Below are 72,089 nucleotides of genomic sequence, written 5' to 3' on the forward strand. Positions count from 1 at the left end.
TGTTGATCTTGATAGCACTGGAATGATATACTTCCTCGACAATATAGGGACCTTCCCATTTAGAGAGAAGCTTGCCTACAAAAACCTTAAACGAGAATTATATAGCAAGACATAATCACCTACATTGAACTCACGCTTTTGTATCCTCTTATCATGCCACCTATTAACCTTTTCTTTGAACAACTTGGCATTCTCATATGCCTGAGTTATCCATTCATCAAGCGAGCTAATATCAAATAACCTCTTCTCACCCGCAAGTTTGAAATCAAAGTTGAGCTCTTCGATTGCCCAATAGGCTTTATGCTCTAGCTCAAGAGGTAAATGACATGCTTTTGTTGGAAATATACCCTAGAGGCAATAATAAAATGGTTATTATCATATTTCCTTGTTCATGATAATTGTCTATTGTTCATGCTATAATTGTATTAACAGGAAACAGTAATACATGTGTGAATAAATAGATTACAATGTGTCCCTAACAAGCCTCTTGTTGGCTAGCTCGTTAGTCAATAGATGATCATGGTTTCCTGGTCATGGGCATTAGATGTCATTGACAACGGGATCACATCATTGGGAGAATGATGTGATGGACAAGACCCAATCCTAAGCATAGTACTAGATCGTATTGTTCGCATGCTAAAGCTTTTCTAATGTCAAGTGTCTTTTCCTTCGACCGTGAGATTGTGCAACTCCCGGATACCGTAGGAGTGCTTTGGGTGTATCAAACGTCACAACGTAACTGGGTGACTATAAAGGTGCATTACGGGTATCTCTGAAAGTGTCTGTTGTGTTGGTACGAATCGAGATCGGGATTTGTCACTCCACGTGACGGAGAGGTATCTCTGGGCCCACTCGGTAGAACATCATCATGAGCTCAATGTCACTAAGGAGTTAGTCACACGATGACGTGCTACGGAACGAGTAAAGAGACTTACCGGTAACGATATTGAACAAGGTATAGGTATACCGACGATCGAATCTCGGGCAAGTTCTATACCGACAGACAAAGGGAATTGTATACGGGATTGATTGAATCCTTGACATCATGGTTCATCCGATGAGATCATCGTGGAGCAAGTGGGAGCCACCATGGGTGTCCAGACCCCGCTGATGGTTATTGGCCGGAGAGGTGTCTCTATCATGTCTACCCGTCTCCCGAACCCGTAGGGTCTACACACTTATGGTTCGATGACGCTAGGGTTATAGGGAATTCTTATACGAGGTTATCGAAAGTTGTTAAGAGTCCCGGATGACACCCCGGACGTCACGAGGAGCTCCGGAATGGTCCGGAGGTAAAGATTGATATATAGGACGGATGGTTTCGGACACCGGAAGTGTTTCGGGCGTCACCGGTAACGTACCGGGACCACCGGAGGTGGCCCCGGGGGTCCACCCGAAGGGGGCAACGACCCCGGGAGGCTAGATGGGCCAAGTGCAGGAGGGAACCAGCCCCTAGGTGGGCTGGTGCGCCCCCCCAGTTAGCCCATGGTGCAGGAAGAAGGGAGAGGGGGGGGGAACCCTAGCGCAGGTGGGCCTAAGGCTCACCAGAAGGGTGCGCCACCCCTCCTCCCCCCTTGGCCGTCGCACCTCCCCCCATCTAGGGCTGCCCCCCCAGGAGAGGGAAAACCTCAAGGGGGCGCAGCCCCTTCCTCCCCCTATATATAGTGGGCACTTTTAGGCTTTTGGGGACACCGTTTTCCCTCTCCCTCGGCGCAACCCTGCTCTTCTTTCTCCTCCTCTGTGCTGGTGCTTGGCGAAGCCCTGCCGGGAGACCTCGTCTCTCCATCGACACCACGCCGTCGTTCTGCTGGAGATCTTCCCCAACCTCTCCCTCCTCCTTGCTGGATCAAGGTGCGGGAGACGTCACCGGGCTGCACGTGTGTTGAACGCGGAGGTGCCGTAGTTCGGCACTAGATCGGAATCACACCGCGAGTACGACTCCATCAACTGCGTTCTAGTAACGCTTCCGCTTAGCAATCTTCAAAGGTATGAAGATGCACTCACCCCTCTCTCGTTGCTGGTCTCTCCATAGGAAGATCTGAATATGGCGTAGGAAAATTTTGAATTTATGCTACGTTACCCAACAGTGGCATCCGAGCCAGGTTTTCTATGCGTAGATTCTATGCACGAGTAGAACACAAAAGGTTGTGGGCGATGATTTGTCAATTACTTGCCGCTACTAGTCTTATTCTTTTCCGGCAGTATTGTGGGATGAAGCGGCCCGGACCGACATTACACGTACGCTTACGTGAGACTGGTTACCCTGACAGACATGCACACCGTGCATAAAGGTGGCTAGCGGGTGTCTGTCTCTCCCACTCTAGTCGGATTGGATTTGATGAAAAGGGTCCTTATGAAGGGTAAATAGCTTTGGCATATCATCATTGTGGCTGTCACGTAGGTAAGAAGGCGTTCTTGCTAGAAACCCAAATCAGCCACGTAAAACTTGCAACAACAATTAGAGGACGTCTAACTTGTTTTTGCAGGGTTTGACATGTGATGTGATATGGCCAAAGTTGTGATGTTGCATGTATGATGTATGAGATGATCATGTTATTGTAATAGGTTTCACGACTTGCATGTCGATGAGTATGACAACCGGCAGGAGCCATATGAGTTGTCTTAATTTATTGTATGAGATGCAACGCCATGTGCTTACTAATTTTACTTCATTGCTAACGGTTAGCTATAGTAGTATTGATAGTAGTAGTTGGCGTGACGACTTCATGGAGACACGATGATGGAGATCATGGTGTCACGCCGGTTACGATGATGATCATGCGATGCCTGAAGATGGAGATCGAAAGAGCAAAGATGACAATGGCCATATCATGTCACTATATGATTGCATTGTGATGTTTATCATGTTTTTCATCTTATTGCTTAGAACGACGGTAGCATAATAAGATGATCCCTCTTAAAATTTCAAGAACGTATTCCCCTAAGTGTGCACCGTTGCGAAGGATCGTTGTCTCGAAGCACCACGTGATTATCGGGTGTGATAGATTCTAACGTTCGCATACAACGGGTGTAAGCCAGATTTACACACGCGAAACACCTAGGTTGACTCGACGAGCTTAGCATGTACAGACATGACCTCGAATACAAGAGACCGAAAGGTCGAACATGAGTCGTATGGTTGAATACGATCAGCATGAAGTTGCTCACCATGGTGACTAGTCCGTCTCACGTGATGATCGGACACGGGTTAGTCAACATGGATCATGTATCACTTAGATGACTAGAGGGATGTCGATTTAAGTGGGAGTTCATACTTAATTTGATTAAATGGACTTAATTTTCATGAACTTAGTCTAAAAGTTGTCTTTATAAATATTATAGATGGCCAACGTCAACCTCAATTTCAACGCATTCCTAGAGAAAAACAAGCTGATAGATGATGGTAGCAACTATGCGGACTGGGTTCGCAACTTGAAGCTCATCCTTGAAGCAGCTAAAAAGGCTTATGTCCTTGATGCGCCGCTAGGTGACCCTCCTGCTCCCGCAGCAGCCCAGGACAATCTGAATGTCTGGTGAACGCGGAGTGATGACTACTCTCTGGTTAGGTGTGGCATGCTATACAGTTTGGAAACGGGGCTCCAAATGCGTTTTGAGCAACACGGTGCATATGAGATGTTCCAAGAGTTGAAGCTAGTTTTTCAAGCTCATGCCCGTGTCGAGAGATATGAAGTCTCCGACAAGTTCTTTAGCTGTAAGATGGAGGAGAACAATTCTATCAGTGAGCACATACTCAAAATGTCTGGGTTACACGGTCGTCTGACTTCACTTGGAGTCGAACTTCCGGATGATGCTATAATTGACAGAATCCTCCAGTCTCTCCCACCAAGCTACAAAGGTTTTGTGCTGAACTACAACATGCAAGGGATGGAGAAGACCACTCCCGAGTTGTACTCAATGCTCAAGTCTGCAGAAGTAGAAATCAAGAAAGAGCATCAAGTGTTGATGGTCAACAAGACCACTAGTTTCAAGAAGGGCAAGGGTAAGAAGAACTTCAAGAAAGACAGCAAAGCCGTTGACGCGCCCGGTAAGCCAGATGCCGGGAAGAAGAAAAAGAATGGACCCAAGCCTGTGTTGGAAATATGCCCTAGAGGAAATAATAAATTAGTTATTATTATATTTCTTAGTTCATGATAATCGTTTATTATCCATGCTATAATTGTATTGATTGGAAACACAATACTTGTGTGGATACATAGACAAAACACTGTCCCTAGTAAGCCTCTAGTTGACTAGCTCGTTGATCAAAGATGGTCAAGGTTTCCTGGCCATAGGCAAGTGTTGTCACTTGATAACGGGATCACATCATTAGGAGAATCATGTGATGGACTAGACCCAAACTAATAGACGTAGCATGTTGATCGTGTCATTTTGGTGCTACTGTTTTCTGCGTGTCAAGTATTTGTTCCTATGACCATGAGATCATATAACTCACGGACACCGGAGGAATGCTTTGTGTGTATCAAACGTCGCAACGTAACTGGGTGACTATAAAGATGCTCTACAGGTATCTCCGAAGGTGTTCGTTGAGTTAGTATAGATCGAGACTGGGATTTGTCACTCCGTGTTACGGAGAGGTATCTCGGGGCCCACTCGGTAATACAACATCACACACAAGCCTTGCAAGCAATGTAACTTAATGTAAGTTGCGGGATCTTGTATTACAGAACGAGTAAAGAGACTTGCCGGTAAACGAGATTGAAATAGGTATGCGGATACTAACGATCGAATCTCGGGCAAGTAACATACCGAAGGACAAAGGGAATGACATACGGGATTATATGAATCCTTGGCACTGAGGTTCAAACGATAAGATCTTCGTAGAATATGTAGGATCCAATATGGGCATCCAGGTCCCGCTATTGGATATTGACCGAGGAGTCTCTCGGGTCATGTCTACATAGTTCTCGAACCCGCAGGGTCTGCACACTTAAGGTTCGACGTTGTTTTATGCGTATTTGAGTTATATGGTTGGTTACCGAATGTTGTTCGGAGTCCCGGATGAGATCACGGACGTCACGAGGGTTTCCGGAATGGTCCGGAAACGAAGATTAGGATGACCTCATTTGGTTACCGGAAGGTTTTCGTGCATTACCGGAAAAGTTTCGGGCTCATCGGTAGTGTACCGGGAGTGCCAGGAGGGGTGCCGGGGACCATCGGGAGGGGTGTCACGCCCCAAGGGGTCTCATGGGCTGTGGGAAGAGATAAACCAGCCCCTAGTGGGCTGGAATAAGTTCCCACTAAGGCCCATAAGGTTTGAGAAGGAAAAAACACAAGGTGGAAAGAGTCTCCAAGTGGGAAGGTGGAATCCTACTCCAAGTAGGATTGGAGTAGGACTCCTCCACCTCCAATTTCGGCCAAACCTTTAGGTTTTGAGGCTGCCTCCTCCCCTCCCTCCCACCTATATATACGGAGGTTTTAGGGCTGATTTGAGACGACTTTTCCACAGCAGCCCGACCACATACCTCCACGGTTTTTCCTCTAGATCGCGTTTCTGCGGAGTTCGGGCGGAGCCCTGCTGAGACAAGGTCATCACCAACCTCCGGAGCGCCGTCACGCTGCCGGAGAACTCTTCTACGTCTCCGTCTCTCTTGCTGGATCAAGAAGGCCGAGATCATCGTCGAGCTGTACGTGTGCTGAACGCGGAGGTGCCGTCCGTTCGGTACTAGATCGTGGGAATGATCGCGGGATTGTTCGCGGGGCGGATCGAGGGACGTGAGGACGTTCCACTACATCAACCGCATTCTCTAACGCTTCTGCTGTACGGTCTACAAGGGTACGTAGATCACTCATCCCCTCTCGTAGATGGACATCACCATGATAGGTCTTCGTGCGCGTAGGAAAATTTTTGTTTCCCATGCGTCGTTCCCCAACAGTGGCATCATGAGCTAGGTTCATGCGTAGATGTCTTCTCGAGTAGAACACAAAAGTTTTTGTGGGCGGTGATGTGTGTTTTGCTGCCCTCCTTAGTCTTTTCTTGATTCCGCGGTATTGTTGGATTGAAGCGGCTTGGACCGACATTACTCGTACGCTTACGAGAGACTGGTTTCATCGCTACGAGTAACCCCGTTGCTCAAAGATGACTGGCAAGTGTCGGTTTCTCCAACTTTAGTTGAATCGGATTTGACCGAGGAGGTCCTTGGATGAGGTTAAATAGCAACTCATATATCTCCGTTGTGGTGTTTGTGTAAGTAAGATGCGATCCTACTCGATACCCATGGTCACCACGTAAAACATGCAACAACAAAATTAGAGGACGTCTAACTTGTTTTTGCAGGGTATGCTTGTGATGTGATATGGCCAACGATGTGATGTGATATATTGGATGTATGAGATGATCATGTTGTAATAGTTAATATCGACTTGCACGTCGATGGTACGGCAACCGGCAGGAGCCATAGGGTTGTCTTTATAACTAACGTTTGTGCTTGCAGATGCGTTTACTATTTTGCTAGGACGTAGCTTTAGTAGTAATAGCATGAGTAGCACGACAACCCCGATGGCGACACGTTGATGGAGATCATGATGATGGAGATCATGGTGTGACGCCGGTGACAAGAAGATCGTGCCGGTGCTTTGGTGATGGAGATCAAGAAGCACGTGATGATGGCCATATCATGTCACTTATAAATTGCATGTGATGTTAATCCTTTTATGCACCTTATTTTGCTTAGAACGACGGTAGCATTATGAGGTGATCTCTCACTAAAATTTCAAGACGAAATTGTGTTCTCCCCGACTGTGCACCGTTGCTACAGTTCGTCGTTTCGAGACACCACGTGATGATCGGGTGTGATAGACTCAACGTTCACATACAACGGGTGCAAAACTGTTGCGCACGCGGAACACTCGGGTTAAGCTTGACGAGCCTAGCATGTGCAGACATGGCCTCGGAACACATGAGACCGAAAGGTCGAGCATGAATCGTATAGTTGATATGATTAGCATAGAGATGCTTACCACTGAAACTATTCTCGACTCACGTGATGATCGGACTTGAGATAGTGGATTTGGATCATGTACCACTCAAATGACTAGAGAGATGTACTTTTTGAGTGGGAGTTCTTAAGTAATATGATTAATTGAACTAATTGTCATGAACATAGTCTAATGGTCTTTGCGAATTACGATGTAGCTTGCGCTATAGCTCTACTGTTTTATATGTTCCTAGAGAAAATTTAGTTGAAAGTTGATAGTAGCATACTTTGCAGACTGAGTCTGTAAAACTGAGGATTGTCCTCGTTGCTGCACAGAAGGCTTATGTCCTTAATGCACCACTCAGTGTGCTGCACCTCGAGCGTCGTCTGTGGATGCTGTGAACATCCAACATACACGTTTCTGATGACTACACGATAGTTCAGTACAAAAATACTTAATGGCTTAGAAGCAAGGCGCCGAAAACGTTGTAAAACGTCACGGAACATAAGTGATGTTCTAAAGAGATGAAATTGTGATTTCATGCTTGTGCCCTTGATAAGAGGTACGAGACCTCCGACAAGATTCTTTGTCCACAAAGCACAGGAGAAAAGGCTCAATCGTTGAGCATGTGCTCAGATTGTCTCAGTACGACAATCGCTTGAATCAAGTGGGAGTTAATCTTCCAGATGAGATAGTGATAGTTCTCCAAAGTCACTGCCACCAAGCTGTGAGAGCTTCATGATGAACTATAACATATCAAGGATACATACAATGATCCTTGAGGGATTCGCGATGTTTGACACTGCGAAAGTAGAAATCAAGAAGGAGCATCAATAGTTGATGGTTTGTAAAACCACTAAGTTTCAAGAAAGGCAAGGGCTAGAAGGGATACTTCGTGAAATGGCAAAACAGTTGCTGCACTAATGAAGAGACCCAAGATTAAACCCAAACCCGAGACTAAGTGCTTCTGTAATGAGGGGAACAATCACTGAGGCGGAGCAACTCAAGATACTTGGTAGATAAGAAGGCTGGCAAAAGTCGAAAGAAGTGTATTTGATATACATGATGTTGATGTGTACTTTACTAGTACTCCTAGTAGCACGAGGTTATTGGATGCCGGTTCGGTTGCTAAGTGATTAGTGACGCGAAATGAAAGCTACGGCATAAACTGAGACTAGCTAAAGGCGAGGTGACGATACGTGTTGGAAGTGTTTCCAAGATTGATATGATCAAACGTCGCACGCTCCCTCTACCATCGGGATTGGTGTTAAACCTAAATAATTGTTATTTGGTGCTTGCGTTAAGCATGAACATGATTGGATCGTGTTTATTGCAATACGATTATTCATTTTAAGAGAATAATGGTTACTCTATTTTCTTGAATAATCACCTTCAATGGTTTATTGAATCTCGATCGTAGTGTTACACATGTTCATGATATTGGTGCCAAAAGATACGAGTTGATGATGATAGTACCACTTACTTGTGGCACTGCCGCTTGAGTCATGTTAGTATAAATTGCATGAAGAGGCTCCATGCTGATGGATCTTTGTACTCACCTGATTTCGAATCACTAGTGACATGCGAATCATACCACATGAGCAAGGCCTTGTTTTCATTGAGATGAAATAAGATAGTAACTTGTTGGAAGTGATACATTTTGATGTATGTAGTCCAATGGGTGCTGAGGGACGCAGTGGATATCATTATGTTCTTACTTCACTGACGATTTGAGTAGATACATGAGTATTTACTTAATGAATCACAAGTCTAAAATGTTGAAAAGTTCAATTCCGTTTCAGAGTGAAGTTCGTCGTAACAAGAGGATAAACTGTCTACGATATGATCATGGAAATGAATATCTGAGTTACGAGTTTTGGTACAGAGTTAAGACAATGTGGAAATTGTTTCGCAGTTCATGCCACCTGGAACATCATAGTGTGATGATGTGTCTGAACGTCATAGCCACGCACTATTTGGTATGGTGCATACTATGATGTCTCTTATCGAATTACCACTATCGTTTATGGGTTATGCATTAGAGACAACCGCACTCACTTTAAATAGGGCACCGCGTATTTCCGTTGAGATGACACAGTATAGACTGAGGTTTAGAGAAATCTAAACTGTCGTTTCTTGAAAGTTTGGGGTTTCGACACTTATGTGAAAAAGTTTCAGTCTGATAAGCTCGAACCCAAAGCGGATAAATGCATCTTCATAGGATATCCAAAACAGTTGGGTACATCTCCTATCTCAGATCCGAAAGCAAAGTGTTTGTTTCTAGAAACGGATCCTTTCTCGAGGAAAGGTTTCTCTCGAAAGAATTGAGTGGGAGGGTAGTAGAACTTGATGAGATTATTGAACCATCACTTCAACCAGTGTGTAGCAGGGCGCAGGAAGTTGTTTATGTGGCGCCTACACCAATTGAAGTGGAAGCTGATGATGATGATCATTGAGCTTCGAATCAATTTACTACAAACCTCGTAGGTCGACAAGGTCGCGTACTGCTGCAGAGTAGTACGGTAACCCTGTCTTGGAGGTCATGTTGTTGAGCAACAGTGAACCTACGAGTTATGGAGAAAGCGATGGTGGGCCCAGATTCCGACAAATGGCTGGAAGCCGTGAAATCCGAGAGAGGATCCATGTGTGAAAACAAGGTGTAGACTTTGGTAGAACTACTTGATGGTCATAGGACTATTGAGTAAAAATGGATCTTTAAAAGAAGACAGATGATGGTGGTGATAAGTCACTATTAAGAAAAGCTCGACTTGTCGCAAAGATGTTTTCGATAAGATCAAACAGTTGACTATGATGAGACTTTCTCACTCGTAGTGATGCTAAAAGTCTGTTAGAATTATGTTAGTTGTTGATGCATTATTTATGAAATATTGCACGTAGGATGTCAAAACATCGTTTTCTCGACGGTTTCCTTGAGCAAACATTGTATGTGATACAACCAGAAGGTTTTGTCGATCCTAAAGATACTAGCAAGTATGCAAGCTCCAGTGATCCTTCAATGGACTGGTGCAAGCATCTCGGAGTTGGAATATACACTTTGATGAGATGATCAAAGATTTTTGGTCTGTACAAGGTTTATGAGAAACTTGTATTTCCAAAGAAGTGAGTGGGAGCACTATAGAATTTCTGATAGGTATATGTGGTTGACATATTGTGGATTAGAAGTAATGTAGAATTTCTGTAAAGCATACAAGGTTGTTTGAAAGAAGTTTTCAAAGGAGTACCTGGATTACGCTACTTGAACATTGAGCATCAAAGATCTATGGAGATAGATCGAAAGCGCTTAATAGAAGTTTCAACAAGATGCATGCCTTGACAAGTTTTTGAAAGAGTTCAAAATAGACCAGCAAAGAAGGAGTTCTTGGTTGCGTTGTGAGGTGTGAATTTGAGTAAGACTCAAAACCCGGCCACGGCAGAATAAAGAGAATAGACGAAGGTCGTCTTCTATGCCTTAGCCGTAGAATCTAAAGTACGCCATGCTGTGTACCGCACCTGAAGTGTGCCTTGACTCAAAGTATGTTGAGAGGTACAGAGAGTGATCCATGATTGAATCACTAGCAGCGGTCGAAATTTATCCTTAGTAACTAATGGACTAAGGAATTTTTCTCGATTATGGAGGTGGTTAAAGAGTTTGTCGTAAAGGGTTACGTCAATGCAAGCTTTGACACTAATCCGGATAACTATGAGTAGTGAAACGGATTCGTATAGTAGAGTAGATATTTGGAGCATTTCCGAATAGCACGTAGTAGCAGCATCTATAAGATGACATAAAGATTTGTAAAGAACGCACGAATCTGAAAGTTTCAGAACCGTTGAATAAAACCTCTCTCACGAGCAAGACGTGATCAGGCCCCATAACTATATGGGTGTTGGATTCGTTGGAATCACATGGTGATGTGAACTAGATTATTGACTCTAGTGCAAGTGGGAGACTGTTGGAAATATGCCCTAGAGGAAATAATAAATTAGTTATTATTATATTTCTTAGTTCATGATAATCGTTTATTATCCATGCTATAATTGTATTGATTGGAAACACAATACTTGTGTGGATACATAGACAAAACACTGTCCCTAGTAAGCCTCTAGTTGACTAGCTCGTTGATCAAAGATGGTCAAGGTTTCCTGGCCAAAGGCAAGTGTTGTCACTTGATAACGGGATCACATCATTAGGAGAATCATGTGATGGACTAGACCCAAACTAATAGACGTAGCATGTTGATCGTGTCATTTTGGTGCTACTGTTTTCTGCGTGTCAAGTATTTGTTCCTATGACCATGAGATCATATAACTCACGGACACCGGAGGAATTCTTTGTGTGTATCAAACGTCGCAACGTAACTGGGTGACTATAAAGATGCTCTACAGGTATCTCCGAAGGTGTTCGTTGAGTTAGTATAGATCGAGACTGGGATTTGTCACTCCGTGTTACGGAGAGGTATCTCGGGGCCCACTCGGTAATACAACATCACACACAAGCCTTGCAAGCAATGTAACTTAATGTAAGTTGCGGGATCTTGTATTACAGAACGAGTAAAGAGACTTGCCGGTAAACGAGATTGAAATAGGTATGCGGATACTAACGATCGAATCTCGGGCAAGTAACATACCGAAGGACAAAGGGAATGACATACGGGATTATATGAATCCTTGGCACTGAGGTTCAAACGATAAGATCTTCGTAGAATATGTAGGATCCAATATGGGCATCCAGGTCCCGCTATTGGATATTGAACGAGGAGTCTCTCGGGTCATGTCTACATAGTTCTCGAACCCGCAGGGTCTGCACACTTAAGGTTCGACGTTGTTTTATGCGTATTTGAGTTATATGGTTGGTTACTGAATGTTGTTCGGAGTCCCGGATGAGATCACGGACGTCACGAGGGTTTCCGGAATGGTCCGGAAACGAAGATTGATATATAGGATGACCTCATTTGGTTACCGGAAGTTTTTCGTGCATTACCGGAAAAGTTTCGGGCTCATCGGTAGTGTACCGGGAGTGCCAGGAGGGGTGCCGGGGACCATCGGGAGGGGTGTCACGCCCCAAGGGGTCTCATGGGCTGTGGGAAGAGATAAACCAGCCCCTAGTGGGCTGGAATAAGTTCCCACTAAGGCCCATAAGGTTTGAGAAGGAAAAAACACAAGGTGGAAAGAGTCTCCAAGTGGGAAGGTGGAATCCTACTCCAAGTAGGATTGGAGTAGGACTCCTCCACCTCCAATTTCGGCCAAACCTTTAGGTTTTGAGGCTGTCTCCTCCCCTCCCTCCCACCTATATATACGGAGGTTTTAGGGCTGATTTGAGACGACTTTTCCACAGCAGCCCGACCACATACCTCCACGGTTTTTCCTCTAGATCGCGTTTCTGCGGAGCTCGGGCGGAGCCCTGCTGAGACAAGGTCATCACCAACCTCCGGAGCGCCGTCACGCTGCCGGAGAACTCTTCTACCTCTCCGTCTCTCTTGCTGGATCAAGAAGGCCGAGATCATCGTCAAGCTGTACGTGTGCTGAACGCGGAGGTGCCGTCCGTTCGGTACTAGATCGTGGGACTGATCGCGGGATTGTTCGCGGGGCGGATCGAGGGACGTGAGGACGTTCCACTACATCAACCGCGTTCTCTAACGCTTCTGCTGTACGGTCTACAAGGGTACGTAGATCACTCATCCCCTCTCGTAGATGGACATCACCATGATAGGTCTTCGTGCGCGTAGGAATATTTTTGTTTCCCATGCGTCGTTCCCCAACAGCCTGAGACTGGGTGCTTCTATTGCAAGGGAAAGGGTCACTAGAAGCAAAACTGCCCTAAATACTTAGCGGACAAGAAGGCCGACAACGTTAAAGGTATATGTGATATACATGTTATTGATGTGTACCTTACCAGCGCTCGTAGTAGCTCCTGGGTATTTGATACCGGTGCTGTTGCTCACATTTGCAACTCAAAGCAGGAACTGCGGAATAAGCGGAGACTGGCCAAGGACGAGGTGACGATGCTCGTCGGGAATGGCTCCAAGGTCGATGTGATCGCCGTCGGCACGCTACCTCTACATCTACCGTCGGGATTAGTTTTAAACCTTAATAATTGTTATTTAGTACCAGCTTTAAGCATGAACATTGTATCAGGGTCTTGCTTAATGCGAGACGGCTGCTCATTTAAGTCAGAGAATAATGGTTGTTCTATTTATATGAGTGATATGTTTTATGGTCATGCTCCGCTGGTGAATGGTTTATTCTTGATGAATCTTGATCGTGATGTTACGCATATTCATAGTGTGAGTACCAAAAGATGTAAGGTTGATAATGATAGTCCCACATACTTGTGGCACTGCCGCCTTGGTCATATCGGCGTTAAGCGCATGAAGAAGCTCCATACTGATGGACTATTAGAGTCTCTTGACTTTGAATCATTTGACACATGCGAACCGTGCCTCATGGGCAAGATGACTAAGACTCCATTCTCAGTAATAATGGAGAGAGCAACCGACTTATTGGAAATAATACATACTGATGTGTGTGGTCTAATGAACGTTGAAGCTCGCGGTGGCTATCGTTATGTTCTCACTCTCACCGATGATTTGAGTAGGTATGGGTATATCTAGTTGATGAAGCACAAATATGAGACATTTGAAAAGTTCAAGGAATTTCAGAGTGAGGTCGAGAATCAACGTGACAGAAAAATTAAGTGTCTACGATCTGATCGTGGAGGAGAATATTTGAGTCACGAGTTTGGCACACACCTAAGGAAGTGTGGAATCGTTTCACAACTGACGCCTCCTGGCACACCGCAACGCAACGGAGTGTCTGAACATCGTAATCGCACTTTATTAGATATGGTACGATCTATGATATCTCTTACCGACTTACCGCTATCATTTTGGGGATACGCATTAGAAACTGTAGCATTCACTTTAAATAGGGCACCGTCTAAATCCGTTGAGACGACACCCTATGAACTATCGTTTGGCAAGAAACCTAAGTTGTCGTTTCTTAAAGTTTGGGGCTGCGATGCTTATGTGAAGAAACTTCAACCAGAAAAGCTCGAACCCAAAGCGGAGAAATGCGTATTCATAGGATACCCTAAGGAAACTATTGTGTATACCTTCTATCTTAGATCCGAAGGTAAAACCTTTGTTGCCAAGAACGGATCCTTTCTAGAGAAAGGGTGTCTCTCGAAAGAAGTAAGTGGGAGGAAGGTAGAACTTGATGAGGTAATTACACCCCCTCTCGAACAGGATAGTAGTGCAGCGCGGGAAGTTGTTCCTGTGGTGCCTACACCAACTGAAGAGGAAGTTAATGATAATGATCATGAAGCTTCGGATCAAGTTACTACTGAACCGCGAAGGTCCACGAGGGCACGCTCCGCACTAGAGTGGTACGACAACCCTTTGATGGAAATCTTGTTGTTAGACAACGGTGAACCTTCGAACTATGAAGAAGCGATGGCGGGCCCGGATTCCAACAAATGGCTTGAAGCTATGAAATCCGAGATAGGATCCATGTATGAGAACAAAGTATGGACTTTGGTGGACTTGCCCGATGACCGGCGAGCCATATAAAATAAATGGATCTTCAAGAAGAAGACTGATGCAAACGGTAATGTAACTGTTTATAAAGCTCGACTTGTCGCAAAGGGTTTTCGACAAATTCAAGGAATTGACTACGAAGAGACTTTCTCTCCCGTAGCGAAGCTGAAATCAGTCCGAATCATGTTAGCAATTGCCGCCTTTTATTATTATGAAATTTGGCAAATGGACGTCAAAACAGCGTTCCTTAACGGGAACCTTAAGGAAGAGTTGTATATGATGCAACCAGAAGGCTTTGTCGACCCTAAGGGTGCTAACAAAGTATGCAAGCTCCAGCGCTCCATCTATGGGCTGGTGCAAGCATCTCGGAGTTGGAACATTCGCTTTAATGAGGTGATTAAAGTGTTTGGGTTCATACAGGTTTACGAAGAAGCCTGTCTGTACAAGAAAGTGAGTGGGAGCTCTGTAGCTTTCCTCATAATGTATGTGGATGACATATTATTGATGGGGAATGACATAGAGATGTTGGAGATCATAAAGGCCTATTTGAACAAGAGTTTTTCAATGAAGGACCTTGGAGAAGCCGCATACATATTAGGCATCAAAATCTATAGAGATAGATCGAGACGCCTCATAGGTCTTTCGCAAAGTACATACCTTGACAAGATATTGAGGAAGTTCAATATGGAAAACTCAAAGAAAGGGTTCTTGCCAGTTTTGCAAGGTATGAGATTGAGTAAGACTCAGTCGCCGACCACGACAGCAGATAGAGAGAAGATGAGTTCTGTCCCCTACGCTTCAGCCGTAGGCTCTCTTATGTATGCCATGCTGTGTACCAGACCTGATATAAACCTTGCCATAAGTTTGGTAGGGAGGTACCAAAGTGATCCCGGTATGGAACACTGGACAGCGGTCAAGAATATCCTTAAGTACCTGAAAAGGACTAAGGAAATGTTTCTCGTTTATGGAGGTGACGAAGAGCTCGTCGTAAAGGGTTACGTCGACGCTAGCTTCATGTGAAGCGGAGTACATAGCTGCTTCAGAAGCAGCTCATGAAGGAATTTGGATGAAGGAGCTCATCACCGACCTTGGAGTGGTTCCAAGCGCGTCGGGTCCAATGACACTCTTCTGTGATAACACTGGGGCCATTGCCATAGCCAAGGAGCCCAGGTTTCACCGGAAGACGAAGCATATCAAATGCCGCTACAACTCCATCCAGGAATATGTCCAGAGTGGAGTAATAGAGATTTGTAAAGTACACACGGATCTGAATGTCGCAGACCCGTTGACTAAACCTCTTCCACGAGCAAAACATGATCAACACCATAATGCTATGGGTGTTCGATACATCACAATGTAACTAGATTATTGACTCTAGTGCAAGTGGGAGACTATTGGAAATATGCCCTAGAGGCAATAATAAAATGGTTATTATCATATTTCCTTGTTCATGATAATTGTCTATTGTTCATGCTATAATTGTATTAACAGGAGACAGTAATACATGTGTGAATAAATAGATCACAATGTGTCCCTAGCAAGCCTCTTGTTGGCTAGCTCATTAGTCAATAGATGATCATGATTTCCTAGTCATGGGCATTAGATGTCATTGACAACGGGATCACATCATTGGGAGAATGATGTGATGGACAAGACCCAATCCTAAGCATAGCACTAGATCGTATTGTTCGTATGCTAAAGCTTTTCTAATGTCAAGTGTCTTTTCCTTCGACCGTGAGATTGTGCAACTCCCGGATACCATAGGAGTGCTTTGGGTGTATCAAACATCACAACGTAACTGGGTGACTATAAAGGTGCACTACGGGTACCTCTGAAAGTGAATTTTGGGTTGGTACGAATCGAGATAGGGATTTGTCACTCCGCGTGACGGAGAGGTATCTCTGGGCCCACTCGGTAGAACATCATTATGTGCTCAATGTGACTAAGGAGTTAGTCACACGATGACGTGCTACAGAACGAGTAAAGAGATTTACCAGTAACGAGATTGAACAAGGTATAGGTATACCGACGATCGAATCTCGGGCAAGTTCTATACCGACAGACAAAGGGAATTGTATACGGGATTGATCGAATCCTTGACATCGTGGTTCATCCTATGAGATCATCGTGGAGCAAGTGGGAGCCACCATGGGTATCCAGACCCCGCTGGTGGTTATTGGTCGGAGAGGTGTCTCGGTCATGTCTACGTGTCTCCCGAACCCGTAGTGTCTACACACTTAAGGTTCGATGACGCTAGGGTTATAGGGAATTATTATACGAGGTTATCGAAAGTTGTTCGGAGTCCCGGATGAGATCCCGGACGTCACGAGGAGCTCCGGAATGGTCCGGAGGTAAAGATTGATATATAGGACGGATGGTTTCGGACACCGGAAGTGTTTCGGGTGTCACCGGTAACGTACCGGGACCACCGGAGGTGGCCCCGGGGGTCCACCGGAAGGGGGAAACGACCTCGGGAGGCTAGATGGGCCATGTGCGGGAGGAAACCAGCCCCTAGGTGGGCTGGTGCACCCCCCCCACTCAGCCCATGGTGCAGGAAGAAGGGAGAGGGGGGGGGACCCTAACGCAGGTGGGCCTAAGGCCCACCAGAAGGGTGCGCCACCCCTCCTCCCCCCTTGGCCGCCGCACCTCCCCCCATCTAGGGCTGCCGCCCCTCCGAGGAGAGGGAAATCCTCAAGGGGGCGCAGCCCCTCCCCCCTATATATAGTGGGCACTTTTAGGCTTTTGGGGACACAGTTTTCCCTCTCCCTCGGCGCAGCCCTGCTCTTCTTTCTCCTCCTCTGTGCCGGTGCTTGGTGAAGCCCTGCCGGGAGACCTCGTCTCTCCATCGACACCACGCCGTCGTGCTTCTGGAGATCTTCCCCAACCTCTCCCTCCTCCTTGCTGGATCAAGGTGCGGGAGACGTCACCGAGCTGCACGTGTGTTGAATGCGGAGGTGCCGTAGTTTGGCACTAGATCGGAATCACACTGCGATCTAAATCGCCGCGAGTACGACTCCATCAACCGCGTTCTAGTAACGCTTCCGCTTAGCGATCTTCAAAGGTATGAAGATGCACTCACCCCTCTCTCGTTGCTGGTTTCTCCATAGGAAGATCTGAATATGGCGTAGGAAATTTTTGAATTTATGCTACGTTACCCAACAGCTTTACCGTACACCATTTTGTACGGAGACATGCCCATGGGATTCTTATAGGCAGTTCTATAAGCCCACAGTGCATCATCGAGCTTCTTAGACCAATTCTTTCTAGACCTGTTGACAGTCTTTTGCATAATTAGTTTAATCTCTCTATTGCTTAGCTCTACTTGACCACTGGAGTGAGGGTGATAGGGAGACACAATTCTATGGTTGACATCGCACTTAGCAAGCGTTTTACGGAAAGCACCATGAATGAAATTTGAACCACCATCGGTCATTAGATATCTAGGGACTCCAAATCTAGGGAAGATAACTTATTTAAGCATCCAAATAGATGTGTTGTGATCAGCACTACTAGTAGGGATAGCTTCTACCCACTTAGTGACGTAATCAACAACAACTAGGATATGAGTATACCCGTTGGATTTTGGAAAAGGTCCCATATAATCAAAGCCCCAAACATCAAATGGTTCAATGACAAGTGAATAGTTCATAGGCATTTCCTGACGTTTACCAATATTACCTATTCTTTGACATTCGTCACAAGACAAGATAAACTTACGGGCATCCTTGAAGAGAGTTGGCCAATAGAAACCTGATTGCAATACCTTGTGTGCAGTTCTATCTCCCGCATGGTGTCCTCCGTAGGCCTCGGAGTGACACTTCTGTAGGATCTGTCCCTATTCATGTTCAGGTACACAACGTCTAATAACACCATCTACTCCTTCCTTATAAAGGCAAGGATCATCCCAGAAGTAATGTCTCAAGTCAAAGAAGAATTTCTTCTTTTGCTGGTATGTGAAACTAGGTGGTATATATTTGGCAACGATATAGTTTGCATAATCAGCATACCACGGTGCACTACGTGAGGTATTGATGACATTCAATTGCTCATCGGGAAAGCTATCATCAATAGGTTGTGGGTCATCAAGAACGTTCTTCAACCTAGACAAGTTATCTGCTACTGGGTTATCAACACCCTTCCTGTTGACAACGTGCAAATCAAATTATTGTAGCAAGAGAACCCATCTGATAAGTCTAGGTTTAGCGTCTTTCTTCTCCATGAGGTACTTAATAGCAGCATGATCAGTGTGAATAGTAACTTTGGAATCAACTATGTAAGACCTGAACTTTTCACATGCAAACACGACTGCTAAAAACTCCTTTTCCATAGTGGCATAGTTTCTTTGGGCACTGTCTAGAGTTTTACTAGCATAGTGAATAACATTCAACTTCTTATCAACTCTTTGCCCTAGAACAACACCAACAACATCACTAGCATCACACATGATTTCAAAAGGTAAGTTCCAATCAGGTGGTTGAACAATAGGTGCAGTTATCAATGCCTTCTTAAGTATTTCGAAGGCTTCCTCACAATCATCGTCAAAAACAAAAGGAATATACTTTTGCAAGAGATTGGTAAGAGGCCTAGAAATCTTAGAGAAGTCTTTAATGAACCTTCTATAGAAACCAGCATGACCAAGGAAACTTCTTATACCTTTGATATCTGTGGGGTATGGCATTTTCTCGATTGCATCAACCTTAGCCTTATTGACTTCAATACCTCTTTCAGAAATTTTATGTCCTAAGGTGATGCCTTCATTAACCATAAAGTGGCACTTCTCCCAATTCAAGACAAGATTGGTGTCTTTACATCTCTGCAAGACTCGATCAAGGTTGCTGAGGCAATCATCAAAGGAAGACCCGTAAACGGAGAAGTCATCCATGAAAACCTCAACAATCTTTTCACAAAAGTCAGAGAATATAGCCATCATACATCTTTGAAAGGTGGCAGGTGCATTACATAAGCCAAAAGGCATACGTCTATAAGCAAAGGTACCGAATGGGCAGGTGAAAGTGGTTTTCTCCTGGTCAGATTGTGCAACTGGTATTTGGGAGAAACCAGAATAACCGTCTAGAAAGCAGAAGTGTGTGTGTTTAAATGGTCTTTCTAGCATTTAGTCAATAAAAGGCAAAGGGTAATGATCTTTCCTAGTGGCTTTATTCAATTTCCTAAAATCGATCACCATCCTATAGCCAGTAATAATCCTTTGTGGGATCAATTCATCCTTATCATTAGGGACAACGGTAATGCCTCCCTTCTTAGGGACGCAATGCACCGGACTCACCCAATCACTATGAGCAACATGATAGATGATACCCGCTTCCAGGAGCTTTAGTATTTCTTTTCTCACTACTTCTTTCATCTTAGGATTTAATCTCCTTTGATGATCAACAACTGGCTTGGAATCAGGATCAGTTTTAATCTTGTGCTGACATAGAGTGGGACTAATGCCCTTAAGATCATCAAGAGTATATCCAATAGCAACACGGTGCTTCCTCAGAGTTTTTAGTAACTTCGTTTCTTCATGCTCTGAGAGGTTAGCACTAATAATAACATGATATATCTCTTTTTCATCAAGATAAGCATACTTAAGAGTATCAGGCAACTGTTTAAGCTCGAACACAGGATCACCCTTTGGTGGGGGTGGATCCCCAAGCAGTACAACATGCAAGTTATTCTTAAGGATAGGATATTTTTCTAAGACATCCCTATCTATCTCATCCCTTTCATCCATATGCATATTATTTTCATGCTCAAGCAAGCATTGCTCTAAGGGATCAGTAGGAGGCATGGCAATAGAAGCTAAGGCAATAGTTTCATCCCTACTAGCCAACTCTTTTTCATGAGGTTGTCTACCAAACTTGCAGAAATTGAACTCATGTGACACACCTTCAAAGCCAACAGTGACAGTTTGCTTCTCACAGTCAATATGAGCATTGACGGTATTGAGAAAAGGTCTGCCAAATATGATGGGACAAAAGTATCTTGTGCGGTAGCAAGAACGAGGAAATCAGTAGGATACTTCATTTTACCACATAAGACTTCAACATCCCTAACAATTCCCACAGGGCACATAGTATCTCTATTGGCAAGCTGAATAGTGACATCAATGGGTTCTATCTCAACAGGTGCAATCTCATCTTTAATTTCATCATATAAGGATTGAGGCATTGCACTAACACTAGCACCCACGTCACATAAAACATGATAGCAATGATCTCCTATCTTAACAGAAACAACACGCGTGCCAACAACATGCCTATGTTTGTCTCTAGCGTGAGGTTTAGCAATTCTAGCAGCATCTTCACAAAAGTGAATATTATGTCCCTCAACATCGTCGGACAGAAGATCTTTGATAATAGTAATGCTAGGTTCAACTCTAATTTTCTCAGGGGGTGTAGGTGTTCTAATATAGCCTCTACGTATCACAGTTGAAGCTTTAGAATGATCCTTTATCCTAACAGGGAAAGGTGGTTTCTCAATGTAAGCACTGGGAACAACATGATCATTATAGGCAATGGCTCTCTCTTCAACTGGATGGGGTTTAACTACATTGACTTCTAAGGGAGGATGGTATTTAAACCACTTCTCTTTGGGGAGATCAATATGAGCAGCAAAAGATTCACACAATGAAGCTACTATCTCAGAGTCAAGTCCATACTTAGCGCTAAAATCACTAAAGGTATTTGTTTCAACAAAGGATTTAACGCAATCAAACTTGAAATTCATATCTGACTCCTTCCTTCTTCAAGCTCCCAATCTTCAGAGTTGCGTTTAATTCTCTCCAATAAATTCCATTTGAAGTCAATATCTCTCTTCATAAAAGAACCGGTACAAGAAGTGTCAAGCATGGTGCGATCATCATGAGAAAGCCGAGCATAGAAGTTCTGAATGATAATTTCTCTCGAGAGCTCATGGTTGGGGCATGAATATAACATTGATTTAAGCCTCCCCAAGCTTGAGCGATGCTTTCTCTGTCACGAGGCCAACAATTATAAATATAATTCCGATCATGATGTACTAAATGCATAGGATAAATTTTTTGATGAAATTCCAATTTCAACCGATTGGAGTTCCATCATCCAGTATCATCACATAGCCTATACCATGTCAATGCCTTATCCTTCAAAGATAAAGGAAAGACCTTCTTCTTGACCTCATCCTTGGGCAAACCTGCAAGCTTAAATAAACCACAAACTTCATCTACATAGATTAGATGCAAGAGTGGATGTGATGTTCCATCTCCTGTAAAAGGATTAGCCAGCAATTTCTCAAGCATACCCGAAGGAAATTCAAAGAAAATATTTTCAGTAGGTGCAGCAGGTTGAGGAGCAAACCTTTTTTGCTTCCGTTCGAGGTGAATATACCCCGAACAAGCCCCTCAAAGGATTAGTTTCCATAGTGACAAGTGATAATAAATTTCAACACACTATATGAATGTTTCCTTACCAAGTTCCACTTACCAAGTTCTACTTACCAAAGGCGCTTCATTCCCCGGCAACGGCGCCAGAAAAGAGTCTTGATGACCCACAAGTATAGGGGATCTATCGTAGTTGTAACATCCCAAAATTAGAAATTTTGGAATGTTAATATAATTATTAGAATGATTGTTTGTTTGTTTGCTCGAGTGATTGAAACTTGTGTGAAATTTGAAACTTTTCGAAACTTTTGAATGAGCGGGAATAAAATGACTTTCCCCTTCTCCGGTGAATTCAAATTCAATCTTTTAAAAGCAAAGAGAGAAGATGACATGACTTCTTCAACTATAAAGAATTTGAACGGAGATATTTGCATTGAATTCTTTTGCATTTCCATTCGTTTTTTTCGTGCAAGAAATGCTGGGAAATACATTCTAAAGAGCGGAGGAACATGACCCTCAAATACCCAGGCATTTTGAATGTTATTTGCACCCTAAAACTTAGAGGGTCATTTGAAAATTATTTGCAAAAGAAAATAAACCTTTTAGGCAATTTTGTGAAAATATTTTTTTCTGAAGTTTTTATTTTTGCCGTGGAAAAATGCCCATCTTTTATATTTTATTTTTCTGATAATTTTAGTATATAGAAACTCCTTATTTCGAATTGATTTGATTTCCTTTTTATCGTTTTAGTTTCCTAGTTTTAAAAATAGGAAGGAAATCACTCTTATTAGGAAATACCTCCTGGCCCATTAAAACCTTTCCCTATTTTGGCCCAACAGAAGATCATCTCGTACCTCTCTCTCCCACGTGACAGCAAGCTTTCCATCCATGGAGGAAGGAATCCTCTCCTTCCCAATCTCCCTCCTCCTTCCTTCCGGACGCCATCCGAGACCGCCTATAAATTCCCACCGCCCCCCTCTCTCCATTTTTCCTGAGAGAACCCCCTCTCCTCGCCTCTAGCTCGCACGCCACCACCACCCCGTCGGCACCAGAGAACTCCTCCACCTCGCCACGACCAGGAGCTTTTCCTCCCAGGAACTCCTCCCTGCCGAGCCCCTCCCCCTGCACTCCCTCCACCCCTTCGGCCACCTCTCCTCACCCCACCTTCGGCCCCCCTGCTGCTCCCTCCCCTCCCTGGAAACCAGCGAGCATGCAGCACCACCAGTAGCTTTTCCCACCTCGCCAGCACCAAGCGGCTCCTCCCCTCGCCTCCACCTGCAGGCCCCCCTTCCACCTCGCCACCTCCCTGCACCTCCTCCACCGCCCCCCTGCAGCCCCACCTCGCTGCACCCCTCCATCCTCGCTGCACACCTCCACCTCCCTAGCGACCAGGAGGCCAGCAGTTTTCCCAGCGGCTCCACCCCTGCAGCCCCCCTCCACCTCGTCACCACTCCCCTCCCTGGAGCCGCCCCACCCTTCGCCCCCCCCTCCACCACCCCCCCGCCGGAGTACCCCCTTCCCCACCGGCACCCCACCCCACCTCGGCCAACCATTGCCAGCGAGGGAGTAGCTCCCAGCCATGGTAAGGCTCTCTCCTTTTTTTTCTTTGACTTGTTTTTTTAGTTTTAGCCCTTAGATCTAGATCCTACGGTATAGATTAGAGTAACTTACCCCTTCGGTTTTCTAAAAAGAACCGGCGGTTGTTTTATTTAGCCAAACAGTTTTCTTCTATGGTGCGGATGATTGTTAGTTTAGCACCGCAGCGCACACCCCTAGCCAACCAGAGATCGCCACGTGGCCCGTTCATTAGTTAGCTTTTATCTTTTTTTTTGCTGTTTAGTTCAAAAACAGAATAGTTTCAATCTTATTCTGCTCATAACTTTTGATCCCGAAGTCCAATAGAGTTGATTCTTTTTCCAGTAGCTCACAAATTTCCTGTAGTTTTTAAAAACATATAATTTGTCTATGTTTGAAATTTTCAAATATAAGTTAGATCAGATTTAGTTTAAACCTTGTTTTGCCTATTCCAGGAGTTTAAAAATAGCTTTTAATTTGATTCCTTTTGGTACTGATCACTAGTGATCCTATTCATCAGTGGTAAACATTTCAGATTTGTGTGAGTATTTTAGCTCACTGTTTCATGTGAAACAATTTCTGTTTCACCTCTTTTAGGATTTCGGCTAATTCCTTTTCTATTTTTGTTTTAAAATATTTTATTTATTATTTCAGAAAGATTATGATGTTTTGTTTCTGTTAGTTAAACAGTAGTTTTGCAACAAGTCTTTATTTTAGTTTTATTTGTTTTCATGAAATCAATTCTAGTTCCTTAGTAACTTGCAATTGGTTTCTCCACTGTTTCAAATCCCGTTTGGAAATACTTTGAAAAAGTTTTTGTGAAAAAAAATACTTATTCTATCTTAGTTAAATTTATATCTTAGTTCCTTGTTATTATTTTCTGTTAGACAAAAACTATTTTGTGTTTGACGTAGTAGAAGACTCCCTAGTCTTATTTGGAGTTTCCTTCGGATTCCTATTCGCTCTCTCTTTTGTTTTGATTGCTAGAATTGATTGCTAGTATGAGTGCTTATGTGAATGATATGTTTGTTATATAGATTTCATCGGAGAGTGACGAGTAGTCTATCAAGTTATTTTCTCGAGAAATTCTTCTTCGTCAACATCACCAGTCAAGTCACTTTGATCATACTATCACCTATGTTTTATGCATCGTAGTTCTACCATCCTATGCCCAAATTGCATGCTGCTTAGGTACTTGGAAATTTTAGTATAGATTGTAGTATCATGTGGTAGGCACACAACAACCCCGGTACTTGGCCCCGGGACGACAAAGTTCATATTGCTATGCTTGAGTAGACGGGATTTTGGTTGAGTGCATAACACGAGTGATGCAAGGTTGATTAAATAATCAAGACCGGTTAAGACAAGATTTTCAAGACCTCGGACGCAATGCAACTCTGGGTGAAGGACGGTTGATCGGCTCCCTGGAAAACCCAGTGGATGCCCGGGATGCTGGGGACGGCAATGAAATCCTGCGGAAAGCTTCACCCAGGCTCAAAGAGACGGACTGATATTTTCAAGACCCAAGGCTTACCTGCACAGCCACAAGTCATTATGGGCTCTGGCTTGGTTGGACAACGTGGCGACTCTCGACAAGCGGTGCTAGCAGATGTAGAAGAACGGTAGGAATGGATGGGCACCGACAGGGATTCAGAGGGACCCGTTGAAAGACCATGTTTTGATCATCCGGTCTTCAAACACCCTGAAGTGCGAGGACATACTCGGAGGCGATCAAATCTTGTGGGGAACGTGTGCAAAACTCTGCAGAGTACTTAAACCTAATCGATTAGCCGTGTCCATGGTCATGGACAACTTGAGCCAAAGGAACTGAAGTTATCTGACATTCTCAACACAAATAACAATATTGATGTGGGTATTATTGACAACATGGGTACGAGAATTGGTTGGTGGAACCATCTCGTTAACAGCCAACAATGTAGTAACATTTTGCTTTTAGCCCTCTCTTGATGTAGGAGAAAACTTGCTTTTCGCTAAAACCTTATAGCCCCACCTACCATATATGCATATAGTATAGATGATTACTTTTCACCCCTCTCTTATGTGACTTGCCGGCATATTCAATATGCTGACCTACACGGCTGCAACGTCTTATGTTGCAGATATTTTTCTTCGACAAGTAAGAGTACGATTCAGGGTTACGGTCTACACTCAACTTGCCGTTAGTGTTTATTGGGACTCCACTCCCTTGACCGCTTCCGCTGAGATATTTAAGGTATATATCAGTTTTACGCTATTTACATGTGATTGCACTTTGATATATACATTGATGTACTGTGTGTGCCAGCATACTGATCCAGGGATGGCACAGATACAAAGAGGCTTGACTCGTTTTGAGTCGGGTCGCTACAGTAGTTCTTTCGATAAGTAAGAGTGTCGAACCCAACGAGGAGCAGAAGGATCTGACAAGTGGTTTTCAGCAAGGAAATATCTGCAAGCACTGAAATTGTCGGTAAGAAGTAGTTGTGTGGTGAGATGATTCGTAGCAAGCAACAAGTAACAAAAGTAGAAACGATGCTGCAAAGTGGCCCAATCCCTTTTGTAGCAAGGGACAAGCCTGGACGAAGTCTTATAGGAGGAAAAACGCTCCCGAGGACACACGGGAATTTCTGTCATGCTAGTTTTCATCATGTTCATATGATTCACGTTCGTTACTTTGATAGTTTGATATGTGGGTGGACCGGCGCTTGGGTACTGCCCTTACTTGGACAAGCATCCCACTTATGATTAAGCCCTCTCGCAAGCATCCGCAACTATGAAAGAAGAATTAAGACAAAGTCTAACCATAGCATTAAACTAGTGGATCCAAATCAGCCCCTTACGAAGCAACGCATAAACTAGGGTTTAAGCTTCTGTCACTCTAGCAACCAATCATCTACTTACTACTTCCTAATGCCTTCCTCTAGGCCCAAATAATGGTGAAGTGTTATGTAGTCGACGTTCACATAACACCACTAGAGGAAAAACAACATACAACACATAAAAATATCGAACGAATACCAAATTCACATGACTACTATTAGCATGACTTATCCCATGTCCTCAGGAACAAAAGTAACTACTCACAAAGCATAATCATATTCATGACCAGAGAGGTAATGAGTAGCATCAAGGATCTGAACATAAATTCTTCCACCAAGTAATCCAACTAGCATCAACTACAAAGAGTAATTAACACTACTAGCCACCTTACAAGTACCAATCGGAGTCGTGAGACGAAGATTGGTTACAAGTGATGAACTAGGGTTTGGAGATGAGATGGTGCCGATGAAGATGTTGATGGTGATGAGTCCCCTCCGATGAGAGGAGTGTTGGTGATGATGATGGCGACGATTTCCCCCTCCGGGAGGGAAGTTTCCCCGGCAGGATCGTCCTGCCGGAGCTCTAGATTGGTTCTGCTCAAGTTCCGCCTCGTGGCGGCGGCGAATCCTCGAAAAAGCCTCCTCTCGATTTTTTCCGGACAAGACCCTTCATATAGTAAAAGGGGGGGGGCAGTGGGCCAGCTGGGTGACCAAAAGCCCCCTAGGCGCGGCCAGGGGGTGGCTGCGCCTAGCAGGCTTGTGGCCACCTGCTGGCGCCCCTCTGGCACTTCTTCGGCCCAGTATTTTTTATAAATCCCGAAAAAATCCTCGTTGATTTTTTACGGTGTTTGGAGTTGCGCAGAATAGGTATCTCAACTTTGCTCCTTTTTCAGGCCAGAATTCTAGCTGCCAGCATTCTCCCTCTTCAAGTAAACCTTGCAAAATAAGAGAGGAAGGGCATAAGTATTGTACCGTGAAGTGAAATAACAGCCCAAGAAGCGATAAATATCAACATAAAAGCATGATGCAAAATGGACGTATCAGTGCCTCTTGACGCTTCTCCCCCCGAGGAGCGGACTAACCGAGGGCGGCGTGTCGAGGTTGCGCGGTCCAACCTCCTCACGTGGATGACGTGAGCCACACCGCGTGACGCCAGGGTCGATGCTAGCGGGCATAGACAGAGAGGTTTTCCTCTTTGTTGTTAAGGGAGATAGGCGAGCTGCGGGTTTCCAAAATAACCCCAAAGGTTTTCGATCGGTGCAAGAGGACTAAGGCTCGGGGCTCGGCAGGACGGAGGTCACCCTCGAGCCGACCAACGCGTCATGAAGAAGGGCTTTTTCAGGCGAAGACCACCTTTGTGAGGGAGGGCCGCAGTTCTACCCCTTGTCAAAATGGGCGTTGTGGCTGCCCTTCCCGCCAACTGTGTTTTCGGGGAAGAGGAACAGTGCCAATATAAAAGAGAGGCCCGACCTCCTTAGTAAGGGATTCGAGGCTCAGCGTGTTGAACTAGGGCAATAACCCACCTTTGTACTCTCCTTCCACCTCGAGCAATCTATACAAGCAGGAGTAGCGTTTTACACTACAAGGTGGCCCCAACTTGGGTAAACTGCTATGTGTGTTCTAGTTCGCTTCCCTTAGCTCGAGCCACCGGAGAGTCTGTCACATCCCTGGATTCCCTATTAGGGTTTAGCAAGTTGTTCTCATGTCTTCTTTCATTGCATCCAAGAAATGGAAATGAACTCAAAGGAAGTGGGGAAATCAAAGCAAAACCCTAGCCACTCCTTATTCATAAAATAATTCAACTAGTGCCAAATCAATTAACCCAAAATGGCCATTAGAAAAGTTCATATTTTCTGATAAATGTTGAAAACAAGATATCAGGGGTGAAACATATTTTCAAAATACTTTTGGCATTTTATTTTATTTTTGAAAGTCACTGAACTCAATTATATATTTGATTTCAAATAATTCAGAGTTTCCAAAAATGTTGAAAACTTTATATGTGTTAGGACATATTCCAATTAACACCCCGGTATCATTCAAACTATTTTAGGAATAGTTTGGAGCCAAAAATAAATTAAAACAAAGTCAGAAGAGATAAAATAGAAAACAGAAAAAAGAAAGAAATGGGAAAAGGATTACCTGTCGCTCACCCCTTGGCCCAGCCCAGCTAGCCCCTTCTGTCATCTTCCTCCTCCGCCAGTCGGAGCAGGAGGTGGTCGCCGCGTTCCCCGATGCGCCCACGGACCTGTGTGCGTGCCTGCCTCGCCCCGATGAGCTGGAGGGGGAGGATAAGCCTCCCCGGATCCATTCCCATCCTCTCCCCCCTCGCCATTCGCCCCCTGCGATTCTTCCCCTCGGCCGCCATTAAAGCCGAGCTCAAGCTTGAGCTCGTCGTCGCTCCAGCCCCTCTCCTTCTTGTCTAAGCCGCACAGAAGGTCCGCCTCGACCCCCTGAAGCTTCTCATCGAGCCACGCAAGCCCCCGATCCCTACAATGCCGGATCCCCGTCGTCTTCTACCTCGAATCACCGACGCTCATTGCCGCCGTTCTCCCTCCTCAGGCCATCCACGAGCCCACTTTCGACGCCGCTGCACTCCCAGTGAGCCTAGGGTCCTTTCCCCCTCCTTTTCCCCTTCGATTGCTTCCTCTAGCGCTTGATTTCACCGGAGCCCGATGAGGACCGCCGTGGTAGCTCGTCGCCGGTGACCCTCAGGTGATTGGCCGGTCGATCTGAAGCTACCATTAGCTTCAGCTCGACGAGTAGATGCCATAGGATCTAAGCCCCGCGCGTTTTGGCCTCTGTTTCGATGATCCCCACCTAGCCCGAGCTCCGGCAGCCGCCGAGCTCAACGCCGGCGTCAACTCCGGCCATTCCAGCCCCTGTAACCTGCAAAAATGGAACCGCGACAGAGTGGCCGATCGTCTGGTGCCTTCCGCCGCTCGTTTGGTTGCCGGAGTAGGAAAACCGAAGCCCTCCGCCGTCTCTGTGGTCGCCGGAGGCTCATCGCCGGTGAGATCCACCTCACCGCCGGTGGATCTGACTCCCCTGAGTCATTGGCAAGTGGGGCCAGCCCTCAGGCTAATTAGGATTATTCAAATAAAATAAAGTTATATTAAAACCCTAAACAGTCACTGACATGTGGGTCCTACCCTGCTAATTAGCTAATTAAATTAAAACTTAACTAAAAACTGGCCAGAGTCACTCACCAGTGGGTCCCACTGGTCAGGTTTGACTTTCAACGGCCAGATTGATGTGCTGATGTCATGCTGATGCAATAACTCTTTTTCTGTTTAAAAATAATTTCAGAATAGGTTCAAAACTTTGGAAATTCATATAAAATTGAATATAACTCCAAATTGGACAAATAATATATGGAAAATTATCAAAAAAATTCAATGAACACAATGGTGCTACTTTCATGCATGAAAAATATAGTTATGAAACAGCATCAGGTCAAATCAATTAAATGATTAAGATAAATATGCCATTTCAAATAATATTTGAATTTGGTTTTCAAACCAGATGTAAACTAAGGTTTCAGCAACCACATTGAAATATATCACCCTTCAATTCATGCCATGCTCATGCATCATGACTGTTGCATATGATTGATATTGATTGTATGTTGTTTTTCGATAGGCTGTGCCCCTCCGGATACATCTGATTATCCGACTGGCGGATATCACCCCTCTGCTGAGCAACAAGGCAAGCAACCATTTTGGTTATCCCGATAAATCCCATGTTCTCGCTCCTGCTCTTACTTATTGCATTAGGTTGAAATGCTTTCAATGCTTTTACCACGTTAGTTAAACCCACTTCTTTTGCATGACCTGTGCTTGTCACAGTAAATAGCTGAACCTTGCAACCTAGCATACCTGGTAGATGCATGAGTCCTGATGTGCCTTATCCTGCTATGCATGCTATGCTTAGAGTTGTGTATGGTCTGTCATCTGGATGATGAACAGAATCGTGAGAATGTGTTCAGTTATTAAAGGTTGTGTGTTGAACCTGATTTGGTAAAGGTACCGGTGAAAGGCTATGTAGGAGTACATGGCGGGTTGTTTCATTGGAACAGTCCTTAGGAACTGAGTTTCGTGTATGTAATCCAAGACTAGATACTACCACACGTTGGGATACTTAATTGACCCTCTCGACTTATTAATCGCCTAGTACTCGGTCCAGGAGTTGCAAGTAGTTTCTGGTGTTTATAGTCATGCTGGAGGCTGTGCATAGTGCTCACCTTAGAGGTTGGCTATGATGCGGTAGCCAGTGGCACGGTGTACCAAGTGGCACCCGGATGGTGGGCTTGGGAACCCTGCGCACATCGTTTGGGGCCGTGGCGGAAACCTCAGCTGGACTTCCGTGTGGGTTACCCTCAGATAGGCGATAAACCTGGACTAACTATTAGCGTGGTTAACGGTCGTGGCCGACTCCCTCGTTGGGCTTCTGCTTGAAGGTTGCCGAGGTGCATGACGTGCACATGGTGATAAGTGGCGAGAGCATGTGTGAAGAAGTACACCCCTGCAGGGTTATGATCTATTTGAATAGCCGCGTCCGCGGATATGGACTACTTGGAAACATATGTTGTTCATAGACAACTATAATGGCTACTCATAAAATTGTCAAGATAAGTGTGAGTGTCGTGGATGGCATTTCCGTAGGAAGACGGAATGATTCCACGATGGAGTATTGTTGTGGTGTTAGTGGACTCGTGTGCGAGAAAACAAAGTAGTCAAAGCTATTTGAAAATGTAAGTTTGTCTAGCCAAGAGTCAAATGCTGGCTTTCTTTATGAAACCCCACAACTCCTTGTTGATACATTGCATGAGTAGATAGATTATCCTAAAGTCTTGCTGAGTACTTTTGTACTCACATTTGCTTAATAAATTGTTGTAGAGGTTGTTAATGACCCTAATGGTGGGTTCTTTCTAGACGTTGACGACGACGAGTAGCTGGTGTCCCAGCTACGATCTGGCCCTAGGTTGGGTCTGTAGATAGTCAGGCCAAGTGCCTTTTACCTTTCCATCTGTCTGTACTCAGACAGTTTTAATCTTCCGCTGGCTTGTAAGACTTGTTTGAATGACTTGTGATGATGGGTCGTGAGACCCCTATCTGTGTAATATTATGTATGAGGCTCTTCCGAGCCCTCTAAATAAAGTTGTATGATTATGGTTATGTTGTGATGCCATCGATGTATCTATGCATATCGGTATGCCATGCATACGTGTGTTGTACTTGATATGTATGGGGTTCGAATACCTAGTCGTATGCCTTAGTAGCACTCCTTACAGGGAAATGGCCCTTTGTGATTCCACCGAGCCATGGTAGTTCGCAACTGCTCCGGACACATTGGTTGACCGGCATGTGTCCTTCTTAGCTGCTGTGTTTGTCCCTTTGGGGAAATGTCACGCGATGTAATGGAGTCCTTGTAGCTTGCTACGACTCGTCGACACTCGCTGTTGACCGACACCTGCTTTGCTGGGTCATGTATGCCTGTCCCTGTATGGAACTGCCACTTGGGTTTATAAATAGACATGTCGATCCGGGTTCTTTGACATCGGAATGCTAGCGACACAATTCCATACACGAGTCAAAAGGCGCAAACGGTCCCGGCTAAGGTAAGGCTGCAGCCGTGGGGATAACCGTGCGTGAGACCGCAAAGAGATGTGATGTGTTACAGGCTGGATTCCTATTGCTTAGGATCGGGGTCCTGACAGCGTCGCCGTGAAGTTGAGAGGTATAACAGGGTAGGAGAGCAAGCGCACCCCAGAGTTCGAACCTCTTTCGGGTCCACGGAGCCCCGATTTCAACAACAACAAGATGTCGTTTAAAGAAGCCAACCGCGTCACGGCGTCGGTGCACGAGGTGTCGACGACGGCCTCGATGGTGAGGTGCTCCTCCAAGATCCAGGGGTCGGCAAAAATGGTAGAAATCGCGAACTCATCCGCGCGCGGCTGCGATTTTCTTCTTCGTTGCCAAATGCTCCTTGAGCTCCCGACTATACTGCATGCACCATGGCTTAGGGCAGCTCTTATTTGGAGTAGGATTCAGTGACTTGGGTGGAAGGTGCCGCGCCGGCAGTCGGGGAATGTGGGATGTATAAGGAGGAAGGGGATGGGGGTCAGGTGTGAATTACCTGCCTGGATCGACAAGGCCGAGCAACGTGAAGGAGGGTCGCCGACGAGGAGGCGGTGCTGCAAGCAAGGATGAAGGCCTGAACTTGGAAATGAAGGCGGAAACAGGGGAAATGTTGTTGTTGGTAAGGGGAAGGGGGCGGGGAGGTAGATATTTCTGCGGAAGCTAGAAATTTTGGCTCGGTGAAGTGAAAAAACTCGCGCGATAACTGGCGTGCAAGGACGTCATAGATGATTCATATAGCTTACCCCGTGTGAGATGAGTTTGGACGTACAAATTTTGGTCTGAATTTCTCTAGTTATAGTGGTCATCCACGTCATTGCATATTTGGGTACACAAAAGAGCCTACAACACACCCACACTTCTTAATCGAGCAACTTCAACAATTAAACAGAGGTAGCTAACTTAAACAATGGAATTACTCATGGTTCGTTTGGACATTTTTATACATTAACTTGGTTTTATAGGCATTTCAGGTGCACAATTCAAAATTAAACTGCATGCACATGCTCCGGTGCACCAAAACGGGTTGTAATATCATATATGTGTCCATGGGTTAATGCTTATGTCCCATGCATAATGGGGATTAATTTCAAACACATCGGCAGTGTGGCTTGCCAGCAAACATTGAGAAACTTGGTTTTGAAATTCTAGTAAATCCAAAATGCGTGTGAAATTCTTGAACCTTGGCATGCTATCAACATGTTGTGGTAAACAAATTGTCCCATTTTGCGCAGGTTTTGGTACAAGCTTCTCACAAAATAGAGCTTCTCACAAGAACCCTCATGGTTCCTGTAGGGAACGTCACTACAGGAATCAACTTCTTTGCCGTCTGCCATAACAGACAGCAAAGAGGACTGCACCGACGACATTGAGTAATACACAGACGGCAAAGAAAACTTCTGTCGGCAAAGATTTTGCGTCAGCTTACGACAACATTGTAGCTTCTTTGCCGTCAGCCTTCCCTAAGCGGACGACAAAGCTATTTGCCGTCAGTATGCAGTCGACAAAGAAATTGAGACGGCAACCGATAGGCGACGTATCCGCTAGGGCTAACAGCGGCTTTGCCGTCTGCTTCCCTCCCCCTCTTTGTCGTCTGCTTCTATGGGCCAGTGCAGGAATCAACTTTTTTGCCGTCTGCCTCCCTACGCTTTGTCGTCAGCCTCCTGAGGCAGCGGACGACAAAGAGCCCATATGGCCAGCTGTTGCTGCCAGGTTGCACAGCTGGGTGCCACGTGGCACCTTTTCCTTGAGCTGCCTGATGACGAAGGCCTTTTCCATCAGCTGGCAGACGGCAAAGAGCCAATATTGTGCCATTTTTGTTTATTTTTTCTATTTCACAACATACATATATATAATTCATATCACATATATGATATATAGGTCACAACACATATATGATACACATATAAAGTTCATCAATGCCATTTGTTCATCAATGTACATCCCATATATCGAAAGAACCAACACATACAAAGTTTCATCCATATATACATACATATAGTTCCACATATATTGTTCATCCATATATACATATACATATAGTTGCACATTGTTCATCAACTCAAATGAAAACTAGAACTAAAGCACTCCAATGCCAGCTTCCATGCATGTAGTACATCCAATCTGCAAAATGGGAATAAGGAAGTCAGTAGAAGAATAACAACAACATATATATGACAAATAAGCTAAATTGAAGAAGAAAGAGAAGAAGCAAAAAGAGAAGAAGGAGAAGAAAAACAATAATAAGGAGGAGGAGGAAGAGAAGGAGAAGGAGGAGGAGAAGAGGAGAAGAAGAAGGAGAAGAAGGAGGAGAGAAGAAGAAGGAGAAGAAGGAGGGCTCCTTCTACTTCTTCTCTTCTTATTCTCCTCCTCCTTCTTCTCCTTCTCCTTCTCTTCTTTTTCTCTTCTTCTTTTTCTTCTTCCTTTTCATTTCCCCTCTTCTCCTCTTCTTGGAGCTAAATTAGCTAACTATTTATTTTTGGAGCTAAACGGTCTAATTATGTCATTATAGAGGAACAGAATCTAAGTATATAATATTAATGAGCTAACCAAGGTTCTTATGCCATTTTGAGCTTATAATTTCTTTTAGGAGCTTAATTAGTCATCGTAATTAGCTAACCAAGGTTCTTATGATGTTTTTACCTAACTAAGCTAATTATGTCATTTTGGAGGATAATTAGCTAAGTATGTCTTTGTTGGGGAAAATAAGCTAAATTGAAGAAGAAAGAGAAGAAGCAAGAAGAGAAGAAGGAGAAGAAAAAGAAGAAGGAGAAGGAGGAGGAGAAGAAGAAGGAGAAGGAGTATAGAAGAAGGAGAAGAAGAAGGAGAATAAGGAGGGAGAACAAGAAGGAGGAGAAAAGAAGGAGAAGAAGGAGGGCTCCTTCTCCTCCCCCTCCTTATCCTTCTTCTTCTCTTCTTGTTCTTCCTTCTTTTCATTTTTCCTCTTTCTTCTCCTCTTCTCCTCTTATCCTCTTCTTCTTCTTCTCCTCCTCCTCCTCCTTCTCTTCTCCTCTTCTTCCTCCTCCTCCTCCTCTTCTTCTTCTTCCTCTTATTTCTACTTCTATTTTTCTTTATCCTCTTCTTCTACTTATTCTTCTTTTCTTCTTTTTTCTCTTCTTCTCCTTCTTATTTTTCTTCTTCTTCTCTTAGGCCTTATTATGTCATTTAGGAGAGAACTTAGCTAAGTATAGGTCATTTTTTTATTAAATATGCCATTTTGGAGCTAACTAAGCTAATTATGTCATTTAGGTGGAAGCCTAGCTAACTATAGGTCCTTTCGGAGCTAACTTGGGTAAAATAAGTCATTTTAGAGCAAACTATGCTTATTAAGCCATTTTGGAGCTAGCTAAGCTAATTATAGGCCATTTAATAGCTAAGTTAGGGCGAATAGGTCATCTTGAAGCTACGTAAGCCTTATTATGTCATTTAGGAGAGAACTTAGCTAAGTATAGGTCATTTTTATTTCATAGTCCATTTTGGAGGTAACTAAGCTAATTATGTCATTTAGGTGGAAGCCTAGCTAACTATAGGTCCTTTCGGAGCTAACTTGGGTAAAATAGGTCATTTTGGAGCAAACTATGCTTATTAAGCCATTTTGGAGCTAGCTAAGCTAATTATAGGCCATTTAATACCTAAGTTAGGGGGAATAGGTCATCTTGGAGCTACGTAAGCCTTATTATGTCATTTAGGAGAGAACTTAGCTAAGTATAGGTCATTTTTATTAAATAGGCCATTTTGGAGGTAACTAAGCTAATTATGTCATTTAGGTGGAAGCACAGCTAACTATAGGTCCTTTCGGAGCTAACTTGGTTAAATAGGCCATTTCGGAGCAAACTATGCTTATTAAGCCATTTTGGAGCTAGCTAAGCTAATTATAGGCCATTTTATACCTAAGTGAGGGGGAATAGGTCATCTTGGAGCTACGTAAGCCTTATTATGTCATTTAGGAGAGAACTTAGCTAAGTATAGGTCATTTTTATTAAATAGGCCATTTTGGAGCTAACTAAGCTAATTATGTCATTTAGGTGGAAGCCTAGCCAACTATAGGTCCTTTCGGAGCTAACTTGGGTAAAATAGGTTATTTCGGAGCAAACTATGCTTATTAAGCCATTTTGGAGCTAGCTAAGCTAATTATAGGCCATTTAATACCGAAGTTAGAGGGAATAGGTCACCTTGGATCTACGTAAGCCTTATTATGTCATTTGGGAGAGAACTTAGCTAAGTATAGGTCATTGTTTTATTAAAAGGTCATTTTGGAGCTAACTAAGCTAATTATGTCATTTAGGTGGAAGCCAAGCTAACTATATGTCATTTTGGAGCTAACTTGGGTTAAATATGTCATTTTAGAGGAGGAGGAGAAGAAGAAGAAATCAAGAAGAAGGAGAAGAAGAAGAAGGAGGAGAAGGAGCAGAAGGAGGAGAAGGACCTTCTCCTCCTTCTCCTTCTTCTCCTCCTCCTCGTTCTGCTTCATCTCCTCCTCCTCCTTCTCCTTCTTCTTCTCTTCTTCTTCTTCTTCCTTCTTTTGATTTTCCTATTTATTTTCCTATTCTCCTCTTCTTGGAGCTAAATTATCTAATTATGTCAAAAATGAACTAGAGAAAACTTACCGTCGTGGTCATCAAGGAGGAGAAACACCAGGGTTGCTCGCGCCGGCTTCGTTTGGAGACGGTTGCCCTGGAGAAGTGTCATGCGATGTCGCCCGGGAGTTATTCTGCAGAAAAGGTATTTTGCAGTTTCTCAATTAGCATGATGACACTCAATTGTTAATACTAGTTTATAATGACCATTAAAATGAAACTCACTGTGCCAATTGCAGAGAAGACGGGCATCGGAGGAGGGACTTGACCGGTCTTCTCGTAGAGACTCTGAAGAGTCGGTCGTATTAGTTAGTAATGAAACAGACATTACACACATGATTTGGCTAATGTGAAAGAAAACTTACCACAAAAAGCTCGTACAAGGCCCGTTGACCCGCGTCATTCCGGGCCCTATTCTCCTCAATCATGCGTGCCGTGGTCCGGTCCCTCTCCTCAAGAGCAGCCTGAAGAGCAGCCTGGCTTGCCAATCTCTCTTTCTCAAGAGCAGCCTGGTTTGCCGCTCTCTCTTTCTGAAGAGAAGCCTACAACACCATTCCTCGCTACCACAGTAAGGATCGATGGTCACACACATAATGAAATGGATGAAAGTTTTCTGAGTCCGTACAACTAACCTCGATGGCAAGATCGACTGGCTGTGGACGAGGCGTTATCTCAGGACAGGAGCTCGACTGGTGCGCCTTGATCTCCGGGAGAGTGAGTGGACAACGTATTACCAATCTCCAATGGCTATCGAGCCATGGGGCCTCCCGCCACCAGATATCATCACTAGCTCTAGATCCAAAGGTTCCTGGCTCGGGTTAAAGTCCTCCCCTTTCCTAGCCTTCCCCGTGTCCCTGTATGTCACCAGCATGTGGTGGGATGATATGTTGGTGAAATTACTTGGTTCATCCAGGCCAGACTCAGAGAATGCCTTCGCCTTCTTGTAGGAGGCACTATGGGCCATGCCATAAAGGTCGTACAAGTGTGGTATCTCCGTCTTATTGTGATGCGCCTAAAAGAGAGGAACAACGTATTAGTAAGGGGCTCAAGCTAGCATTGTAACATCCCAATTTTCGTAATTCAGAATGTTTTACATTGTAGCTAAGCATCTATGCATATCGATTTAAATAAAGTTTGCATTTGAATTCTTTCGACTTTTTCCCTTTTGCATTTCTATTTTTCTTCACACGAGAAGTGCTGGGAAATGATCTCTTGCACGCAAGAGAGAGCGGAGGAAAATGACCCTCCAAAGTGCGAGGCATTTTTGAAATATTTGGAGCCAAGAAATCCAAAGTTTTATCGTGAAAATGATTGCCAAAAAGAAATAAAGCATTTAGGGGATTTTCTGAAAAAAAAACAATTTTTTAAAAGTTTTTATTTTTGCCTTGGAAAAAAGTTAATCACGTAGAGGATATTTTTCTGATTTTTTTGGTATATAATACCCTATATTAATTATTTTTGTTCGTTCCCTTTTATTAGTTTTAGTTTCTGTTTCTGAAAAAGATTGAAAACAGGAAACATTTAAAAAAAAAGGAAACCGCCGCGGGCGGCATTTAAGGGATTGGGCCAGATCCCCTAAGGCCCGGGACCGAGATCCTTTCGGATCGGGTGGCCGCCCCACCCCGCCTCTCTCCCCCTCCCTGCCAGGTGGGCCCCCCTGGCCGACCGAGCCCCCTGCCGGCCACCCCTTCCTCCCTCCCCTCCCTCTCTTTCCTAACCCGAGCGGGAGCCCCTTCCTTCCATGGCAGCCCCGATCCCCATTCGGGATCTCCCTGCTCCTTCCCTCCCGAGGTCCCCTCTCCGCCTATAAATGCCCCCACCCTCGCCGCACCCCGTTCCCCACCTCGCCACGCCGTCCCGCCGCCCCAAGCTGCCCTCTGCACCTCGCCGGAGCCCGAGCTCGGCCGAAGCTCCGGCCGCTCCACTGCACCGCCCCGAGCCCCCCCTCGCCTCGCCGCCGCCGCCACTAGACGCGGGACCTTCGCCGCCGCCTCCCCAAGCCTTCAGCCACCGTCGGGACTCACCGGAGCCACCTCCACCACCTTCGGCCGCTGCCTCAGGCACTGCCGGAGTTCATCTCCACCACGGTGAGCACCCCATCCCTCCTCCACCGTTAGATCAAAACCGACGCGCTAGATTAGCTCCTAGTTACCCTTTCGGTTTAGCTAAGAAAACCGCTCGGTTTTCTATTTACTTTACTTAGCCGAAGCGGTTTATATTAGATTTCGGCCGTTTGTTAGTTTTCCCGCAGCACTCACCCCCCTTAACCAATCACGGACTGCCATGTATTCGGTTAGAATCTGTTTTCTTTTTCTGTTTAGTTCCAAAAATAGAAAAGTTTCAATTTTGTTTTGAGCTTAGCTTTTGATCCCGAAGTCCAATGAGGTTGATTATTTTTCCAGTAGATCCAAATTTTTCTCTAGTTTTTAAAAACATATAATTTGTCTATGTTGGAAATTTTCAAATTTGAATTAGATCAGATTTAGTTTAAACCTTATTTTGCTTATTCCAGGAGTTAAAAAAATGATTTTGAGTTGATTCTTTTTGCTACTGCTTCCTAGTGATTATATCTTAGTGTGGTAGAAGTTTAAAAATTTGTTAAATATTTTTACTTGGGTTTTTGACAGAAACAAGTTTCTGCCTTAGTGACGTGTGGAGAATTCTTTCACTTAGGCCATAGCAAATTTTTACTTGTTGTTTGATTGTAGTGCTTATGGTGTGTAATTGTTTGTATCGGTAGATCACCCGGAGTGCGAAGCTTGTTACTTAGAAGCGCTCGATCAAGACAACTATCATCAAGGCAAGTCATTTTGATCATACTATTTCCTATGTTTTCGATGCATGGTAGTTTCACCTTTCTTTGCCCAATTGCATGCTGCTTAGGTACTTGGAAATTTTAGTATAGGTTGTAGTATCATGTGGTAGGCACACAACAACCCCGATACTTGGCCCCGGGACGACAAATTTCATATTGCTATGCTTGAGTAGACGGGATTTCGGTTGACTGCATAACACGAGTGATGCGAGGTTGATTAAATAATCAAGACCGGTTAAGACAAGATTTTCAAGACCTCGGACGCAATGCAACTCTGGGTGAAGGACGGTTGATCGGCTCCCTGGAGAAACCAGTGGATGACCCGGGATGCTGGAGACGGCCATGACATCCTGCGGAGAGCTTCACCCAGGCTCGAAGGGACGGACGGAGACTTCAAGACCCAAGTCTTACCTGCACAGCCACAAGTCATTATGGGCTCTGGCTTGGTTGGACAACACGACGACTCTGGACAGGCGGTGCTAGCAGATGTAGAAGAACGGTTGGAATGGATGGGCACCGACAGGGATTCAGAGGGACCCGTTGAAAGACCATGTTTTGATCATCCGGTCATCAAACACCCTGAAGTGCGAGGACATACTCGGAGGCGATCAAATCTTGTGGGGAACGTGTGCAAAACTCTGCAGAGTGCCCAACCTAATCGATTAGCCGTGTCCACGGTCATGGACAACTTGAGCCGAAGGCATTGAAATTCCCCTGAACTCTCGACACAACTTAATAATGATGTGGGTATTAACAACAACTCGGGTACGAGAATTGGTTGGCGGAACCATCTCATTAACAACAAACAATGTAGTAATACTTTGCTTCCAGCCCCTCTTGTTGTAGGATAAAATTGGCTTTATGCAAAACTTATAGCCCCACCTGCCAAATATGCATGTAGAGATAGTTGATTATTATTTTTTTACCCCTCTCTTCGATGACTTGCCGGCATATTCCATATGCTGACCTACACGGCTGCAACGTATCATGTTGCAGAGTACTTTTCTGACCAGGAGTGAGGCTACGATCTACGCTCAGCGACATGCCCTGGAGTCGGATGGACTCGTCTACCTGATGCTTCCGCTAGTCTTCGTTACATATCTCATGAGATGGCCTTCAGCCACCTTATTGTAATCCATTATTGTAATAAAGTACTCATTATGAGATTTCGATTAATAAAGCTGTGTGATTGAACTCTTGATATATACATTGATGTACTGAGTGTGTACCAGCATGATCTTGGGATGGTACAGAAACACCAGAGGCTTGACTCGTCTTGAGTCGGGTCGCTACAGAAATGGTATCAGAGCACACGCTGACCGCAGGACGTAACCTATAGGAATGGAAAAGCCTTAGGAAGAAAACTATTTTCTTATGTGTATAAATCCTCTATTTCCTCTTCTGATCATTTCTGACTTCTCTCCGATTTTCCAATGTTTTAGATGGCCACCTTCATCCCCGTTAAGTTCACGGAGTTTTGCCAGCCCGACGCCACTATGCCTTTCGGAAAGGAGCTGGTACAGATCACCAAGGACATGAGGATTGCTCTGCCGACTATCACAGGGAAGCCGACTTCGTCTTACCCGGAGGATTCACGCTACAGATCGAGGTGCACGTTCCCGGAAGGACATTCGAGCCGCGCACTGAGCCGGTGGATTTCAAGTTCATCGCACCCAACTGGATTCTCGGAAGGGACATGGCGGTCCATTGTGCACTCGGACGTATCAAGGAAGTATACAGAGGCTGCCCTATTTCACCAGACCTATTCACGGTTTCCCGGAGAAGAGAAGATGGAGAAATCATCTCAAGCAAGACCAAGGACGCTCTCCTATCTTATGCCCAGACCTTGGAGAAGCACAACAGGACTCTGGAGCATCGTGTGATCAAGGACGCCAGGAAGATCAAGCAACTGTTGCTCCGCGAACTCGAACTCGAAGAAGCAGCCCGGGAAGCCCACTATGAGCATGAACTGGAGGTGAAGGACTTTCTGGAGAGGATCGAGAAGCTGATGACTCGAGTTGCATACCTGGAGGAGGAACTGGACATGGGCGAGAACCTTCATCCCGAAGGTGACGTAGCCCCCTTGATCAGCAACGACGAGGACTATGAAGAAAGCTCCACCAAAGGACCCATCACCATGCTTTTCTGAGGAGGACACTTAGACTAGACCACCAAATTTACTTTATCGTTAAACGCTTAGGCCAATGTTTAGGATTATCGAATTTTGTATCCCCGTGTGAACCTTGGTGATGGTATTGAATAAAATGTGTGGTGTGATACTTGTTTGTTGCATTTCATATGGGTAGTGTAATTAATCTTAGACCATTGTGCTATGCTAATCTCACCCCTCTACAAACATCAGATGCCTCCGAGACGTGCCCCTACTTCCAACTTTCCGCCGGAACTCACCCAGTTGATTCAGCAACAGAATACCCTGACGCAGCTGATCATCCAGAACCAGAACAATAACAACAACCATCATCCACCCCAGGCCGACAATCTCACCCGTTTCCTGAGGTTGAACCCTCCGACTTTCTCTAGCAGCATTGAGCCCATTGTGGCAGATGATTGGCTCCGCAAGATGGAGCGGGAACTTATCACTGCTGGTTGTACTGAAGCTGAGAAGGTGCGCTTTGCCGCGCATCAACTTGAAGGCCCTGCAGCTGCATGGTGGGAGAACTACACCACCACATACCCCATTGCTGGAGTCACTTGGGAGCAGTTCAAGCAAGCCTTCCGTATCGCACATGTCTCAGCTGGTGCAATGAGTCTGAAGAAGCGTGAGTTTCACAACTTACGCCAGGGGAATCGCTCTGTGGCTCAGTATGTCGATGAATTCAGCATGCTCGCCCGTTATGCACCTAGAGATGTGGCCGATGATGCGGCCAAGATGGAAAAGTTCTTGGAGGGACTCAATGATGAGCTGAGCATTCAGCTGACTGTAGCCATGTTCAACAACTACCAGGAGCTGGTAGATAAGGCCCTCATCTTGGAGGGGAAACACCAGCAGATGGAGAACCGCAAGCGGAAGTATGGGAATGGAAAGTTCAACTCCGGCACTCAGCAGAAGCCTCGCTACACCCCCTATTCAGGGAATACCGGGACTGGATCCGGTAAGTTTGGAGGACACGTCCAACATAACCACCCAGTGCACAACCATGGAGGCCACAACCATGGAGGAAATGGGAACCACCGCAACAACAACAACTTCAAGAATGGCGGTACTGGCACTCAGCCGCATTCAGCTCCAGCTCAGAAGGATCTGAATCACATCACCTGCTTCAAGTGTCAGAAGACGGGACACTATGCCACTGAATGTCCCCAGAACAAGCAGGGAAACGGCAACGGCAACTCTGCAACAAAGAAGCCCAATCCTTTTCCTCGAGCTCAGGTGAATCACATCGATGTTGAAGAGGTCTATGACCACCCCGATACTGTGGTTGGTAAGTTTTTGCTAAATTCACGCCCAATATTGGTACTTTTTGATTCTGGTGCAACGCATTCATTCATATCAAGGGTAGTTGTGGAAAAGTATAGTTTGCCAACTAGAACCCTCAGCCAACCTATTAAGGTCAGTTCCCCAGGAGGCATGATGACAGCCGGGATAGGATGCCATGCTTTGAGTCTCAACATCGGGAACCATAATTTTCCCACCGACCTCATCGTATTAGAGTCCCAGGGATTGGATGTAATCCTAGGCATGGATTGGTTGGCCAAGTATGAAGGGAATATTGATTGTGCCCTTAAGTCTATTTTGCTCACCACCCCCGAGCAGAAGCGGATTAAGTACGTGTCTCAGCGCCCGACACGGAGTAAACGAGTAAACTCTCTCACGGGAGTAGTCCAGGAGGAAGTACCGATTGTACAAGAGTACCCAGATGTATTTTCGGAGGAATTGCCGGGCATGCCACCTGATAGAGAGATTGAGTTCTTGATTGAGCTATTACCCGGAACAGCGTCGATATCCAAGAGACCCTATCGGATGCCCGCAAATGACTTGGTAGAAATCAAGAAGCAAATTAAGGAGTTGTTGGACAAAGGGTATATTCGCCCAAGTTCTTCGCCTTGGGGAGCCCCAGTGCTCTTGGTTGAAAAGAAGGATAAGTCCTTGAGAATGGTTGTCGATTATCGTGCATTGAACGAGGTGACCATCAAGAACAAGTACCCCTTGCCGATGATCAATGATCTGTTTGATCAGTTAGTTGGAGCCCGCATATTCTCAAAGATCGATCTTCGATCCGGGTATCATCAGTTGAAGATTCGTGAACAGGATATACCCAAGACAACCTTCACCACTCGGTACGGCTTGTATGAGTACACGGTCATGTCCTTTGGACTGACTAATGCTCCGGCATATTTTATGAATCTGATGAACAAGGTATTTATGGAATACTTGGACAAGTTTTTCGTGGTGTTCATCGATGACATACTGATATTCTCCAAGAACGAAGAGGAACACAAGGAACATCTGCGTCTAGTTCCGGAGAAACTTTGAGAGCATAAGCTGTATGCAAAGTTTAGCAAATGTGAGTTTTGGTTGAAGGAAGTCGGATTCCTCGGACACGTCATCTCAGGAGAAGGAATAGCAGTGGATCCTGCCAAGGTCACAACAGTCACCGAATGGGTAGCACCCACTTCAGTCAAGGAGATCCGCAGTTTCCTCGGACTTGCCGGATATTACCGGAGGTTCATTGAGAATTTCTCAAAGATCGCCAAGCCTATGACAGAGTTGTTGAAGAAGGAATCTAAGTATGTTTGGACTGAGGAATGTGAAATCAGTTTTCAAGAGTTGAAGAAACATCTGGTTACAACCCCAGTGCTGATATTGCCGAACATTCGGAAGGATTTCCAGGTTTACTGTGACGCTTCTCGTCAAGGACTCGGAGGAGTGCTCATGCAAGAAGGTAAAGTTGTAGCCTATGCATCCAGACAGCTCAGACCCCATGAGTTGAATTATGCCACACATGATTTGGAACTAGCAGCCGTAGTGCACGCTCTCAAGACATGGAGACATTTCCTGATCGGAAATAGTTGTGACGTTTACACTGATCACAAGAGCCTGAAATATATCTTCACGCAGAAGGAGTTGAACCTCAGACATAGGCGATGGCTAGAGTTGATCAAGGACTATGACATGAAATTGCATTATCACCCAGGCAAGGCAAATGTTGTAGCCGATGCGTTGAGCCGCAAGAGTTATGTGAACACACTCATAGCAGGAGGATTACCCCAGGAGTTAGCCGATGACCTCCGAGAGCTCAAATTGGAAATAGTTCCAAGAGGATTTGTTGCCACACTAGAAATTCAGTCCACTTTGACAGAAAAGATCCGCGAGGCACAGAAATCAGACAAGGAGATAGCTGAGATTAAGCAGAAAATGAAAGATGGGAAGGCTAAAGGTTTTTGTGAGGATGAACACGGAACTTTATGGTTTGAGGATCACATTTACGTGCCCAATGATCCTGAACTCGGGAAGTTGATACTTCAGGAGGCCCATGATTCCCCGTACTCGATACACCCCGGCAATACCAAGATGTATCTGGATCTGAAAGAAAGTTTCTGGTGGACAGGAATGAAGAAAGACATTGCCGAGTTCGTAGCAATATGCGATGTTTGTCAGCGAGTAAAAGCCGAGCATCAAAAGCCAACAGGTTTGCTCCAACCTCTGCCGATACCCGAGTGGAAATGGGAAAAGCTTGGTATGGACTTCATCACAGGATTACCCAGGACCCGTTCTGGCTATGATTCTATTTGGGTTGTGGTCGATCGTTTGACCAAGGTAGCTCACTACATTCCTGTGAAGACTACTTACACGAGTGCCAAGCTGGCCAAGATATATATGACCAGGATCGTATGTCTGCACGGAGTACCGAAGAGCATTGTGTCAGATAGAGGGACTTAGTTCACATCAAAATTTTGGTACCAACTGCATAAAACCTTGGGAACGAGATTGGAGTTCAGTACAGCTTTTCACCCACAGACAGATGGACAGACCGATAGAGTCAATTAGATTCTGGAGGACATGTTGAGAGCTTGCGCACTAGACTATGGGTCTAGTTGGGATGACAATTTGCCTTATGTCGAGTTCTCATACAATAACAGCTACCAGACCAGTCTGAAGATGGCCCCTTTCGAAGCTCTATACGGAAGGAGGTGCAGAACACCGTTGATGTGGGATGGAGTGGGAGACCGACAACTTTTTGGTCCCAACCTTATCCGAGATTCTGAAGAGAAGGTCAAGCTTATTCGTGACCGACTCAAGATAGCTCAGTCCACGCAGAAAAGTTATGCTGACAGCAAACGCAAGGAAGTAACCTACAAAGTGGGACACCGAGCATATCTTCGGGTGTCTCCGCTTCGAGGAATCAAGAGATTTGGTGTGAAAGGAAAGTTAGCACCCCGTTTCATTGACCCCTACAAAATTCTTGAGCGTAGAGGCGAAGTTGCATATAGACTGGAACTGCCGGAAGGATTGTCCGGAGTTCATGATGTCTTCCATGTTTCCCAGTTGAAGAAATGCCACGCTGAGATGGCCGATGTTCCGTTGAGAGATACAGTGCCCCTAGAGGCCATACAGCTTGACAGTGATCTGACGTATGACGAGAAACCCGTCAGGATTCTCGAGACTGCCAACAGAGTTACCCGCAGCAAGATCATCAAGTTCTGCAAGGTGTTGTGGAGCCACCACACCGAGAAAGAAGCCACCTCGGAACGAGAAGAGGATCTTCGTCGAGACCACCCGCACCTATTTTCTAGCCAACCCGAATCTCGAGAGCGAGATTCATCTTAAGGTGGGTAGGTTTGTAACATCCCAATTTTCGTAATTGGGAATGTTTTACATTGTAGCTAAGCATCTATGCATATCGATTTAAATAAAGTTTGCATTTGAATTCTTTCGACTTTTGCCCTTTTGCATTTCTATTTTTCTTCACACGAGAAGTGCCAGGAAATGATCTCTTGCACGCAAGAGAGAGCGGAGGAAAATGACCCTCCAAAGTGCGAGGCATTTTTGAAATATTTGGAGCCAAGAAATCCAAAGTTTTATCGTGAAAATGATTGTGAAAAAGAAATAAAGCATTTAGGGGATTTTCTGAAAAAAAAACATTTTTTTTAAAAGTTTTTATTTTTGCCTTGGAAAAATGTTAATCGCGTAGAGGATATTTTTCTGATTTTTTTGGTATATAATACCCTATATTAATTATTTTTGTTCGTTGCCTTTTATTAGTTTTAGTTTCTGTTTCTGAAAAAGATTGAAAACAGGAAACATTTTAAAAAAAAAAGGAAACCGCCGCGGGCGGCATTTAAGGGATTGGGCCAGACCCCCTAAGGCCCGGGACCGAGATCCTTTTGGATCGGGTGGCCGCCCCACCCCGCCTCTCTCCCCCTCCCTGCCAGGTGGGCCCCCCTGGCCGACCGAGCCCCCTGCCGGCCACCCCCTTCCTCCCTCCCCTCCCTCTCTTTCCCAACCCGAGCGGGAGCCCCTTCCTTCCATGGCAGCCCCGATCCCCACCCGGGATCTCCCTGCTCCTTCCCTCCCGAGGTCCCCTCTCCGCCTATAAATACCCCCCACCCTCGCCGCACCCTGTTCCCCACCTCGCCACGCCGTCCCGCCGCCCCAAGCCGCCCTACTGCACCTCGCCGGAGCCCGAGGTCGGCCGAAGCTCCGGCCGCTCCGCTGCACCGCCCCGAGCCCCCCCTCGCCTCGCCGCCGCCGCCGCCACTGGACGCGGGACCTTCGCCGCCGCCTCCCCAAGCCTTCGGCCGCCGTCGGGACTCACCGGAGCCACCTCCACCACCTTCGGCCGCCGCCTCAGGCACTGCCGGCGTTCATCTCCACCACGGTGAGCACCCCATCCCTCCTCCACCGTTAGATCAAAACCGACGCGCTAGATTAGCTCCTAGTTACCCTTTCGGTTTAGCTAAGAAAACCGCTCGGTTTTCTATTTACTTTACTTAGCCGAAGCGGTTTATATTAGATTTCGGCCGTTTGTTAGTTTTCCCGCAGCATTCACCCCCCTTAACCAATCAGGGACTGCCACGTATTCGGTTAAAATCTGTTTTCTTTTTCTGTTTAGTTCCAAAAACAGAAAAGTTTCAATTTTGTTTTGAGCTTAGCTTTAGATCCCAAAGTCCAATGAGATTGATTCTTTTTCCAGTAGATCCTAAGTTTTCGGTAGTTTGTAAAAACATATAATTTGTCTATGTTTGAAATTTTCAAAGTTGAATTAGATCAGATTTAGTTTAAACCTTGTTTTGCTTATTCCAGGAGTTTAAAAAATCATTTGAGTTGATTCTTTTTGCTACTGCTTCCTAGTGATTATATCTTATTGTGGTAGAAGTTTAAAAAAATGTTAAATGTTTTTACTTGGGTGTTTGACAGAAACAAGTTTCTGCCTTAGTGACGTGTGGTGAATTCTTTCACTTAGGCCATAGCAAATTTTTACTTGTGATGTTATTTTTACTTGTTGTTTAATTGTAGTGCTTATGGTGTGTAATTGTTTGTATCGGTAGATCACTCGGAGTGCGAAGATTGTTACTTAGAAGCGCTCGATCAAGACAACTATCATCAAGGCAAGTCATTTTGATCATACTATTTCCTATGTTTTTGATGCATGGTAGTTTCACCTTTCTTTGCCCAATTGCATGCTCCTTAGGTACTTGGAAATTTTAGTATAGGTTGTAGTATCATGTGGTAGGCACACAACAACCCCGATACTTGGCCCCGGGACGACAAATTTCATATTACTATGCTTGAGTAGACGGGATTCCGGTTGAGTGCATAACACGAGTGATGCGAGGTTGATTAAATAATCAAGACCGGTTAAGACAAGATTTTCAAGACCTCGGACGCAATGCAACTCTGGGTGAAGGACGGTTGATCGGCTCCCTGGAGAAACCAGTGGATGACCCGGGATGCTGGAGACGGCCATGACATCCTGCGGAGAGCTTCACCCAGTCTCGAAGGGACGAACGGAGACTTCAAGACCCAAGGCTTACCTGCACAACCACAAGTCATTATGGGCTCTGGCTTGGTTGGACAACGCGGCGACTCTGGACAGGCGGTGCTAGCAGATGTAGAAGAACGGTAGGAATGGATGGGCACCGACAGGGATTCAGAGGGACCCGTTGAAAGACCATGTTTTGATCATCCGGTCTTCAAACACCCTGAAGTGCGAGGACATACTCGGAGGCGATCAAATCTTGTGGGGAACGTGTGCAAAACTCTGCAGAGTGCCCAACCTAATCGATTATCCGTGTCCACGGTCATGGACAACTTGAGCCGAAGGCATTGAAATTCCCCTGAACTCTCGACACAACTTAATAATGATGTGGGTATTAACAACAACTCGGGTACGAGAATTGGTTGGCGGAACCATCTCATTAACAACAAACAATTTAGTAATACTTTGCTTCCAGCCCCTCTTGTTGTAGGATAAAATTGGCTTTATGCAAAACTTATAGCCCCACCTGCCAAATATGCATGTAGAGATAGTTGATTTTTTTTACCCCTCTCTTGGATGACTTGCCGGCATATTCCATATGCTGACCTACACGGCTGCAACGTATCATGTTGCAGAGTACTTTTCCGACCAGGAGTGAGGCTACGATCTACGCTCAGCGACATGCCCTGGAGTCGGATGGACTCGTCTACATGATGCTTCCGCTAGTCTTTGTTAGATATCTCATGAGATGGCCTTCAGCCACCTTATTGTAATCCATTATTGTAATAAAGTACTCGTTATGAGATTTCGATTGATAAAGCTGTGTGATTGAACTCTTGATATATACATTGATGTACTGAGTGTGTACCAGCATGATCTTGGGATGGTACAGAAACACCAGAGGCTTGACTCGTCTTGAGTCGGGTCGCTACAAGCATGAAGAATGAATTGCATGAATCATGAAGCAAACCACATACCCAGTTTCGTCTGAACTGAAGTAAGTTGGTGCTGCCTTGATGGTGTGGCACACCAACCATTTGGCTATGCCGATCCTTCGCATTGTCGTGGATGGCTCGCCAGTTCCCTGTGCACCACTCATCCACCAACGCCTCCCAACAATCCATCTTATCCGCACACCATCTCGGGGCACCTATAAGTTATGAGAAAGGATTTTGAGCGCTACGCCTATGAATCGAATCAAGAAAACTACGTAGAAGGCCTTAAGAATAGGTAATTACCTTCATGTACTGCTCCTTCTTCACATACTTTCCGCGGCACTCCTTCTTCTGCTTCTTAATACCACATGTTGTGTAGTAGTCTCGAATAGCTTCCGGCTGAGCCTTGTGGTGTAAGTTCTGTAATAACCGCCTACACTCGGCCTCGAGAACCTTGGCCGCCTCCTCCTCATATCCCTCCTCACACCTATAGAAGGTCTGCAATCAAACGAGACAACACCTCTTAGTACAATAATTAGCTATATTGTTAATTTTAGATTGTGTAAAAGGACAATTTACCCAAAAGGTCTTGATCACCACCTCATCCCTCGTGTGTCACAAGACACCATCTATAATTTCCTCCGGTGGGGCCTCCGCAGCCTGGTAGTGCTCCGAGGAAAATCCTAGTGTAGGAACCTGACCCTCACCAGGCAACGTGACAAACCCCGGAAAATTTGTCCGGCAAAGCACACCAAGGACGCTGTTCGCCTTGCGGAGTCCACAAGGGTGTGCCCATCCCCAACAGTATGATAAGGTCAACGCATTAGATATTTGAAGAAACTTGAAGGAAAAAGCTAAAAAAAGAGTAAATGTACTTACCTATCCCCTTCAGGCTTAATCACCGGCCTCTGCTCGCGGGAGACGTGTACTACCACGCTTGTACACGGTGGCCCCGTCCACCTGCACGTCGCCCTCACTATCCGTAAACTCATCCCCGTCATCAACATAACAGCCACCCGGACTCTCGGTCCAATCCGACACCTCGGTCCAATCCGACACCTTGGTCCGATCCAGCCAGGCACCCCATCCGGACCTCTCCACGTCGGCCGAAGCGTGTGTGGCAGGAGTCTCCTGGGAAGTAGCCTCAGGAACCGGAGTCTCGTGGGTCCAAGGCACCTCGACCCAAGGCTGATCGTGGACTGGAGTCTCATGGGCCGAATGCCCGTCCACCCGAGGCTCCTGGAGCGGAGTCCCCGTAACCTCCTCCTCAAACGGGTCCATCATAGTAATCCTGTGCTCGGGTGAATGAGCTGGTGGTGGTGGCGAGGACGGCGCAACAGTCCGCCTACCTATTCCGCGGCCACCACCTCTCCCTGTAACCTTCCCCTTCTTCCCTACCCGACCAGCACCTCTCCCAGTGGGCAATGCCTCCGACGAAGAAGCACCCGTGGGTGGTGTCGTCAGACTGTCTTCCAAGGCTCTACAGAGAGATAGGGGTGGAATGGAAGTACCACCACTCGTGCGGGCCGGCGAAGAAGAACCCGTCGAGCGATCTGGACCAGCGCCCACCATCTTTCAACACATGCTGACCTGCCATGATAAAGATTAAAAAAATAGTACAACATAAAAAATTGAAAAGCTAAGAAATAAATAACAACTACAATAACATCAACCACTACTACAACAACTACTACAACAACTACAATAAGAACAACTACACTCCATAGCATAGTTCCATAACACATATCCATAGCATAGTTCCATAACAAATATGCATAGCCTAGTTACATAACAAAGATGATATACAATGAACAAAGCGAGCATCGCTACGTAAAATTTGCCACTACAATAAATGTCTTCATGTACATGGCGTAGTCCAATGAGCATCCAGGTGGCAACCTACAAGATTGCATTTTGGAGATATTTGTTGCTCGTATTCCATAGTCTGTGGATGAGTCAATGTTTCGCAGGTTAGTTCAAGTACACATTTTGTTATTGTTGATTTACATAACCTTTAATGTAGGAACTTGTCTAAGAGTTGACATTGTTTGAATAGGCATTTTCAATCTTTTGGAGAAATAACAGATCTTTATATGCCCAAGGTGAGGAGGTTAAGCTGGTACGAGATATATCGTATTCTAGATCGAAGTGTCGCCATATAGTTTGCTCATGTTAATGTATTTACTAACTCTGGTAATATACAAACAATAAAACAGTTGCTGACTGGCATAAATTTTCTGTATGTTAATCTAGGATTCTATGAATGTCTGCAACCTTTTCTTTTTTGATAGTACATTGAAGATATTTCCATCCAACTTCTACACTGTTTTAGTGGAAGTTACTTGTCACGTTAAAGATCATCAACCTTTCCTGGCAATTCATGATCACTCAAGGAGGCAAATACCAAAGAACATTGGTTCTAGTTTTCTCTTGATTGGCAATTAAAATTGATGATGTTCAAGCATCTTGTGTAGATATTTGAATAAAATTTACTGCATAAACCTATGGTCAACCTACTTTCCCCGCACGTGTTCGATTTGTTTTGAACACTTGACAAGAGACACGATGCCTTAATTGTCAAGAGGGAACTGCTGAGATTCGTCCAGTATAACTTAAGAATCTTTGAGACAATTTTCCTTAGAAGCTAGAATGAATTTTCATCTATTCTTTTGAGCTTTTGTATCTAACAAACACATATTGTTGTGATGGATGTAGAAGAGGGTTCAAACTTACAGACTTGTCTATCGCTAGACACCTGTGAAGGCAGATAACCTTGGTAGGTTAGATTAATAATAGAGGAAAAATGTTATAACTTATGGACTTCCATGTAATGCAAAAACATTGCCTTGTAGTGATAGAATATATTGGTGGGAAGGGTGCTTGTAGTGCCGCTGTAGTATAAGAAAGACCCCCCCTATGAATTTCACCATCTCCCTTAACCTTAAATTCAAGTAGTAGGGTTTGTAACTTCCATTTGCTTCAACATTTACCATGAGGAATATAGAATTCCAAAAAGGTGAGTTTGTGACTGCAGCTAGCATCTACAATCTGACCCGAGCTGGTACCGCCCTCAATTTTTCTAAGATCACCCACCTAAAACAACCACTTTACTACCAAAAGGAACGTCAGCCAAGGAAGAATCCGTGGCTGACAGGACATCACGAAAGGATCGATCTAATAATGCCTCAAAGCACTTCCAGTGCGACATCAAAGCCTCATCCCATATAATAAGTGAACCTGACTCAATCAAGTTAGACAACATTGTGGACCTTTTAATACCACAAGTCCCATTTTCAGCTAGATCAATCGGTATTTTGAATGCCAAAAGCAAAGCAGGAACCCCTGAAGATGCAACAGCCAACCAACACTACCCTCTTAATTAATCTAATAGGAGGAACCACATAACAGAGGAGCTAGCCAATTCATCAAGCAACATATCTCTTAATTAATCTAACAGGGGGAACCCTTTGCAATCATCAACAACATTCTAAAGTATGTATGCTTATCTCCAAAATGCAGGGGGGGGGGTGTGGGGGCTCACCAGCAGGGGCGGCTGTGGCGTCATGGGCGATGGGGCCGGGGGTGTTGGGACGGTGGGGCCGAGGGTGTTGGGGCGCGGGGAGGTGATACGTCTCCAACGTATCAATAATTTTTGATGGTTTCATGCTATTATCTTGTCAAACTTTGGATGTTTTGTATGCCTTTTATATCTTTTTTGGGACTAACTTATTAACTCGGTGCCAAGTGCGAGTTCCTGTTTTTTTTGTGTTTTGACCCTTTTCAGAGGAGGATTTTAAATGGAGTCCAAACGGAATAAAACCCGCGAAATGATTTTTTTCCATAACAGAAGACACGCAGGAGACTTGAGAACCAAGGCAGGGGAGCTCGGAGGAGGTCACAAGCCCACCAGGCCCGGCCTAGGGAGGGGCTAGCATGATTGTGAGCTCCCCGTGGCTCCCCTGCCCTACTTCTTCCGCCTATAAATTCCCTAAAAATCTGAAACCACGGAAGAGATCCACGAAAATACTTTTCCGCCGCCGCAAGCTTCTGTCTCCGCAAGATCCCATTTGGGGCACGTTCTGGTGCCCTACCGGAGGGGGGATTCGGATACGGAGGGCTTCTACATCAACACCATGACCTCTCCGATGATGCGTGAGTAGTTCACCATAGACCTATGGGTCCATAGCTAGTAGCTAGATGGCTTCTTCTCTCTCTGGGATCTTCAATACAAAGTTCTCCATGATCTTCATGGAGATCTATCCGATGTAATCTTCTTTTGCGGGTGTTTGTTGAGATCCGATGAATTGTGGATTTATGATCAGATTATCTATGAATCTTATTTGAGTTTCTTCTGATCTCTTATATGCATGATTTCATATCCTTGTAATTCTCTCCGAGTTGTGGGTTTTGTTTGGCCAGCTTGATCTATGATTCTTGCAATGGGAGAAGTGCTTGGTTTTGGGTTCATACTGTGTGGTGACCTCACCCAGTGACAGAAGGGGTAGCGACGCACGCATCGTGTTGTTGCCATCAAGGGTAAAAGATGGGGTTTTCATCATTGGTTTGAGTTTATCCCTCTACATCATGTCATCTTGCTTAAGGCGCTGCTCTGTTCATCATGAACTCAATACACTAGATGCATACTGGATAGCGGTCGATGTGTGGAGTAATAGTAGTAGATGCAGAAAGTATCGGTCTACTTGTCTCGGACGTGATGCCTATATGTATGATCATTGCCTTAGATGTCGTCATGACTTTGCGCGGTTCTATCAATTGCTCGATAGTAATTTGTTCACCCACCGTAATATTTGCTATTTTGATAGAAGCCTCTAGTGAACACTATGGCCCCCGGGTCTACTTCACACCATATTTTCAGCCTTACTCTTTTACTTCGTTGCACTTTCCGCCTTCAGATCTCACTTTGCAATCAATCTTGAAGGGATTGACAACCCCTTTATAGCGTTGGGTGCAAGCTCGTTTGTGTTTGCGCATGTACTATGGACTTGACGAGATTCTCCTACTGGATTGATACCTTGGTTCTCAAACTGAGGGAAATACTTACGGCTCCTGTGCTGCATCACCCATTCCTTTTCAAGGGAAAAACCAATGCAAGCAAGTCTCCGTCAACGTGTCAATTTCTGGCGCTGTTGTTTGACAAGTAGGAGAAGGATTTTTGGCGCCGTTGCCGGGGAGGATCAAGTCAAGGACTCATCCAAGTATGTGTCGCAAACTCACCTCTTGCATTTATTTTTTTGCCTCTCGTTTTCCTCTCCCCCACTTTTGAAAAACAAAAATTTACAAAAATATTTGCCTTTTTCGTTTGCCTTTTTCGTTCGCCCTTTTCTCTCGCTTGATTTCTGTTTGCTTGTGTGCTATTTTCCCTCAATATGCTTGCATCTTTGCTTGCTGAAAACCTATTGATATGGATCCTCATCCACTTGCTAATCTCTTTAAGACATCCAATTATGTTGATCCAATTGCTAGTGAGTTGAGTGCACTTGACTTTCTCTATGGAGTTTTGCTTGAGATGCGTGAATCTGAAAATCGTGATGAAGAAATTTATGAAGTGATTCACGAGGGCTCCTTGAATGAAAAGCATGATTGCAATGGTTTCACTATAAATCCTATTAGTGTCATTCATGCTAAAAATATGCAAAACCCTAAGCTTGGGGATGCTAGTTTTGCTATTTCCACTACTTGTTGCAATAATCATGATTGGGGTGATGATTTTTCTTATGATATTGAAAATTTGTTTAAGCCTCATGATGAATATGATATTTGCAATACTATTGAAAGTGGGTTTGGAGAAGTCATGACTTTAGTTGATGATAATCCGACTATTTTTGAAGAGCGTTAACTTTGCATGCATGTGGATCATGAAAAGAATATCCTTTGTGATAGCTATATTGTTGAATTTGATTATGATCCCACATGTAATTGCTATGAGAGAGGAAAATATTGTGGTAGAAACTTCCATGTTACCAAATTACCTCTCATTATGTTGAGATTGCTATTGTCTCTTTCTTCTTCCTTGCATTTGGTAACTATTGGTTGTCTTGCCAATTTGTTTTCCTATAAAATGCCTATCCATAGGAAGTATGTTAGACTTAGATGTGATTTTCACATGCTTTATGATGCTCTCGTTGTGCTTCAGTTCTTGTCTTTTGTGTGAGCATCATTGAATTATCAATGCCTAGCTAAGGGCATTAGACAATAGCGCTTGTTGGGAGGCAACCCAATGAATTTATCTTTGCTTTTTTGCTTTCTGTTTTGTTGCGTCCACACTATCATAATTCTGTTATGATTGTGTCTTTTGTGTTTTTTTTGTGTTTGAGCCAAGCAAAACCTTTATGACTAGTCTTGGTGATGGTTGTTTGATCCTGCTGGAAAAACACAGAAACTTTTCGCTCACGAGATTATTTTTCATTTTTATTCAGAAAGAGATTTTGAGTTGATTCTTTTTGTTGCTGGTTGATATGCCTTTTGCTGAGGCATTCGTAATTGTTCAGAATTTTTGAGGTACCAGAAGTGTACGAAGTATACAGATTGCTACAGACTGGTCTGTTTTTGACACATTCTGTTTTTGTTGAGTTGGTTGCTTGTTTTGATGAAACTATGGATATTATCGGGGGGGGGGGGGTACTAGCGATGGAAAAGTGAGAATACAATAACCTAACACCAATATAAATAGAAATCAAGATTGCTACAGTACCTAAAGAGGTGGTAATTTGTTTTCTTATACTAATGATGTCACGAGTTTCTATTTAAATTTTATGTTGTGAAGTTTTCAAGTTTTGGGTGATGTTCTCATGGACAAAGAGATAAGGAGTGGAAAGAGCTCAAGCTTGGGGATGCCCAAGGCATCCCAAGCCAAATTCAAGGACACCAAAAAGCCTAATCTTGGGGATGCCCCGGGAATGCATCCCCTCTTTCATCTTCAATCCATCGGTAACATTACCTGGAGCTATATTTTTATTCACCACATGATATGTGTTTTGCTTGGAGCGTCTTGTATCGTAGGAGTCTTTTCTTTTTGTTGTGTCACAATCATCCTTGCTGCACACCTTTTGAGAGAGACATGCACTCATCGTGATTTTGCTAGAATGCTCATCGTGCTTCACTTATATCTTTTGAGCTAGATAATTTTGCTCTATGTGCTTCACTTAGATCGTTTATAGCACGACGGTGCGTGACTTGGTAGTTGGCTTATGCTGTGAAAGTAGTCTCAAAGGTGATAGGTACCCAAAGAGGATACAAAAACCTCCATCTTCATGTGCATTGAGTAGAAAGAGAAGTGTTGATTCCTCTCAATTAGTTTTGAGACATGGATTTGGTAATATTAAGAGTTATGTTAGTAGGGTGTTGTGAATCTAGAAATACTTGTGTTGAAGTTAGTGATTCCCGTAGCATGCACGTATGGTGAACCGCTATGTTAGGAAGTCGGAGAATAATTGATCTATTGATTGTCATCCTTTGTGTTGAGGTCAGGATCACGCGATTAACACCTACCAACCCTTTCCCTAGGAGTATGCGTTTAGCACTTTGTTTCGATTACTAATGAAAACTTTCGCAACAAGTATGTGAGTTCTTCATGACTAATGTGAGTCCATGGTATAGGTGCACATTCACCTTCCACCATTGCTAGCCTCTCTAGTGCCGCGCAATTTTCGCCGGTACACAAACCCACCATATGCCTTCCTCAAAACAGCCACCATACCTACCTACTATGGCATTTTCATAGCCATTCCGAGATATATTTCCACGCAACTCCCACCGTTCTGTCTCATGACTTGTGCCGTCACTCTCATATTGCCATTGCATGATCATAAGATAGCCAGCGAGATGTTTCAGCATCATACACCAAGCTAGATCGTTGCACATCCCGGTACACTGCCGGAGGCATTTCCTATAGAGTCATCAACATTCTGAGCTTTGAGCTGTGAGTAAATAAAAGTGTGATGATCATCATTAGAGTATTGTCCCGTGTGAGAAAAAGAGAGAGGCCAAAGAGCCCAAATAAAAAAAGAAAGAGAGAAAAAGAGAGAAGGGACAATGCTACTATCTTTTTCCACACTTGTGCTTCATAATAGCACCATGTTCTTCATGATTGAGAGCCTCTCGTTTCTTCACCACCATATGCTAGTGGGAATCTTTATTATATAACTTGGCTTGTATATTCCAATGATCGGCTTCCTCAAAATTGCCCTAGGTCTTCGTGAGCAAGCAAGTTGGATGCACACCCACTAGTAATCCTTTTGAGCTTTCACATACTTATAGGTCTAGTGCATCCTTTGTATGGCAATACCTACTCATTCACATCGATATCTATTAATGGGAATCTCCATAGCCCTTTGATACGCCGAGTCAATGTGACCATCTCCTCCTTTTTTGTCTCACAACCACTACCACACTCTATTCCACCTATAGTGCTATATCCATGGCTCACGCTCATGTTTTGCGTGATAGTTATAAAAAGTTTGAGAAAGTAAGAGTGCGAAAACAATTACTTGGCCAATACCGGGGTTGTGCATGATTTAAATTAGTTGTGCGAGGATGATGGAGCATAGCCAAACTATATGATTTTGTAGGGATAACTTTCTTTGGCCTTGTTATTTTGAAAGTTCATGATTACCTTGCTGGTTTGCTTGAAGTATTATTGTTTTCATGTCAATAGCAAACTATTGTTTTGAATCTTATGGATCTGAACATTCATGTCACACGAAAGAAGTTACAAAGGACAACTATGCTAGGTAGCATTCCACATAAAAAAATCAGTCTTTATCACTTCCCTACTCGAGGACGAGCAGGAGTTAAGCTTGGGGATGCTTGATACGTCTCCAACGTATCTATAATTTTTGATGGTTTCATGCTATTATGTTGTCAAACTTTGGATGTGTTGTATGACTTTTATATCTTTTTTGGGACTAACTTATTAACTCAGCGCCAAGTGCCAGTTCCTGTTTTTTCCGTGTTTTTGACCCTTTTCAGAGGAGGATCTTAAACGGAGTCCAAACAGAATAAAACCTGCGGAATTATTTTTTCCATAACAGAAGGCACGCAGGAGACTTGAGAACCAAGGCAGGGGACCTCAGAGGAGGTCACAAGCCCACCAGGCCCGGCCTAGGGGGGCTAGTAGGCTTGTGAGCTCCCCGTGGCTCCCCTGCCCTACTTCTTCCGCCTATAAATTCCCTAAAAATCTGAAACCACGAAAGAGATCCACGAAAATAGTTTTCCGCCGCCGCAAGCTTCTGTCTCCGCAAGATCCCATCTGGGGCACATTCTGGTGACTTGCCGGAGGGGGGATTCGGATACGGAGGGCTTCTTCATCAACACCATGACTTCTCCGATGATGCGTGAGTAGTTCACCATAGACCTACGGGTCCATAGATAGTAGCTAGATGGCTTCTTCTCTCTCTTGGATCTTCATTACAAAGTTCTACATGATCTTCATGAAGATCTATCCGATGTAATCTTCTTTTGCGGTGTGTTTGTCGAGATCCGATGAATTGTGGATTTATGATCAGATTATCTATGAATCTTATTTGAGTTTCTTCCGATCTCTTATATGCATGATTTCATATCCTTGTAATTCTCTTCGAGTTGTGGGTTTTGTTTGGCCAGCTTGATCTATGATTCTTGCAATGGGAGAAGTGCTTGGTTTTGGGTTCATACCATGCGGTGACCTCACCCAATGACAGAAGGGGTAGCGAGGCACGCATCGTGTTGTTGCCATCAAGGGTAAAAAGATGGGGTTTTCATCATTGGTTTGAGTTTATCCCTCTACATCATGTCATCTTGTTTAAGGCGTTACTCTGTTTGTCATGAACTCAATACACTAGATGCATGCTGGATAGCGGTCGATGTGTGGAGTAATAGTAGTAGATGCAGAAAGTATCGGTCTACTTGTCTCGGACGTGATGCCTATATGTATGATCATTGCCTTAGATATCGTCATGACTTTGTGCGGTTCTATCAATTGCTCGACAGTAATTTGTTCACCCACCGTAATATTTGCTATTTTGAGAGAAGCCTCTAGTGAACACTATGGCCCCCGGGTCTACTTCACACCATATTTTCAGCCTTACTCTTTTACTTCGTTGCACTTTCCGCCTTCAGATCTCACTTTGCAATCAATCTTGAAGGGATTGACAACCCCTTTATAGCGTTGGTGCAAGCTCGTTTGTGTTTGCGCAGGTACTCTGGACTGGACGAGATTCTCCTACTGGATTGATACCTTGGTTCTGAAACTGAGGGAAATACTTACTGCTTCTGTGCTGCATCACCCTTTCCTCTTTAAGGGAAAAACCAACGCAAGCAAGTCTCCATCAACGTGTAAATTTATGTTGCTGTTGTTTGAGAAGTAGCAGGCGGCGCCAGGGGTCTTGGGGTTGCGGGGCGGCGCTGGGGGCGGCAGCGCCGGGGGGCTGTGGGGCACCGGGGCGGCGGCGCGAGGATGGTGGCGGTGGTAGGCGTCGGAGGAGAGGAGTGGAAGAGAGTGGCTGTTTGAGAGAGAGAGAGAGAGGGTCGGGGTGGGGGCGGGACGACCGTTACATAATTCCTAAACTTTGCCGTCTGCTGGCGGACAGCAAAGGGTCTAGACTCTTTGTCGTCTGCCTCTGGACTTTTTGTCGTCCGCAAGCAGACGACAAAGAAGCGACTACAGTTTGACCTAACCTTCCCTCGGCCAGATGGGCCTAGTCCAAAGCATTGCCGTCTGCTGTCCTAATCTTTGCCATCTGCGGCTGACGGCAAAGATGTGACTGATGGCAAAGACATTCTATGCCATCAGCCAGTTCTTTGCCGTCCGCTTTGTGGAAGCTGACGGCAAAGACACTCTTTGCCATCAGCCAGCGGACGACAAAGATTTGGCAGACGACAAAAAAGTGAATTCCAGTAGTGCGTATCACCTTTGTGGACGAAACGATATTCGTTGCCTCTTCTTGCTTTCAATTTTTTTCTACTGTCAACATAGAACAACATGAGTGTCCTATTAAATTTTGGATTTTCGGGGTTCCGTTCAACATTTTTTTACATTAACTTGGTTTTCTAGGCATTTCAGGTTCACAATTTAAAATTAAACTACATGCACATGCTCCGGTGCACCAAAATGGGTTGTGAAATCATATATGTGTCCACGGGTTAATGCTTAATTATGTCCCATGCAAGAAATGGGGATGAATTCAAACACATCGGCACCGTGGCTCGCTGGCAAACGTTGAGATACTTGGTTTTGAAATTCTGTTAAATCCTAAACTCGTCTAAAATTCATGAACCTTGGAATGCTATCAACATGTCGTGGTAAAAAAATTGTCCTAATTGAGGCAGGTTTTGGTATAAGCTTCTCACAAGCCATAACTTCTCACAAGAAGCCTCATGGTTCTGGTAGGGAACATGTCACCTTTGTGGACGAAACGATATTCATTGTCTCTTCTTGCTTTCAATTTTTTTCCTGGTGTCAACAAAGAACAACATGAGTGTCTTGTTAAAATTTGAATTTTTTTGGGGTTCGTTTGGACATTTTTATGCATTAATGAGTTTTCTAGGCATTTTATGTGCATAATTCAAATTTGAACTATAGGCACATACTCGTGTCCATAAAAATGGGTTAAAAAATCAAATGTGTGTACTTGCGTGAATGGTTAGGTCACATGCAAGAAATGAGCATGAAGTTCAAACATCTCGGCATCCTGCCTGTGCCGCAAACACTGAGATACTTGGTTTTAAAATTCTAGTAAATCCAAAACTCGTCTGAAATTCATGAAACTTGGCATGCTATCATTGAACGACATCAACATGATGTGGTAAAAAGTTTGTCCCATTTGGGGCAGGTTTGCGTATAAGCTTCTCACAAACCAGAGCTTCTCACAACAAGCCTCATGGTTCCGGTAGGGAATGTGCCTCCTTCGTGGATGAAACGATATTCATTGGATCTTTTTTTCCTAGTGGCAACATAGAGGAACATGAGTGTCTTATTATAATTTGGAATTTTTTGGGGTTCGTGTGGAAATTTTTATACATTAACTGAGTTTTCTAGGCATTTTATGTGCATAATTCAAATTTGAACTACATGCACATCCACTAGTGCAGAAAAAGGGTTAAAAAAATGAAATGTGTGTCCTTGCGTGCATGCTTAGGTCAAATGCAAGAAATGTGAATTAAGTTCAAACACCTCGGCAACCAGCCTCTGCCACAAACATTGAGGTACTTGGTTTTCAAATTCTTGTAAATCCAAAACTCGTCTGAAATTCATGAAACTTGGCATGCTATCGTTGAACAACATCAACATGATGTGGTAAGAAGTTTGTCCCATTTGGGGCAGGTTCGGGTATAAGCTTCTCACAAACCAGAGCTTCTCACAACAAGCCTCATGGTTCGGGTAGGGAATGTGCCTCCCTTGTGGATGGAACGATATTCGTTCCCTCTTCTTGCTCTCAAATGTTTTCCTAGTGGCAACATAGAGCAACATGAGTATCTTGTTAAAATTTGGAGTTTTTTGGGGTTCATTTGGACATTTTTATACATAAAGTGAGTTTTCTAGGAATTTTATGTGCATAATTCAAATTTGAACTATATGCACATGCTCCAGTGCAGAAAAAGCGTTGAAAAATCAAATGTGTGTCCTTGCATGCATGCTTATGTCCTTGCAAGAAATGGGAATGAAGTTCAAACACCTCGGCATCTTGCCTTGCCGCAAACATTGAGATACTTGGTTTTCAAATTCTAGTAAATCCAAAACTCATCTGAAATTCATGAAACTTGGCATGCTATCATTGAACGACATCGACATGATGTGGTATGAAGTTTGTCCCATTTGGGACAGGTTTGGGTATAAGCTTCTCACAAACCAGAGCTTTTTAGAACAAGCCTTATGGTTCTGGTAGTGAATGTGCCTCCTTCATAGATGAAACGATATTCGTTGCCTCTTCTTGCTTTCAATTTTTTTCCTAGTGGCAACATAGAGCAATATGAGTGTCTTGTGAAAATTTCAATTTTTTTGGGGTTCGTTTGGAAATTTTTATACATTGAGTGAGCTTTCTAGGATTTTTTATGCACAATTCAAATTTGAATTACATGCGCATGCTCTAGTGCATATAAATGGGTTGAAAAATCGAATGTGTGTTCTTGGGTGCATGCTTAGGTCCCATGCAGGAAATGGGAATGAACTTCAAACACCTCGGCATCGTGCCTCGGCCGCAAACATTGAGATACTTGATTTTAAAATTCTAGTAAATGCTAAACTCATGTGAAATTCATCAAACATGGCATGCTATCACGGAATGGCACCCGACATGTTGTGGTATTTTTCTTGTCCAATTTGAGAGTAGGTACACTAGAATCAACAACTAACAAACATATTTTGAAACAAATAGTTGCCACCTTATCATCTCAAATGTTTGTATAATTTAAATCATGTGCGTTCTGTTAACCATTCACATGACGCCACACATCACACTTTTAATGTCTATGAGGTGTCGTGCGGACAACTGCTTGAGTAGACGGGAGGCGTGCGAGGGAAACTGTGCCGTGCAGGTTTTGTGTAGCTCATCATTGCAAAAGTTTTAAATAAAACACCCGTATGCAAAGCAAGAGCAATGGTCCTTCGCTAGAACCAACCTAATATTTGTCGCGCAGGATTTATGCATCTCTTCATGGCAAACAGTTTACATTGAAGACGGTATGCAAAGCGAGAACTATGGTTCCTTTACCGCTAAGCTAAGAGAAAATCTCGCACGCAGTATTGGTACACCCCTTCAATGCAAACTATTTGTTTGGATGACCCATGTGCAACCACGTACGTACATACAATTTGGTAAGATTTTCATCTGTCATATTGGGTATATATTACCATTTGCGAAACTGGAAAGATTGTCATTTGTCGATAAAGTAACATTGCCCTTTGTCAACCTTGTAACACTGCCATGTGTCAAAAATTGCAGCTAAAAATCACTAGCAGTATCTAATTTTTGCAACTAAAATTGAGTAAGCATAGATTTCATTCATAAATTAAGAATTTCTTATTTATACAAACAATTCAACTTGACAGCTGAACCGACCAAACTTTTTCCCAATTGTTGCCAACCATGTATTGAAATAGCTAGTTCAACTGTATATACTAGCTAATTTTAAGTACATTTTACTGTTCAACTACATCTATAGTCAGATGAACTGAACAAAATAGCCCCTAAATACTACTACTATGGAGGGGCTTTGTACTACTTGTAGCAGCATCTCCTCTGCCAAGCGTGCTCAATAAGAGGCAGAGGGGGAGGAGCCTACCGACGAGCTAGACGACTGGAATACGGTGCCTGCCGCTGCTGCACCTTTAGCGAAGCTCCCCTCAAACGCCATCTACCGCTACAAATGAGCCATCTTGAAGCGGCAGGACTCCTCGTAGATCTCCTCATTCCGCGCCTCTACAGTGGAGTGTGCTGCGGCCACGACGGCGGTAATACTCTTTGCATGCTCGATCAGGCGCTCCTCCTCCTCCCATAGGAACTCGATATAGCACGCAAGGTCGCTGACGCACATACGAGGCCCAACCTCCTACCTTTGGGCGGCGGTGGCGGAGCGGGTGATGATCTCGGCTGTCTATGGTGGTGTCACACCCTGTTTCCATCTCACATTGTCTTTCTTTCAAAATTTGGTATGAGTTAAAACTTTTTAAGTGAATACCCTGAATGCCTTGTTTGTCATTGTTGTCTGTGTGTTTGTAAGTAGATCTGTTATAAATCAGTTTTCAAAAATAATATTTCCGCAAAAACTCCTTTGAGCTATTTTTGATAATTCAAAATCTTGCTTTGGGGTTGCACTGCAAGTCCTTAAATTCAAGGGAGTGCCATCACCTAAAGATTGTATTTTGATTCTACTATGATGATGACTCTTCAAAACCATTAAATAATTATTTTCAAAGTGTTTTTTCTATTTTATTTATATGTCCTTTTCTAAGGCCAAAAATGGTATTTCTGGGAGAAAAATTATTTTTCTACCTTAGAAAAATATGAGAAAACTTGGGAATACTCAGAGAAAATATATTTTCCATACATAAGAGTTTTGACCCCTAGTCTTATTCAAAATAGTTGAGCAAACCTTTGAAAACCAATTCTTTCTGTTTTGACCTGTTGAAATATTTCCAAAGGAAATATTCTCTATAAATTCCTATAAAATTCCAGCATGCCTCACATGCTATATTTGGTGATCATGCCAAGTTTCAGCTCCATCCAAGGTGATTTGACTCACCAAATAATTCAGAAACCCTCTCTGTTCAGAATCAAGTTGGAGCAACTCTAAATTGCAAAGTTTGTCCATTCGGTCTCAAACTTTGCAGGAGTGCTCAACATCTCAAATGAGGATATCATGCCAAGATTTGGATTTGTGGGAGTTGATTTACTCACATCTCCTCACAAGAATGCAGATCTGTCCATTTGTGGGCATTTTCAGGTTTACATGGTCAAACTTGTCCAATGAGCTCAAATATGGTAGATCCTCCTAATTATGCTCGAAACCAAACCTGTTAACTTTCGATGCATTTGGAGGAAGTTAACTCCCCCAGACTTGCATCAAACACCTTTTGTCGGGATTGTAAAACAACATCTAGCAACCACCACACTCACTCCCTTCACTCCAAATTCATGTCAGAGATGGCATGTGCCCCTCCTCAACAGCACGCGAGAGGCCCAGCTCTGGTTCAAAGAGAGGAAGCAAAAATCTTCATTTTAGCTCCTGGACCAAGGCTGACAGAGCCACTTTAACCCTCTCTCTTTGGCTAGCTTAATCCTTCCGGTTCCTAGTGCCCAAAGGGCATCTACCCCATCTCCCAGACACGCCAGGTGTGGCCAAGACGTGCCAAAGCACACCAGCATGTTGTGGCATGCCAAAACTACGCTCTGGACGTGCTAGAGAGCGCACCCGAGCCCCACAAGACCAGCTCCGTCCGGTTCTCGCCTCCACTTGTTGCCCCTTTTTGACCAGACCGACGACCGCATCTAGGGCAGCGTCGGGCCCCTCCTTTCCCCCTCTCCTCCGCCCCTGGCGACGCATGCCAGCTCGCGGCTGAAGTGGCCAGAAGGACCTCGCCACCTCGACGCGCCAAGGAGCTTCCCCGGCTCCTCCTGAACATGATGCACAACCCCAAACCACGTCCGCAAACCATGGTTTTGCGCCCGAGCTCTCCCCCTCTCCTGAAGCTGCAACAAAACCGTCAGTGCTCCACCACTCGGTGGCTTGTTGCCAGCCTATAAATAGTCCACCATGACCCTTCCAGCACCCCAAGCCTCTCCCTCCTATCACCAATTGACCACCCCCGTGCCCCATTCGAGCTAAGAGAGCCCGGGTACTCGAGATCGACCGAGGCGCCGCCGTGTCGGAGCTCCATCAATCTCGGGCTACACGCACGCTCCCGAGCTCATTTCTCCTTCCTGGTGATCACAAAGACCTCCCGAGCCTTCTCCGCCACTCCCCCGTCCATTTCCATGCCCATAGCACTGAACCCGACATCTTCCCGAAGGGTCTCCGCCGCGGCCCCATCGTCGCCGGTGCCACAGGTCACCTCCATTGTCCCTTCGACCATCAGCAGGTAGGCGGAGGAGCCACGAGACAGTTCCCGCACTCGCCCGACCTCGAGAGCCTCGGGGATGCCACCGGTGAGCTTTCCCTCCTCTCTGTCCAGAGGTAGAAGACGACCCTTACAAGGTGACCCCACTTATCAGTGGTCGTCTCATCCCTCTCTCGCTCCCTGCAGTCTCTGGCCACACGGCCTCGCGCGTCAGGTTTAAACCATACGACGCGTGCGCGTGGCCTGGCTAGCTGGCTAGCCAGTTGGCCAGCTAGGCCGGCCTAGCCACTCACCGAGCGAGGCTAGTGAGCTGGATTTCCCCTTTTTATTTGATTCCCGGTTTTAAAATAATTCTATAGTATTAAATATTTATCCAAACTTAAATATTTTTCCACCATAGTTTTTGTAAAATTGTGTAGTATTTAACAATGTTGTTTACAAAATTTTAATAAAAACTTGTAGGCACAATTTATTTTAAAAAACTAGTTTATGTATATTCTGACTTTGTTAAAAAGACTTTAGAAATACTTTTTCATTCCAAAACCAGAAACAAACATTTTGATAAATAATAATAGGATTTTATAGAATATGTTAACATTTTTGATGAGTGTCTTTACTCTGTTATTGGTTGTGGTCCTTATTATTATTATTATTATTATTATTTTGATGATAGATCACGCGTTTTACAAAGGACTTGGACCCAAAGACCTTGGATACCTAGATGATCAAGGCAAGCAACAATTTTGACCATGTGTGAGGAAATGTTTATGCATGACATGTTGGTTACTTTATTCCGATGCATATAGTCATGATTAATCGGTACATCCCCGTAAGGTTTTACCGACGGCTCCTCTAGAGCACTTGCATTTGAGCATGACCTTACCATCTATGAGGGTCATGCTAAAGTAAAGTTGACAAGTAGATAGTAGTGCTACGCATAGGATGAGCATATGCATAGTGATGATAATACTAAGGTGATTACAAAGGTTTTTCGAACACCCCATCGGATGCCACTAATGCTCGAGGGTGATGGTGTTGAGATGGATGACCACTTGAGAAAGAAGTGGTGTACCGAAAAGGTTTTGTGTGAGTGGTTTCCGAAATGGGATTAGATTTAAGATTTGCTGACCATCCCAACCTTACATCGATACTCCTTTATGGGACGAGGCTGTGTTGATTACTCTGGTCGTGCTAGCAAGGAGCCCGCATTACTAGTGGCGGGAATAATATGGTCAATCTCGTGACGGGGTCGTGCCAGGTAGGACGGCTATGCCATTTTTACGTATTTTGGGCACACCGTTGGTCCCTGCATGGATGATATGATCTGGAGTTGGTTCTCGTAAGATGTACATCAGTTGGGCTGGGTACCGATCGAGTGGACTCTTTGTCTAGTGTCATCAGGGGAAAGGCATTGATCATCCATGGTCAAGGACAATTGGGTAATCCTGCTTAGACTACATCCAGTCGTTTCCGCATAAACCAAGTGTGTGTATATAAAGGTGTTACATGAGAAAATGATTACTTGGTCAAGTTTGGTGACCTGACATGAATGATGAACATGAGTTGTACAGCCCTTGGTATACTTAAGTCGATATCTGCAACTGTTCCTATGGTTACTATTTACTTATTGATGCATAACCTTCTAGATACATGACCATGTTTATACATTTGTAAAACTTGCTTTTCGGAAAGGCTGCATTATACTTCATTTCACACTCATTTACATAATCCTCATCATGGGCTGTTTGCGAGTACAATCAAAGTAATCATTGGCTTGCCACTGCTTATTTTATTGACCAGACATGGAGGAACCATAATATGGAGAAGAATTCATCATCGGAGACGGACACGCGAGCTAGGACGCTTCCCAGTCAGAATGCCTGTTGGTTAGGTTGATGGCATGGGTTCACGTTTACTACCAAGATTTCCGCTAGTAGTTGAGTTGGTATGATTGACCTTCATGGCCCTATCTATGTAAGACTTGACCATAATGGTCATTATTTGTATGAGACGTTAATCATGGATGTAAGACTCTTGTTATTCAGTATATGTGTGTTCAGTGAGCATTGATCTCTGGGATCACTGTATAGGTTCATTCGGTGATTTCGACTCGTAAGTTGGGGTCCCCAGAAAGCTGGTATCAGAGCCATCCTGACTGTAAGAAGCCTTAGGTAGCACGGATGTTAGCTGAGACGAATAACACACTCAGTCCTTACACTTGGGGTTTTATACACCCTTACAACCTTTCTATACCATTCACAGCTTTCTAACCTCTCTGCTAAAACCTTGTAGATGGCCATCGTACGTGAGACACTCCTGGAAAATGGGTTTCCCCTACTTCTGGGGGATAGCTTAGAGAAGTGTCAAGTACACCAAACGCTGGTTTACCTCTATTACAAGCACTGGGTCAATGCCGGCACCAAGGAATATCACGTGGGTGTGATAGTGAAGACAAATGACTCTCCAACCAGTTGGTTCTTTGAAGGACCACAGATGGAGACTCTTGTATTGGCTGTTGAGATGGGAGCACGAGAGGCGCTCGTGCACATCTGCGACTTCCTTCCAGAGATGGCCGATGAGCCGGCAACCCGCCACCTACCTTTTGTTAAGGATGAGGCTGACGGGAGCTGGACGCTAAGACTATCCAAAGAAGGAGGGATGCCGCTCATGTTTCGGACATACTTCAGCCTCTGTGCGCACAACTTGGTCCACAACCCGATCAAGGAATCAGTGGTGCATTGCCGAGAACTCCCTCGTGTCAAGGAGCTACTCCGCCAAGAAAAAATGATCAAGAAATAAGGAGCACTCGAAGGACAGCCCGTTGTCGCATTTAGAGGAGGGATACCACCACATAAGGTCACCCCATTCGGAGTCACCACATGACCGCCGATGAATTTACAAAGCTCTTCACCGCTTCTCCGACGAAGCATCGTTGTGATGGACTACTCCCCTCCCCCACACCCTTGACGGGAGACGACGCCCGCACAAATGATGATGAGGAGGAAGACCCCGAGGAGCGCGAGTATGAGACCGAGCAATCCGCTTCTTAGTATGAGCGTCTTAGAGAAAACCAGGTGTCCCCATGCGAAGTCGAGTTCGTGTAATGGTTCATATGAAACCATGTATGCTTGTAGTGTATGCTTTCTGTCTGTGTCTCAATGCAAGCCGTGCTTTTGCCCTAGGCAACATGTATATGGCTACATCGCTTATCTTAAATTAATGTATTTGCATAGGTTTCTTTGACCCTTCTTGTTTGACACACTTGCACCATACCAAAACCCCCCATATGTAGGCACATTCTCCCTTATTCTTTCCTATCGAACATTTTGGGTTATTGACCTGACTGCTCCAAACAGGATGGTGATTGCTACTCGCACCAGTACCTTCGGCCACCCTAGCACTGGCGAATCTAGCCAGCAGCTAGGAGCTGATGGGTCTTCACAAGCTAAAGTTCACCAGGAGCAGCCGCAAGGCGACATTCCCCCGCCACTGCCTCCAGCAGAGAACCTGACTGTGGCTCAATTCCTCCAGGCTCTCTGAGAGGAACGTTATGCCAACAACGACGCTATCCAGCAGATAGTTCAGATCTTAGTGAACAACCCGCCGCAGGGCAGAAATGGCAATGGTCGCTCCACTCTATCGGAGTTCATGAGGACTACGCCTCCAATATTCACTGAGACAACTAAGCCTCTGGATGCCAATGACTGGATCCGCACCATTGAAGAACTCCTCGCGCTGGTTAAGTGCACCGACGATTGTGAAAAGGTTCTCTATGCCTCTCACTATCTCAGAGGTACTGCTAGGGCTTGGTGGGATGGGTTCCAAATCATGCAAGGTACGGGTTCCACGCTGCTCACATCCCCCCTAGAATGATGACTATCAAGAAGCGGGAGTTTCATGCACTAACGCAAGTCAACGACACAGTCAAGGAGTACCTGCAGAAGTTTAACCCCTTGTCGAGGTATGCGCCTGATGATGTCAGCACCGAAGCCGCCAAGGTGGAACACTTCATGGAAGGGCTACAAAAGTCGCTACAGTATCCTCTTGTTGTCTGTGACTGTTGGACCTTTTGTGATATGGTGAACAAGGCTCTCATGCTTGAAGACAAGCGTCGTGCTATGGATGATAATCGCAAACGCAAGCTGATGGGCAATGGTGGTTCCAGCAACCAGAAGGTTCGTCCGTGGACTCGACAAGGCCTAACTATTAGCAGCAGCAATACAAGACCCCTGCACCTCGCCCAAGCTTTCAGCCTCAGTAGTATGCCAACCCCAAGCCAGCATTCAACCCACCCAACAATAGTGAGGGAAAGCCCAACATCCCTGGGCAAGTCACTTGCTTCTGGTGTGGACAACTTGGACACTACTCTAGGAAAGGCCCCAACAAGAAGTCCGATAAACGGTGCCCCAATGCGCCGACTCAAGGACAAGGTCATGGGGCATCCAACAAAAATCAGGCTTTTCGCAACCAGCAGTACCACAACAGGGGACGTGTGAACCATATCTCCGTAGAGGAAGCCCAGGAAGACCCGGAATGCATACCGGGTACGTTCCTCATCAACTCCACTCCAGCAACAATACTGTTTGATTGTGGTGCTTCACACTCCTTTGCCACCCAAAAGTTATCTACGAAGTGTGGCTTGAAAGCTACATTCCTAAAGGGTCGAATGGCGGTACAGACCCCGGGTGCAGTATTGAGAACCAACATAGGATGTAGGGGAGTTGGGATCAACATTAATGGAGTAGACTTCGTAGCAGATCTCATCGTCCTTAAGTCACAAGGCTTGCACGTGATCCTTGGTATGGACTGGTTAGCCAAGCACCAAAGTATACTGAACTGCTCCAATAGGGCTATCACCATGACCAGCAACCAAGGGATCAAGGTCAAGTATGTTCCTGAGCCTACCTCCGCTCAAGTTCCTCATGTTAACTGCCTTTTGGGAAAAGAGCTGGATCAAGTGCCAGTGGTATGTGAATATCCGGACGTATTTCCCGATGATCTGCCTGGGATGCCTCCTGATCGTGACATCGAGTTCATCATTGAGCTCATGCCTAGGTCTAAGCCTATCTATAAGAATCCCTATAGTATGGGATTCGAGAAATTGGCAGAACTAAAGAAGTTGCTAGCCGAGCAACTCAGGAAGTGATTTATTCGCCCTAGTGCCTCACCTGTTCTATTTGTGTCCAAGAAGGACGGGACTATCAGACTCTGCGTTGATTACCGATCCCTCAATGAAGTCACGATAAAGAACAAGTATCCACTCCCCAAGATTGAAGGCCTATTCGACCAGTTAAATGGTGCCAAGGTATTCTCCAAGATCAATCTCAGATCTGGGAACTACCAACTAAATATTCTGCCAGAAGACATACCAAAAATGGCATTCGTGACCAAGTATGGCATGTACGAGTGCACTGTCATGTCATTTGGGTTGACCAATGCCCCAGCGTACTTCATGTACCTCATGAACAAAGTCTTCATGGAATACATGGACAAGTCTGTTGTTGTCTTCATCGAAGACATACTCATCTTCTCCAAGTCCGAAGAAGAGCATGAGCAACACTTGAGGATGGTGTTGGAAAAACTTCGGGAGCATCAACTTTATGCCAAATTCAGCAAGTGCGAATTTTAGTTACATGAAGTTGGATTTTTGCGTCATACCATGACGGCATATGGATTGGCAGTCGATCCCACCAAGATTACTACGGTAACAAACTGGGAGTCGCCAATCGATGTGAAGGAAGCCAGAAGCTTCCTTGGGCTCTTGGGATATTACCGCAAGTTCGTGGAAGGATTCTCCCGCATTGCCCGACCAATGACTCAGCTCTTGAAGAAAGACAAGAAGTTCGAATGGACGCCGGAGTGCGAAGAAAGCTTCCAAGAACTGAAGAAGAGGTTAACGAATGCCTCGGTACTGGCCACTCCAGATATCAACAAGGAGTTCGTGATATACTGCGGTGCATCAAGAATCAGGCTCGGTGGAGTTCTCATGCAAGATGGCAAGGTCGTGGGGTTTTTTGTCACGACAACTGGATCCTCATGAAGAGAACTACGCCACACACGACCTTGAGTTGGCGGCTGTAGTTCATGCCTTGAAGACATGGCGACATTACCTTTTGGGGAAGCGATGCGAAATATACACCGAGCACAAGAGTATGAATTATATTTTCACCCAGAAGGAACTTAATATGAGACAATGGAGATGGTTGGAGTTGATTAAAGACTATGACCTCAACATTCAATACCATCCCAGTAAGGCCAGCGTAGTAGCAGATGCCTTGAGCCGGAAGGCTTGCACCTTGAATGCCATGATCAAGGGAAGGCTACCCTCCCTATATGAGGAGATGGAAAGCTTCGCGCTGGACCTAGTCGAACAAGGATTCCTAGCAAACCTCGAAGCCAAACCC

The sequence above is a fragment of the Hordeum vulgare genome, chromosome 6H (assembly GCF_904849725.1).
Source record: "Hordeum vulgare subsp. vulgare chromosome 6H, MorexV3_pseudomolecules_assembly, whole genome shotgun sequence".
NCBI classification, from domain to species: domain Eukaryota; kingdom Viridiplantae; phylum Streptophyta; class Magnoliopsida; order Poales; family Poaceae; genus Hordeum; species Hordeum vulgare.